Genomic DNA, 51666 nt, shown 5'->3' on the forward strand with positions numbered 1-51666 from the left:
GAAGAAATTTCTAAGTGGCAAAGCATTCAAGAGGAAACAGAGCATAAAAGTTTGGAAAATTTGCAGCTTGACAATGCAATAGAAAAGAAAAACCCATTTTCTGGGGAGAAATTTAAGCCTGCTGAAGGAATTTGCATAAGTAACAAGGAGTCGAATGTTAATCACCAGGACAATAGGGAAAATATCTCTAGGGCATGTTAGAGACCTTCAAGGCAGCTCCTCCCATCACAGGCATGGAGGACTAGGAGGGAAAAATGGTTTCATGGGCTGGGCCCAGGGCCCTTTTGCTGTGTGCAGCCTAGGGACTTGGTGTCCTGCATCCCAGCAGTTCCAGCTGTGGCTAAAAGTGCTCAAGGTACAGCTCAAGCTGTGGCTTCAGAGGGTGCAAGTCCCAAGCCTTGGCAGCTTCCACATGGTGTTGAGCCTGCAGGTGCACAGAAGTCAAGAATTGAGATTTGGGAACCTCTGCCTAGATTTTAGAGGATGTGTGGAAATGCCTAGATGTCCAGGCAGAAGTTTGCAGCAGTGGCAGAGCCCTCATGGAGATACTCTTCTAGGGCAGTGCAGAAGGGAAATATGGGGTTGGAGCCCCTACACAGAGTCACCACTGGGGCACTGCCTAGTGGAGCTGTAAGAAGAGTGTCACTGTCCTCCAGACCCCAGAATGGTAGATCCACCAACAGCTTGCACTATGCACCTGGAAAAGCTGCAGGCACTCAACACCGACACATGAAAACAGCCAGGAGTGGGGCTGCACACTGCAAAGCCACAGGGGAGGAGCTGCTCAAGGCTGTGGGAGCCCACCTCTTTCATCAGCATGATCTGGATTTGAGACATGGAGTCAAAGGAGATCATTTTGGAATTTTAAGTTTCAACGACTTCCTTATTAAATTTCAGACTTGCATAGGGCCCATAGCCCCTCTCTTTTGGCCAATTTCTCCCATTTGGGGTGGATGTATTTATCCAGTGCCTGTACCCCTATTGCATCTAGGAAGTAACTTACTTGCTTTTGATTTTACAAGCTCAGAGGTGGAAGGGACTTGCCTTGTCTCAGATCAGACTCTGGATTTTGACCTTTGGGTTAATGCTGAAATGAGTTAAGACTTTGGAGAACTGTTGGGAAGGCATAGTTGTGTTTTGAAATGTGAAAAAGATGAGATTTGGGAGATCAGGGGTGGAATGATATAGTCTGGCTCTGTGTCTCCACCTAAATCTCATCTTGAATTGTAATCCCCACGTGTTGGGGGAGGTACCTCATGGGAGGTGATTAGATCATGGGAATGGTCCCCCATGCCATTCTTATGACAGGGAGTGAGTTCTCACAAGATCTGATGGTTTTATAAGGCACTTTGCCCAACTTCATTCTGCATTTCTCCCTCCTGCCACCATGTGAAGAAGGACATGTTTGCTTCCCCTTCCACTATGATTGTAAGTTTCCTGAGGCCTCCCCAGCCATGCAGAACTGTGAATCAATTAAACCACTTTTTTTCTTATAAATTACCCAATCTCAGGTATGTCCTTATAGCAGCATGAGAATGTACTAATACAGGGCTCTTTTCAAACTGATGTCTTATCCTTCTTAGTGCATCATACTAGGTTCTGTCCAGACATGTTATAACAAATTAGTAGGAGTTTATTTTGGTATAAAAAATTCAAAATCTATGCATAGTTTTTTCATAATACATATTTTCCATGAATGTTTTGAAGACCCTTTATATATACCACATTTTTTTTATTCATTCATCCATCTATTGACAATTGGGTGGTTTCTAAATATACTAACTTTTTTTTTTTGTTTTTTGAGATGGAGTTTTGCTCTGTCACCCAGGTTGGAGTGCAATGGTGCAATCTCGGCTCACTGCAACCTCCACCTTCTGGGTTAAAGCGATTCTCCTGCCTCAGCTTCCCAAGTAGCTGGGATTACAGGCACCCACCACCACGCCTGGCTAATTTTTTGTATTTTTAGTAGAGATGGGGTTTCACCATTTTAGCCAGGATGGTCTTGATCTCCTGATATCATGATCCACCCATCTCAGCCTCCCAAAGTGCTGGGATTACAGGTGTGAGCCACCACACCTGGCCTAAATATACTAACTTTTTAAAAAGAACAGGTATTCACTTTATCAACAGCAATAAAATAAAGCTATTTCCACTTTGGAAAAAGATAAAACATACTCCCTCACAAAGCACAGGTAACAAAGGGAAAAAAAACAGAAGTACATAGGTCTTCAACTTAGTTGATCAGCCCTTTCTGCAAGACTCCCGGGAAGTTAATCAACCATGGTGGGGTGAGGAGGAAAGACTGTCCTGAATCCCAAAATCCATGAAGAAATAAGGGTTTGGGCTAGTTTTCTACACATAAAATCTAGCAAACCACCTGGAAGCTGAAATTTATTCTAATTTGACCCTTTCACTTTGAATATTGTATTCTCCCTGCTGGCTACTCACCATAGTCTCTTCTCTCCCATTTAATACAATAAACCCATCCAGACAGTCACTGACTTTCACACATGCTGCAGTGTGTATGACTGAGGAGTCTGTGAAAGTTTTCCATGCTGTAAAGAGGACTCTGTCTCCAAAGAGCTAAAATCATTGTAAAATTCCCAATCGCATCTCACCTTTTAGAAAAGTCTGATGGTGTATTTCTAGCATTCTTTTTTAATGGTCATACAAGTTTTTAAAAAATGTTTTATTACAGACAATTTCAAATATATACAAAAGTAATAAACAGAATGGCATAACACATCCCAGTTTCATTTATATTTTGCTATGTAACAAGTTACTCCAAATCCATGATATAAATCAAGAGCCATTATGCTCATAGATTCTGAAGATCAGGATTTGAACAGTGCATGGTAGAGATGGCTTCTTTCTGCTCCATGAAGTCTGGGCTTCCATTGGAAAGACTAGAAAGGCCAGTGTAACTTGAATCACTAGGACCAGAATCATCTGGAAGTTTCTTCAGTCTTATGTCTGGTTCCTGGGTGGGATAACTTGAAGGCTGGGCTTGGTTGGGACTATGGGCTGGAAATCTACACATGATTTGTCCATTTGACTTGAGCTTATCTCTTCCTTAAATAATGTTTTCCTTAAAATAACTTTTTAAAAGTTTCTTTTAAATAACTTTTTTTCTTTTTTCCCTTTCTTTCCTTTTCTTTTCTTTTTTTTTTTTTCAAGAGATGTGGTCTTGCTATGTTGCCCAGGCTGCTCCTGAACTCCTGGGCTCAAGCAATCCTCCTGCCTTGGCCTTTCAAAGTGTTGGGATTATAGGCATGAGCCACCACGCTCAGCATGATTTGAGCTTCTCATAATATGGCAGCTGGGTTCCCAGACAGACACTAAAAAGAAGTGTCTGGAGAATAAGCATGCCAAGAGAATCAAGGTGGGAGCTGCGTGGCCTTTCATAGACTGGCCTCAGATGTCACACTGTGTTATTTGTTTTACTTTATTGATTAAAGCCTGCCTAATATTCATGGGGAAAGGGCATAGATCCTTGCCTTCCTATGGGATGATGGAAAAGTCAAGTTACAGACGAACATGGATGGAAAACATTATTGATACATTTAAAAAATAAAATCTGCCACAACCATCATGTACTCATCACCCAGATTCAATAATTGTTCACTCAGAGTCAATCTTGTTTTATCGATATCTGTACCTACTCCCTTTCTCCCTCGAAAATTATATTGAAGCCAATCCTAAACATCATGTCAGTTTACCTATAAATACTTCAGCAGATAGCTCTGAAAGATAAGCATACTTGAATAGCCACAATGCCAATGCCAATTTTCTATCCTTAAAAAATTAACAATAACTTGTTTAATATCATTCAATATCCAGTCCATGTTTCCTTGATTGCCTCATAAATGGTTTTTAATAAGGTTTATTTGTTGAGTTGGTATTGAAATAAGGTTATTTCTAGCATTCTTGAATAGGTTCTCTAGTATGAGTTTTTCTTCAGAAGTGAAAACACATTTCACTTCTGTTTTAAATCTTGAGTATCAGAGTGAGGATAAAGATTTGTCTCTACTAGCACACCTAATGCTTTTCCACCTGGTTGCAAATGAAGTAAGTTAATGAGACTCATGTTTCTTATCAATAGCATTTTCCATTTCTATTCATTTTATAAAATAATGACAAAGTCTAATACGATATTCAAACAATTGGACAATCATGCCTATCTTAGTCTGTTTTATGCTGCTATAACAGCATACCCGAGATTGGGTAATTTATAATGAATAGAAATTGATTTCTCACAATTCTGGAGGTTGAGTAATCTAAGATTGAGAAGCCCACATCTGGCGAGGGCATTTTTTGCTGCATCGTCCTATGGAGGGAGGTAGAAGGAGAAGGCGAGAGAACGGTTAAAGGGAGCTATACTTGTTCTTTTATAACACGTCCACTCCTACAATAACAACATTAATTGATTAATAGTCTAATCGCCTCTTAAAGGTCCCACCTCCTAATAGTTACAATGGCTATTAAATTTCAACATGTGCTTTTTGGAGGACACATTCAAACCATAACAATGCCTGAATCAACTATTCAATTAAAGTTGTAAAAGCAATTGCCTATCCAGTTCTTTGGCCACTCCAACATGCACCTTGGCTGAATCTGGATGCAAAGGGTAGCCATTACAAGGCCTTAGTCACCAGTGATAAAGGAGATCTTTCACAAGGAGTGTTTCCTACACAGCCCACTTCCCTTATTAACTCCTTATTTGGAGTCCACAAAACAGGAAGTATTTTTGCCCTACTTCAAAGCACATATTTCTTGAGAGAGCCAAAAAACTGACATCTGGCCAAAAGCCAAGCACATAGCAGAAGTCTAGTCTACACATAATATCAGGATAGGACACTTTGTCCCAATCTACCCACCCCAACCACTTCTTTATGTTCAACGCACTTGTTAGAATTCTTCCTTCTATGCTGTGGTGTTATGACATATATTGGTTTTCATTCATGGTTCCTGGCTCATAACTCTGATAGCCCCTCTTAGAGTCTTTTGTTATAATGTTGGGTGTGTTAGGCCTCAGGGGCAGGCCTCTGACCTTCTCCTGCCCTCCTTTCACCTGCCCCAAGGAAGGACTCTAATGTTTCGTAATATGGTTTGGATGTATGTCCCCACCCAAATCTCAGGTTGGATTGTAATCCCCAGTGTTGGAGGTGGTGGCTGGTGGGAGGTGATTGGATCATGGGGGCAGTTTCTTATGAGTGGGTTATCATGATCCCCTCAGTGCTGTTCTCATGATAATGAGTGAGTTCTCCTAAGATCTTGTTATTTAAAAGTCTGTATCCCTTCACCACTCTCTCTCTTCCTCCTACTCTGGCCATGTGAAGTGCCTCACTCCCGCTTTGCCTTCTGCCATGATGGTAAGTTCCCTGAGTCTTCCCCAGAAGCTGATGTTGCTATGCTTCCTGTACAGCCTACAGAACCATGAGACAATTAAACCTCATTTCTTTATAAATTACTGAGTCTCAGGTATTTCTTTTTCCTTTTATTTTCTTTTTCATTCTTAAACAGGTATTTCTTTATAGCAGTGTGAGAATGAAGTAATACATTTTGCCTTTCTGATTGTGGGTGTTAAGACCCTCTCCAGAGAGACTCCTGCAATATACCTTGGGGGAGGGAATGCTGACATCATAAAGTTTCCATAAAAACCCAAGAGGACTGTGTTCAGGGAGCTTTCAGATAGCTCAATGTGTGAGGGTTCCTGGAGGATGGCACCCAGGGAGGGCATGAAAGCTCTGACCCCTTCACGTCTCTTCACCTGTATCCTTTGTAATATCCTTTATAATAAACCAATAACACTTTAAGATTACTAAATATTGTCTTCATGAGAAGTTGATAAAGAATTTTGGGTGGTTGATCTCTTTCTAGCTGCAGTTTAGCGTATGCTGAGGACAGATTTTTTCAAGCAAAAGTAAGATACCTGAGAAACTGCCTGGCCAGAGGACAATCAGATTTTGGCTGGCTCAAGTGACAAGCAAGTGTTTATAAGCTAGATGGGAGAGGAAGGGATGAATAAACCAATAAATATAAGTAAGTGTTTTCCTGAGTCCTGTGAGCCACTTCAGCAAATTAGTCAAACCCAAAAAGGGGGCTATGGAAGCCCCAACTTGAAGCAGATTGGTAAGAAGTTTCAGAGGCCCAGACCTGTGACTAGTGTGGAAGGGTGAGGCAGTCTTGGGGACTGAGCTCTCAACTTGTGGAATCTGACACTATCTCCGGGTAGATAGTGTCAGAACTGAATTAAAGAGCACCCAGCCGGTGTCTGCTGTCTGGTGTGTGGGGGAAAAACCACACACACCTGTGGTCACAGATGTGATCTTACGTTGATGATTGTTGTGGTTTGAGAATAAAGGAAAAAGCACAGTTAGACAGAGAGTTTTCCCTGCATACACATGTCCTGTGTTTATACTGTATATACCATTTACAGAGCCTGAGGGAGGGCAACATAAATAATGGCCCCCTCAATTCACTTTATGATGCTTTTTTTGGAATGAGGATAATTAACATCTTGCAGGGTCTTCATATGCCAGAGACAGGTGACCAAACTCGGGCAGTCAGCTCTTTAGGGACTTTTGAATAACCCCTCAGCCTACAGGATAATAATCTATCTAGTTAGAGTGTGTGGTCACTGAGTTTATTAGTTCTTGCTCTAGGGATGCTTCCTGCTTTCTCTGGCATCCTCCAGTTCACTTGCTGATTCCCAGTACCCAATTGCCCACAAGCACAGAGAGAAATATATATTAATTGTGTGTGTATAAGCTTATGTGTATATATGTGTATGTAGCTATACATATATATATATACATATAAGCATAATTTAAAACATAGAAACTCTATATCTATGGAGAAATGCACATCCATGTTCTATGAACAGGCATCTATATAGCAGAGGAAACAGAATATTTATAGTTTACCCTTTTAAAATATGAATCTGAGGCAGAGTATGATGGCTCACACCTGTAATCCCAGTACTTTGGGAAGCCAAGGCAGGCGGACTGCTTGAGTGCAGGAATTCAAGACCAGCCTGGGCAACATGGCAAGACCATGTCTCTACAAAAAACACAAAAATTAGCCAGGTATGGTGGCATATGCCTGTGGTCGCAGCTACTCTGGAGGCTGTGGCAGGAGGATCATTTCATCTTGAGAGGTGGAGGTTGCAGTGAGCTGAGATTATGCCACTGTATTCCAGCCTAGGTGACAAAGTAAGAGCCTGTCTCAAATAAATAATTTAATTTCATTTCATTAAACATTAATCTGATCCTATCACAGCACCCACCCCAGGCTTGAAGCCCTTTCAATGGCTTCTCATTGCTCTAAAAATACTGCAAGGCTCAGCAACCTTTGCTCCTACATCCCCAGCTGCCCCCTTGCTCTCTCTGATCCAGACACCCCAGCCTTCTCTCAGTGCCCTCACTCTCCATGCCCTCACACACCACAGGACCTTTCCACAGGCCATTCCCTTAGCCTTGAATGATTTCCCTCTACCTAGTTGTCTACTCACCTTTCATATCTTAAGTGTCACATCTTCAATGGCCCCTCTCCCCAAATTGAAATTCTACCTCATACACATGTAAAGCACCATGATCACCTTTGGAGCACCTATCACACTTGCAATTTCACTTTTGCATGACATTTTTAAATTCATTATTATTATTATTATTATTTTGAGACAGAGTCTGTTTCTGTTGCCTAGGCTGGAGTGTAATGGCGCAATCTTGGGTCACTGCAACCTCTGCCTCTCGGGCTCAAGCAATACTCCTGACTCAGCCTCCTAAGTGGCTGGGACCACAGGCACATGCCACCATGCCAGCTAATTTTTTGTATTTTGGGCAGAGATGGGGTTTCACTACGTTGCTAACGCTGGTCTTGAACTCTTGGAGTCAAGTGATCCACCTGCCTCAGCAGTGAGATTACAGGCATGAGCCACCACCATCCTGTGATTTTTAAAATACCTTCTACTTCCCCAGTAAGACTTTAGAGCAGAGGAACCATCCCTGCTTGCTGCTTACAGTTGCCTAGCTCAGTGCTTGGTACATAGTAGGCGCCCAATAACTATTTGAATGAATAGATGAACAAACGAATATGTGAAAGCACCTTGTAGAACACCATGCATGCAATAGATGTTAACTTTCTTCCTTTCACCATTCAGCAAAAAATTTCTCTTAATTTCTCCTTGCTTTGAAATATAGTTTGATTGGCAAATAATTAAAAGCAAAACTTAACTTTAGAAAATCATAACCCAATAACTCAAAACAACACATTTGTAACTATTTATTTGCCCGGAGATAACTACAAATGCCTTAAAGTTTGCCCCCATTCAGAGATTTCTACATTAGAAAAGTCTTCATTTTCTAAACAGACAAGTGATAAGATTATCATTTTCTAAAAATATCCTGAAATCAGTCTGTTGTTTTACAAGTGTTTGTAATTGTTGACAAGGTAAACCTTGTGTGAATCCCTAAAAACCCAATGCCAGTACTGAAAATCAATCCACAGACCACATGGAAATGATATCACATTATAATTATTTTTTGTATTTTTATGCATTTATTTTTTATTTATTAATATTTTTTGAGACGGAGTCTCACTTTGTTGCCCAGACTGGAGTGCAGTGGCATGATCATGGCTCACTGCAGTCTCTATCTCCTGGGCTCAAGCAAGCTTCCCACCTTAGCCTATGAAGTAGCTGGTACTACAAGTGCATGCCACCATATCCAGCTAATTAAAAAACATTTTTTTTTTAGAGATGGGATCTTGTTATGTTGCCCTGGCTGGTTTCAAACTCCTGGGCCCAAGCGATTCTCCCTCCTCAGCCTCCCAAAGCACTGGGATTACAGGTGTGAGCCACTACACCCAGCCCTATAATTAATAAAGCGTTCACATAAACTTTCTAGTTCATTTAAAATTGTTTATTTCTAAATCATTATCATCACATAATTTGTGAGTCCCTAAATCTGCGTGAGATAGTGGAAAAACTCTGGGCTTGGAATCAGAAAGCTGTAAATCTACTTTACAAGGTTATTGCAAAGATTAAGCAGGGGTAATAATTTTTTAAAAAATAATATCTCATCTGTTAAACACATACCTCACATTGCAGATAGAGCTAGCTGTGTTACATTATTGTCAATTAATTCTTTTAAAAAAAAGACTATGGGCCAGGCATGGTGGCTTATGCCTATAATCCCAGCACTTTGGGAGGCCGAAGTGGGTGGATCTCTGAGCTCAAGAATTTGAGACCAGCCTGGGCAACATGGAGAAACCCCATCTCTACCAAAAATGCAAAAAATTAACAGGGCATGGTGGGGCACACCTGTGGTCCCAGCTACTTGGGAGGCTGAGGTGGGAGGATTGCTTGAGTGTGGGAGGTGGAGGTTTCAGTGAGCCAAGATCACACCACTGTATTCCAATGTGGGTGACAGAGTGAGACCCTATCTCAAAAAAAAAAAAAAAATCCTCTGAAATATGTATTATTACCCCTACTATACAGATGAAGAAATTGAGGCTCTCGGAGATTGACAATCCGGCCCAAGATTGTACATCCCATCAAGCTGCAGGCCTAAGATGCATGAAAAAGGGCTCTAGCTAGGATGTATATAGCTGTAACTTGCTATAAAAATTAAGATGTCTTATTATAAAATATCTCTGAAATGATAGTTCCTATTAATATTCCTATGTGTTCCTCCTTGCTATGTATCCATATCAGACATCCTTATCAGACATTGTAAATCAAACCAAATTAGAAGCAGGAGCAAGATCTCAGCCAACAGATCATCATGTGTGCAAATTGGTTCTCTGCCCCCCTTTTTTGTTTTCCCAGTTTCTTTTCTTTTTCTTTTTCTTTTTTTTTTTTTGACAGGGTCTTGCTCTGTCTCCCAGTGTGCAGTGGCGCGATCTTCGCTCACTGCAATCTCTGCCTCCCATGCAATTCTTATGTATCAGCCTCCTGAGTAGCTTGGATTATAGGTCTGCGCCACCACTCCTGGCTACGCCATGTTGCCCAGGCTGGTCTTGAACTCCTGGACTCTAGTGATCTGCCTGCCTTGGCCTCCCAAAGTGCTGGGATTACAGGTGTGAGCCATCACACCCGGCCCCCAGTTTCCATATTAGTAACTCACATGTAGACCATAAGGATGTGCTATTTAGGAAACGCGATGGTCCACTTTTCAAATCACCCAAATATGTTAAAGAAATTGGTATGACCGGGCATGGCGCAGTGGCTCACGCCTGTAATCCTAGCACTTTGGGAGGCCGAGGCGGGCAGATCACGAGGTCAGGAGATTGAGATCATCCTGGCAAACATGGTGAAATCCCATCTCTACTAAAAATAAAAAAAAATTAGCCGGGCGTGGTGGCAGGCCCCGTAGTCCCAGCTACTCGGGAGGCTGAGGCAGAAGAATGGCGTGAACCCAGGAGGTGGAGCTTGCAGTGAGCCGAGATGGCACCACTGCACTCCAGCCTGGGCGACAGAGCGAGACTCCGTCTCAAAAAAAAAAAAAGAAAGAAATTGGTATGACTGTTGACTCATAGCAGGAGGCAGGGGCATGGGGTGGGATGTAAGATTAATGTCATGACAAATGTGGAAAAGAAACTTCTCCTGTTTTTCCAACTCCATGTCTGCTACCATATTATTACACTCTTCTGGTAGTGTGGTGTTTATGTGTGAATTTTTTTTCTTATATATACAGTAATCGTAGGATATGAACCCGATTCCAGTTGCAAAACTCACTATGAGCTTAGCTTTTAAGTTGCTTAAGAATAGGTAGATCTATGCAAATAATGATAATAATTATTATTATTTTAAGAGAGGGTCTCACTTTGTCACCCAGGCTGGAGTGCAGTGGTGTGATTAAGGGTCACTGCAACCTCCACCTCCCAGGCTCAAATAAACCTCCCACCTCAGCCTCCCCAGTAGCTGGAACCACAGGCACGGGCCACCATGCCCGGCTAATTTTTTGTATTTTTTGTAGAGATAGGGTTTCATCAGGTTGCCCAGGCTGGTCTTGAATTCCTGGGCTCAAGCAATCCTCCCACCTTGGCCTCCCAAAATACTGGCATCACAGGCATGATGGCATCACTAGCATCACATATCATTCCTGGCCTGATTTATGCAAATTAGATATGCATTTCAAAATAATCTATTTTTATTTGCTGCCTTATTGGTGGTACAATCTCAAGTGGAAAAATCTAAGGGTTTTTGTGTTATTTGCTTACTGAACCAATATTTATTAGACTCTTACTAAGCACCAAGCATGGTCACATGTCTGAGCTATGGCTAGCACAATGTATAAGACAAACTTAATCTCTGTTTTTGTGGAGTGTATAATCTAGTAGATGAAGCCAATGTCGAGCAACATCACAATACTAACAAATTGAGGATGCTATGAGAGTGTCTAACAAATTGAGTCTAACAAATTGAGGATGCTATGAGAATGTGCCATGGGGACTTCAGCTGCCTGGAGATTGAGAGAAAGCTTCCTTGAGGGAAGTTACATTTCAGCTGAAACACACTGCCATCTGCTCGAGGTTTTGTAACTGCATTCACATCCCGATTCTGACACTTCACCCAGTTACTGTCTCAGAGGTTGGGTCCGCATATGTAAAACAAGGACAGTATGCACTGGCAGGGTTGTGAGAAGGGGAGAGAACACAAGTACAGCACCTGTATCAGGCATACAGTAGGCACTAAGTGTGCGATGCTTGCTATGATTATACATCAATGTAAGCATCAAGGAAAAGCTGAAGAAAAGTCTGACCAACAGCGAAAGATAAATGCGCAGAGGAGAAATTTGGCAAAGGCTCCAAATTCAGGGGCAGTCCGTACTCCACACTTTGTATGGGGGCTTCAGGTCCTGAGTTCCAGACACTGGAGCAACTAACACTTTAAGACTATTAAATATTGTCTTCAAGAGAAGTTGATAAAGAATTTTGGGTGGTTGATCTCTTTCTAGCTGCAGTTTAGCGTATGCCAAGGCCGGATTTTTTCAAGCAAAAGTAAAATACCTGAGAAACTGCCTGGCCAGAGGACAATCAGATTTTGGCTGGCTCAAGTGACAAGCAAGTGTTTATAAGCTAGATGGGAGAGGAAGGGATGAATACTCCATTGGAGGTTTTACTCGAGGGTCAGAAGGAGACCCGGCGCCACCAGAATGGGACCTGGAAGTGGGAAACGCTGGGTTCCCACGAGAGCGCGCAGAACTCGTGCGTCGGGAAGCCTGGTCCGGGATGCCCAGCGCTGCTCCCCGGGCGCTCCTCCCCAGGCCTCCCGGGCGCTTGGATCCCAGCCATCTCCGCACCCTTCAAGTGGGTGTGGGTGATTTCGTAAGTGAACGTGACCGCCACGGAGGGGAAAGCGAGCAAGGAAGTAGGAGAGAGCCGGGCAGGCAGGGCGGGGTTGGGTTGGGAGCAGTGGGAGGGATGCAGAAGAGGAGTGGGAGGGATGGAGGGCGCAGTGGGAGGGGTGAGGAGGCGTAACGGGGCGGAGGAAAGGAGAAAAGGGCGCTGGGGCCCGGCGGGAGGAAGTGCTCGAGCTCTCGACTCTCCGCTGCGCGGCAGCTGGCGGGGGGAGCAGCCAGGTGAGCCCAAGATGCTGCTGCGCTCGAAGCCTGCGCTGCCGCCGCCGCTGCTGCTGCTGCTCCTGGGGCCGCTGGGTTCCCTCTCCCCTGGCGCCCTGCCCCGACCTGCGCAAGCACAGGACGTCGTGGACCTGGACTTCTTCACCCAGCAGCCGCTGCACCTGGTGAGCCCCTCGTTCCTGTCCGTCACCATCGACGCCAACCTGGCCACAGACCCGCGGTTCCTCATCTTCCTGGGGTAAGAGCCAGCCTCCTGGTCCTGTCTCCTTTCCTGTCCTCCTGACACCTATGTCTGCCCCGCCAGCCACTCTCCTTTTGCGCGGAAACAACTTAACACCGGAACCTCCCCGCCTGTCTCTCCACACCCCACTTCCCGCCTCTCATTCTCACTCTCTCTCCCTTACTCTCTGACCCCAAACCGCTTTTTGGGGGGTATCATTTAAAAAATAGATTTAGGGGTTACAAGTGCAGTTCTGTTCCATGGGTATATTGCATGGTGGTGACATCTGGGCTCTTAGTGTAACTGTCACCCTAATGGTGTACATTGTATCTAATAGGTAATTTCTCATCCCTCATCCCTCTCCCACCCTCCCACCTTTTGGAGTCTCCAGTGTCTACTGTCACTAAGTCCACGTGTACACATTGTTTAGTGCCCACTCTAAATGAGCCTTTTTGTTTCATTCATTCTGTAAGTGTTGAGTAAGCACCACCTAAGGTCAGGTATAAGTGGAAATTTGAAAAAGAAACTGCCCACTTGCCCCAGTATTTCCCTAGCCAAGAGGAGGGAAACCGGGCAGGTGCACCTGAAGGCCTGTGAGTGCTTTATTTGCTGTGCAGTGTAGGACAAGTAAGATTGTGCATAGGCTTCTGTATTTATAACTATGTTAGGAAGATTTCTTTTTCTTTTCTTTTCTTTTCTTTTTTTTTTTTTTTTTTAGGCAGGTGAAAAGGGCTTCATAGAACAGGAATAAAAATCTAAATATTCAATAAATGAGACCTAGGAGATTACTGCAGTGACTTACAAAGTCCTAATAAAAAGATGTCTCTCCAAAATGGGGCTGCAAAATGTGGTGCTGCCTTATCAGCTCTAAGTTTTTTTCTTACCTGAGAAAGAAGGAACCTGATGCAGGTTCAGGGCTCCTGCCCCATGAAGGCAGGCTGACTCCAAGATGGGGAGCTACAGGGAAAATCCCAGGTCTTCTAGGCCTCTTATTTAGGCCCTGGGAGCCCCCAGAGATGGCCACATCTTGACCAGTCCAGGTAGAGGGAAAGATCACCATTATCTCACCTCTGTGTCAAATACCTAGCTGCTGTCCTCCCTGAGCCCACACTATAGTTGCCAGCGCTAATTTAATGGGTAGTGTACTGGTTAAGGGATGGACAGACCATCCTGGCTTGACTCTCAGCTCTGGCAAAGATGAGTGACTTGGTTTTTGCATTTCTCTTGGCCACACCAACCTTGATTTCTTCAGCTGTAGAATGGAATTTCTCAAGCTTGCCTCAAGGATTATTGCCCGAGGATTTGATGATATGGTAAGAGCTTCACAGTGTTTGACCCATAGTAAGTGTTTGACGTTTCAAACGAATTGTTTCTTTCTAGGACATGGTGAGCATTTGGTAGCCATTCACCAGTTTTCTGTTTCTTTGGATCATAGTTAACCTCTCCTTTTCCCTGTGGCACTAGAATTTTCTGGTGGGGAAGAATCCTCACTTTTTGCCCTTCCCCTTAAGGGTAGGAAGCTGATACTAGGCAGCAACTAGTTGGAGGATAGGAAGATTGCTCCAGAGAAATGCTGAACCACAGGGCTCCAGATCTCAGGACCCCAGTCTTAGCTTGCTGGGGTGTGGGGCGGGGTGGAGGGGGGTTTACTGAACATAGGTATGAAGTAGATGTCCATTTACTGAAATGTGAGGACCTGAGGCCTCTTCTGTTGCTGTAGCCAGCATATTCCCCAACTTCTCCCCAAGAAAGGACAGATGGGGGTTCCCCCCTGGAGTAACAGGTCCAAAAGAAAAAACATACAGTATGACTTCCAGGATCTGGGCCTGATCACCCAGCAGTCAAGCTCCCCGCAATTGACTAATACCCCCGTAACATGTAGAACTTCCAATCTGCAATTTAGTGAGAATGATACCTTTATTCTTCTTAAATACATCTCTTCATTTCCCAGAGCACCCTTTTACCCCCCTCCTCTGCACCTTTTTGTCAAAGACTGGAGTATAATGAAATACCAAGAAAGCATAACATGGGATACATAAAACTTTTTTTCTGGCTTACAAAACAGTTTATTCTTGTCCATACGTGCTTCTGTCCAAGGCTGGCTGCTGTCTGTCCCAGCCCCCTTCCCTTGGAGAGGCCATCTGCCATACCTGCTCCCCAGAACCATCGACAAGCACACCCAGAGTGTTATCTGCTAAGACCTAAAAGAGGGAGGAACCGCCTCTCCTCATCTAAGACCTAGCTTCTAAATTAGAGTGTGAGGGTCCATCTCCCCAGGAGGGGCACAGGGCCCAAGCAGCCCAGCCATCTCAGAAGACAACACTAAGCTTTGTAGGGGTCCACAGTAGAGGAGAGTAAGACGCCTGTTGTTTAATTTATTACAGTTCCTCAAAAGTGAAGATGTGTGGGCGGGATGGCAAGAGCTGAGCAGACGAAAGCTGAAGGAATAAGGAAAGAGAAGAGGACACAAACAGCTGACACTTCCTCAGTTCTTGTCATTTGCCTGGCCCTGTTCTAAGCACCTTCTAGGTATTAATCCATTTAGTCTTGGCTACAACACTATGAGGTGACTACTTTTATCATCCCCATTTTAAAAATGAAGGAATCGAGGCTCAGGGAGATTAGGTAACTTGGCCACAGTTTGAAACTAGACTCTCATCACATGAGATAATAGTGCCCATAAAAAGGGAAAGCAGATTATATTTTTTAAAGGAAAGAGAGTAGGATATGGTAGAAAAAGATTGTTTGGAAAGGAATCGAGAGACTGATATAATGAAAAGAAGCATTCACATGAGAGTAACAGTATGAGGGCCCAAACCTTCATCTAAGGTACTTGAAAGAGGCCTAAGCAAACTTAGTCATGTGGTGTGGTTCTAGTCTCCATGATGGCAAATACATTGTGTACAGCCCAACTGCACACAAAACTTAAATACCAATGATAGAGCAGTCTAAAATTTGAAAAAAAAAATCCTTCAATTTGTCGTCTTCCCAGAGAGACTTAATCAAGAAACCAATCAAAATACTTCCTAAGCCTAACTGTGTGCAGAACTCCAAAGACAGCCCGGCCCTAAATCAACACTGTCCAATGGAAATATAATATAATGTGGGCCGTATATGCAAGGTCATATGTAATTTTAAATTTTCTAGTAGCCATATTAAAAAGGTAAAAAGAAGTGAAATTAATTTTAATAATTTTTTTAGTTCAATATATCCAAAATGTTTTCTCAGCATGTAATCAATATAAAAATATTAATGAGATATTTATTATTCCTTTTCTCAAACCAAGTCTCTTCTATAATCTGGCGTGTATTACTTACAGCACTTATCAGACTATATTTCTTTATTTCTTTTTTTTTTTCTGAGACAATTTTGCTCTTGTCACCCAAGCTAGAGTACAATGGCGTTACCTCGGCTCACTGCAACCTCCGCCTACCAGGTTCAAGTTATTCTCCTGCCTCAGTCTCCCAAGTAGCAAAGTTTATCCATTTTTGCCAGTTCAATAAATATTTACTGATAAAAACATTCAATATTAGATTCTTGCATCTTCATAAACAGAGTTGCTTTTCACATTTAGAAAATTACTTATCAATGTTTAACACACGTTTTGATAACCAGTGTTGGAAAGAGGCACAGACTCCCCATGTGCCTATTGATGGCAGAAATATCCGTGGCCAAAGGGAAACAAAGGGCTGGGGACAGTCACACATCTCATGTCTCCTAACTCCTGGGAAGTGCTGTCCCTCTGATTTTTTATTATTCCCTTCCCCACTATCCCTATCCACTGTGCCCTGGAGCCCTTTGCAGGGTAACCCTGCTCTGTCCTCCTCACAGAATATCCCCTCTACCTCCTTGTCCAAGCTACAACTTGGCTCTTCTCTGAAGACACTGTCTTCCCTGTAGCCCTTTTGAGTAACGGCTGCATATTCTCCCCTAGTCCAGTTCTTTTCCTGTTCTCCAGGACGACAGCCCACTAGTTTGAACTCCATACTTCTGTAGTTCAAATCCCTTTTGACTTGTTACCTTGGGTAAATTACCTCCTTTTGTTCAGGTTCCTTGTTTGTAAAATGACGATAATAATACCATTTGCTTCATTGGGTTATTTTGAAATTAAGTGAAAGAAGGCGGGTAGCTTCCCTACATACTCAGTTTGGACTAGCCTGATGTGCATTACTGGTGATGCCATGACTCAGTGTGTGGTTCCTCATCTCCACATCTGGCTCTCATCCAGTGCTCCTGCTCATGGCACTCTGTCCCCCTCTTACTTACTCCCCCTTATTAACTGAAGACTGGCACTGATCTCACAGTTTCCTCTCCACTTCCAAGTCTCACCATCATCCTAGATGACTTCAAGTCACCTAGATAAACTGTCTTAGTTTCTTCACTCTCACATTTTTTTTATATGTTGTAACAGATAATGTTACACTCAAGTTGTAAGAGAACCAGCTTGTCCAGCTCATGAAATGTATGCATTTTGTCTCAACTCTGTATTCAGTGACATCCTGTGGGTATCTGGAAATCAGCCATGGTGAGAATATTTACCATGGAAATTGGCAAATACTAAAAGGCAGGGCACCTTTTTTCTGAGAGCCAGACCACAGCTCTTCTACTCCATAGCACCCATCATAACAATTTTTAAATACTTCCACTGAACAGCTTCTTCCTCTCTCTACTTCTTCCATATCTGATTTGAGCTTCTTAATTTATCATGTGAACCACTCTTGTGATAATAACCCCAAATCCCTGTTCCATTGCCCTTCCTGCTAAAATCCTAAACCTGGTTTAGTCCAACCATATTTTCTCTCTTTGGAATCTATAGGGTGGCCCAAAAACCTGGAAATGGAAATATATTACTTATTAATTTTAATGTATATTAATAAGCCATTTTAATGCCTCATTTCCAGTCTCAGTGGCCACCCTGTATAGCTGGGCTATTGAGCTCTTGTGGGAGGAGGGAGTGGACAGTCTCCCAGCCACATAGACTGATGTTGCACCAAATATTTTTTAGCTTCCAGACTTCCCTGGCCCTTAGTGTTACCCTTAACTCTCCATTTCTCTGCCTTTCACATTCTCTACTTTTTAAAAATCTCTGACTCCACCTTCACCTTATCATTCTTAGCACATGACCATACTTCTGCTTCCCAAAGAAAATGAGCAATTACTTCCTTTTCCTTTTCCTCCTGTCATCAAATCTACAGACATGTCATGCCTAAGTCCAGCTTTCCTAGTTTCTCTGATCTCAGTCTGCTTCTTCCAGTTCTGCTCTGAATCCCGTCCCCTCCCCAACCCCCAAGGACTTTGCTCTATCAGTCACCTCTTCCCTCTCGTGTATCTTCAACTCCTCCCTTTTTACTGGCTTCTTCCTCTCAGCATAGAAGCATCCCCAAGCCTTTCCCATCTCAATTACCTCCTCGCACACGTGCCTCTGCAGAAACCACCCTGTTTCTTCCCTCCCCTCGGCAGCCTGTTCTTCCTGTTCTGCCCTCATGATGGCACCATCATTGTGTCACTAAAATCAATCTCTCCGACATCATCAATGACCTTCCTTTGTTGGGAAACCTAATAAACACTATCTTATTTGGTCTTTGTTATGGGTTGAATGAGGTCACCCCGAAATCCATATTAGAAGTCCTAACCCCCAGTACCTCAGAATGTGACTTTATTTGGGAATAGGGTCATTGCAGATGTTATTAGTTAGGATGAGGTCATACTGGAATGTGGTGGGCTCCTCATCTAATATGACTGATGTCCTTATAACAAGGAGAAATTTGGAGACAGACACGCACATAGGGAGAATACCATGTGATGACAGGAGTTATGGAGTTGGAGTCAAAAAGCTATGAGAACTTAGGAGAAAGACCTGGAAGAAATCCTTTCCTGTGCCTAGAGAGTGAGTATGGCCCTGCCACTACCTTGATTTCAACTTTTCGGCTTTTCAGAACTGTAAGACAATACATTTCTGTTGTTTGAACCAATTAGTTTGCAGTACTCTGCTACTGCAGCCCTAACAAACTAATACAGTCTCTTGGAGGCATTTGGCAAGGTTGACAATGGAAGCACTTTCTTACCCCTTTAGGTCTGTTGCCTTTCTTGTTGGGGGGTGTTCTCTAACAGTTCCTCTCCATCTCTCTCTCTCTAGTTTGTCTTAAACGTTGGTGTTCCTCAGACTTCAGACCTAGGCCTTCTTTTCACTTCACATATTCCCCTGGGTGGTCTCACCCACTTCCAGAAATTACTTAAATTACTGCTCATGCAGTGCTATGCTGGAAACTGTTTAACAACTGGCTCTCTGGGAAGAGGGGAGACTGGTTGATGGTGTTTGCCGATTTCTGTGGTGTAAATACTCCCTCCGTGGCCAATTCCAAACTGCCAACAGTTTAACAACTGGCTCACAAATTTTCTCCAAATTTAACATTTGGCTTTCACAGGCCGACAACATGGTACAGCCGACTCCAGCACACCTCTGCTTTCGTGTCAGAGAGAAGTAAATTATTTTTGTACAAAAGGTAAAATAAAAACACCTGCAGGCCCCCTTTTTTTCCTTAACAAACTGCTCTAGAAATAGAATAGCTGAAGCTTCTTTCATGCGTTCATCTGTTATTTCCATGTCACTGTGGTGGTGGGATTATTTTTCCTTTATTTTTCTTGTATATGATTGAAATAATGTACCTTTGATCAATTTTAGTTTTATGGCATGTTTTGCAGCGATATTAAATCTAGTTTTTGTCAGAGGGCTTCAATATTATTTTCTCAAAACAAGAAAATATTTCATCACAAAGGAGACAAACAAAAAGGTCCTTAATACCAAAACTTTGAAATGTGATTTCTTGTACTTGGCAGTGTCCACGTGGTAAACCCAAACAGTATTGGGTTTTCATTTTGTTCAGGAAAGTCTTTGTCTGGCCACGACTTACCCTTACATCAGGCGGGCCTTGCTCATTCATTCACTTAAGTATTTATTAAACACCAGCAGTGTGCCAAGTACTTATCTAGGTGTCGGGTAGATTCTGATAAGTCAGTCAGGTCCCTGCTCTCAGGGAGCTTGCAGCAGAGATGGGGGCTGCAGTAGAGAGTAAGCCAAGGAAATGAAAAAGGAAGCTGATTTCAGAGAGTGATGAATGCTATGAAGAAAATGAAGGCAGGGCAGTGTGATGGAGAGCGACCCAAGGTGGTACAGTTTGTACCTCTAAGGACCAGGCTGTGACCCAGGTCACGCACAGATGCCCGTCATGTGATGCCACAGCTCCTTTTCCAGGTGCTCGTTTCCTCTCACTTCCCAGTCTCTTGCCCAGCCGCGACTGCTTACAAATACAGCTAGAGGAATCTAAATGAGGTTCCTCTATCATCAAACCCAATCAAAATGCCAAGAAACAGAATCAGTGCCTGGCTGAAGGCAGTGGAACAGGGCCAGCCTGGAGTGGTTCTCTCTGAGGAAGTTCCTCATCTTGGTTTTAGGGCCATGCCTTGTGACCTGTGAGCTAGGGGTTGCCAGTCCCTGACATTTCTACTGAGGACTCGCCTGTCTATATTCCCAGCCTGTATGTGTTTCCTGAGTTCCAGACACACAGGGCCAAGCGCCTGATGGATGGAAGTATGTTTTTTGGTGTTCCATTGGTATCTCAAATTCTACAAAACTTAGCGGCCCTTCTCCTCCTTGTTCCTCCCCATCTTCAGTCTATCACCTGTTCCTCATCCAGCAAATGATATTACCATCTTCCAAGGGGCTTCCCAGGAGTAATCCTTGACTCCTCCTCAACATTGAATTAATAATCAAATCTAGGCCAGGTACAGTAGCTCACGCCTATAATCCCAGCACTTTGGGAGGCTGAGGCGGGTGGATCATTTGAGGCCAGGAGTTCAAGACCAGCCTGGCCAACAAGGTGAAACCTGTCTCATTTTAAAAAAGTTATTTTAAGAACTCAAATCTATTATTTCTATCTCTAAGTGTGTCTTGAATTTATCCATCTCTCTCCATCTCTGAGCTGTTACCTTACCTCAGTCCATCACGTTTTGTCTACGTTAACATGACCAGAGTCTTGTTCCTTCTCTTCAGTTATTTGTACAGCAGCCTGTGATTCCTTTCTAAAATAAGTCTGGTGAGGTCACTCCAGCTGCTTCAGATCCTTCCATGGCTCACCGTTGCCCTCATATAAAGTTGGCACTCCCGGACATGGGGCTTACGGGGCCCTCCATGATGTGGCCCTATTTGCCTCTCCATTCTGCTCTCTCCCAGCCTCTCTGCCCCCATCTCTAGGCACCAACCACACCCTTCTGCTCGTCAGTGGTGCCAGCTTCTCTTCTATCTCTGGTCTTTGCACAGACTTTTCCCTTCACCTGGAATGCTTTCTTCAATCCTACCCCACTCTCTTTAATCTAGATAAGGTTTATTCCTTTTGAATGCCAAGCAGTGAAACTATTTCCCCTGGAAAACCTTCTCTAACCAACCCCCTGCCTTCATTCAGCCCAAGGTCTAGATTAGGAGTCCCTCTGAATGTTTCCATTGCATTTTTAAAGAATTGCCTATTTACTTGTTCGTGTCTATCACTAAACTATAAATTGTATGAGAATAGCCATTATCTCTGCCTGGTTCACCATTCATCTCCAGCAACTGGCATAATGCCTGGCAGACTCAGCCTGCAACAAATATTTGTTGAATAAATTAACAGATGGCTTTATCTCCTTGAGTAAATCTTGTTTTTTTCACATATTAAAACAGACACACAGGCCAGGTACGGTGGCCCATTCCTGTAATCCCAGCACTTTGGGAGGCCGAGGCGGTCGGATCACCTGAGTTCAGGAGTTCAAGACCAGCCTGGCCAACATGGTGAAACCCCATCTCTACTAAAAATACAAAAATTAGCTGGGCATGGTGGTGGGTGCCTGTAGTCCCAGCTACTAGGGAGGCTGAGGCAAGAGAATCACTTGAACCCAGGAAGCAGAGGTGGCAGTGAGCCGAGATCATGCCACTGCACTCCAGCCTGGGCGACAGAGTGAGACCCTGTCTCAAAACACACACACACACACACACACACACACACACACCAACTTGTATAATTTAAAATATAACGTGCTTGTTATGGAACACTTGTAAAATACAGGAAAATAATGAAAAAGTCTACCATCTAGCTTACCACCTAATGACCATTGCTATCATCCTGGCATAATTCTCTCCTGTATATAAATATGTATTCTTTTATTGTTAAAATTACACTATGAGTACTATTTATTTATTTTATTGTGGCAAAATACGCAAAACCTAAAATCTTGCCATTTTAACCATTTTAGGGTGTGCAGTTTGGGGCATTCACCACACTCACATTGTTGTGCAAATATCACCACTATCTCAGAACTTTTTCATCTTCCCAAATTGAAACTCTGTACCCATTAAACAATAGTGCATCCTCTGTTTTCCCCTCCCTACAATTTATTTTTATTTGGGTTTGTACCAAACTGAAAATAGCTGCTTCTTCCTTACTTAGTTCAGATCAGCATTTCCATTTATTTAGCCGTGGTTTTGAGGATCCCATGGCAGATGCCATCCTTCCTAGAGCTCTTTGGGGCTGTCAGGTATTTCAGTCAGGGTGAATTTGGGTTGATAACATTTTAAAATCTTACTTTATTCTGAGGTTCCTAGTGTCAGAGCCCACCATATTTTTAGGGACTCCCAAGTTACAAACAAAAATATGGTGAGGAGGAATCACTGAAGTTTTAACAAAAGAAACTTACATTTTGTTCAATTTCTATCTTTTAGTTTATTTCCTAAGCAAAAAGAAATACTTTGAAAATTTTACATAGCATTATACATATTTAATTAAGCATGAGCACATCTTAAAATTTTAAATTTTAGATCAGAGCTTTAATTCCTAGGATATTAAGAGGTAATGGCAATTTGGCCAGGTGTGGTGGCTCACGCCTATAATCCCAACACTTTGGGAGGGTGAAGTGGGTGAATTGCTAGAGCCCAGGAGGTGGAGGTTGCAATGGCCTGAGATCACGCCATCGTACTCCAGCCTGGGTGATGAGAATAAAATCCTGTCTCAAAAATAAATAAATAAAAAAGAAGAAGAAGAAGTATTGGCAATTAGTGCTCCAGGAATAATTTCCTGACTTGAAATAAACCTACATGTAGACAAACTAATTAGGCCATTCCAAGAGTTACTAGCAATGGTTTAATATATTTTCAGAGCATACCAGGAAGCAGTGTGGCCAGCGTTGCATGTTTGATACTTCAGAAATGTATGACAGGTGTTTCTCTTACCCAGGTCTTCTGTTTTCTTAGTTTTGCTCATGTAAATAGTTATGAACATCCTCATCTTTTTCAGGGAGGGGATTATAGATCATTCTAATTCCATTTTCTAGCATTTGGTACCATTCTAAGCACATAATAGGCACCCATTCGGAGCATTTTTGGCTTGACAGAATATGCATTTAGAATTGTTCAAATTAGAGGTGTCAGTGATGGGAATTAGAGTACTATATAATTCTAAGTCATTTGACTTAAATACAAAAGAATGATTTTCCTTGGTGGGGAATGGTGAAGGGAGGCAGGAGTTAAGAAGAGGAGAAGAGATCCTAAGTCATTTATAAACTTCTCTGGAAACACTGGTGTGTGAAGACTTTTTAAAAAGTCGTTCACCAAATTGTGTGTGTGTGTGTGTGTGTTTTAAATAGACACAGTATTTTTGTGTGTGTGTGTTTTATTTTTTAGAGCAGTTTTAGGTTCACAGCAAAATTGAATGGAAGGACAGAGATTTCCCATAAACCCCCTGCCCACACACATGCATAGCCTCCCTCAATATCAACATCCCCACCAGAGAGGTGTTTGTTCTAGTTGATGAACCTACACTGACACATCATTATCACCCAAAGTCCATAGCTCACGGCAGGGTTCACTGTTGGTGTACATTCTATGGGTTTGAGCAAATGTATAATGACATGTATCCACCATTATAGTAACATACAGAGTATTTTCAGTGCCTTACAAATCCCCTGTTCTCCACCTATTCATCCCTCCCTCTCTGCATTTCCACCCCCAGCCCCTGGTAACCGCTGATCTTTTTACTGTCTCATAGTTTTGGACAATCTAGTTTTCAGACAGACCCAGAGCTGTCTTTCCCTTAGTTTCCATTCTGTCATTTCTTTCTTCCCATCAATCATAAAAGGCTATGAGTTTTTTTTTAAGTGTTGAACACTATCCTACTTGTCAAGTTAAAACACAAGCTCCTGGCTGGGTACAGTGGCTCATGCCTGTAATCTCAGCATTTTGGGAGGCTGTGGCAGAAGCATCACTTGAAGCTAGGAGTTCGAGACCAGCCTGGGCAACAAAGCAAGACCCCATCCCTACACACACACACACACACACACACACAAGCTCTTGCCAGAATTAGAGCTGCAAATTGCCCTCAGGTGCCTAGAAGATCAGTCCTTCAATTAGATTCAGATTGAGATGCTTCCTCTTTTAAACAATGATTCCCTTTCTATCATGCCCAATAAGAAAACAAATAAAAATTAAACAATACTGCCTGTAATCTCAGCTACCCAGGAGGCAGAAGCACAAGAATTGCTTGAACCCGGCAAGCAGAGGTTGCAGTGAAGTAAGATCGCGCCACTGCACTCCAGCCTGGGAAACAGAGCAAGAGTCTATTTCAAAAACAAAACAATGTGATTTCTTCCTCTAAGTCTTGCACAGGGAAATGTTAAGAAATAGGTCCACCAGGAAAGAAGGAAGGAAGATCATCTTGGAAAAAATAGTTATACTTTCTTACTTGTCTTCCTAACAGTTCTCCAAAGCTTCGTACCTTGGCCAGAGGCTTGTCTCCTGCGTACCTGAGGTTTGGTGGCACCAAGACAGACTTCCTAATTTTCGATCCCAAGAAGGAATCAACCTTTGAAGAGAGAAGTTACTGGCAATCTCAAGTCAACCAGGGTGAAAATTTTTAAAGATTAACTCTATATTTTAATTAATGTCAGTCCATCATGAGAATGCTTTGAGAAAACTGTTATTTCTCACACCTAACGATTAATAAGAGATTAACTTCCTCTCCCCTCATCTGACCTGTGGAGGAACCTGAACAAAGGGAGAAGGCAGTGGGCAGGTTTCCTCATCATGATGTTTGTCATGTTCAGTGTGAGGCCTCACAAAAAAAAAAAAAAAAAAAAAAAAGATGTCTTGGATATAACTGAGAGCTCATTGTATAGTAAATATTAATAAAACAGTGATTGTAGCTGACGAATAGAACTGCTTGGAGAGAGCAAGTGGGTAGAATCGCATCAAACTAAAGAGAGTATTTCTAGCCAAAGACACAATGATAGATTGAAGGATATTTATTCTAAAAATAGAATATGGGTGAAAGAGATCTGTGGACTTCTGGGCACCAACGTTAGATTCTGATTTTAGCAAGCTTGTCAGGGGATTCTGATATTGAAAGTCTGTGGCCTTCACCTGAGAAACCTGCCCTAGTGAGCCATGAAAATTTGTCCTGTCTTTCAGAAGTGCTGTCAGACATCAAATGGAAGTTAAATCATATCTTAACAATTACTAGGATGGGCGCAGTGACTCACACCTGTAATCCTGTAATCCCAACACTTTGGGAGGCTGAGGCAGGAGGATCACTTGAGCCCAGGAGTTTGGGACCAGCCTGGGCAACACAGAGAGACCTTGTCTCTATTTTTTAATAATTTAAAAAGCAAAAGATACTGAAAATATTGTATACACCACTGAATTATAATAACGTGCATATAATGTATATATTATGAGGAATATTTGATTATTTCATATATTATATCTTTTCCTTCGTTTATTTTCTCCAGTTATGAAGTACTTAGAACAATTCATCAGTAGTTGGGGCTAAATTGACAGAATAGTAATCAGAGAAAATAGAAAAAGACAGATGGGTTATCTTTGAATACCAGGTTGGAATTGTTTATGGGTTTGTTTTTTGTTTTGGTGGTGTTTTTTTAGACAGAGTCCCACTCTGTTGCCCAGGCTGGAGTGCAGTGGCACAATCATGGCCCACTGCAGCCTTGACCTCTTGGGCTCAAGCGATCTTCCCACCTCAGTCTCCTGAGTAGCTGGGACCACAGGTGCATGTCACCACACTCGGCTAATTTTTTTATTTTTTGTAGAGACAGTCTTTCTATGTTATCCAGGCTGGTCTCAAACTCCTGCACTCAAGTGATCCTCCTGCCTTGGCGTCCCAAAGTGTTGGGATTATAGGCATAGCCACCACACCCGACCTAGTTTCTGTTTAGACTTGGCCCTTTCCCACCAGTCATTTGCGTCCAAAATATCTCATAAGTGTAGACAGGAAACTGTCCTTTGCTCATCAGTTTTCTTCATCCTGTGTCTAGGGGGATGGTTGGTGGGGGAAACTGGGATTATCCAAGTTCCTCTGAAACATCCTCTGTGAGCCCAGGGATGGGTGAGGCATGAGGCACCAGCCACCAGCGAGTCAGTGTGCAGCTTTCCAGAAAGGAAGTCATCAGCCAGTCAGCCAGCCCTGGCAGCCAGCACCAGGAGACCCTGCTGTCTTGTGATAAAGAAATGGTCTGCCTGACAGGATGGGGTGGATTTTTCTTTTTTCTCTTTTCTTTTTTTTTTTTTTTTTTTTTTTGAGACAGGGTCTGGCTCTGTCGCCCAGGCTGGAGTACAACGGCAGGATCTTGGCTCACTGCAGCCTCTGCCCCCCAGGCTCAAGCTATCCTCCCACCTTGGTCTCCCGAGTAGCTGGGACCACAGGCATACACCACCACACCCAGCTAAGTTTTCGTATTTTTAGTAGAGATAGTGTTTTACTATGTTGTCCAGGCTAGCCTCCAACTCCTGAGCTCAAGCTATCCATCCGCCTCAGCCTCCCAAAGTGCTGGAATTACAGGCATGAGCCACTGTGCCTGGCCAGGGTGGATTTTTTCAAGTGCACATGTTGTGGTCCCAGAAGCTCTGATAGTACCAAATTCAAAGGGAAAAAAAGTCAACGGTTCCCACCCATCCTACCTCCCATGATGGCAAGAGGCCACACTGCAGATACAGTCCATGTGAAACAAATTGCTATGGATTTTGAAAGTGAACCTTAAGAGAACTGCACTATGTTTTCTTCATTAGAGTTCTCTGGTAATTTCAAGCTTTTTTTTTTTTTTTTTTTTTAAGACAGCGTCTCGCTTTGTTGCCCAGTGTCACCCAGGCTGGAGTGCAGTGACGCAATGTCAGCTCACTGCAAGCTTCGCCTCCTGGGTTCAAGTGATTCTCCTGCCTCAGCCTCCCGAGTAACTGTATTTTAGTAGAGACGAGGTTTCACCATTTGGCCAGGCTGTTCTCGAACTCCTGACCTCAAGTGATTCACCCATCTCAGCCTCCCAAAGTGCTGGGATTACAGGTGTGAGCCACCGCACCCGGCCAGTAATTTCAAGCTTCCGAGGAGCCCTCTGAATTGTTAAATAACTTGGAGCTATGTCCAACATATCCATCTTCAGTGTATGTTCAGTATTTCCTAGGAAACCTGCCCTTGGTTGTTTTCTTTGTGGTGATTCATGAGCCGGCAAATTTGACATGTGTTACGGAATATATCTTTCCTCTGCTCTCCTACCTCATAACCAGAACTTAATTATCCTGCTTTTGTCACATAAATAGCTAACTAAATAAATATATGGGATTTCGGCCTGCTCACTGTGAAAATAGACCCTCTAAATGATCTCTTCCACTTGCAGATATTTGCAAATATGGATCCATCCCTCTTGACGTGGAGGAGAAGTTACGGTTGGAATGGCCCTACCAGGAGCAATTGCTACTCCGAGAACACTACCAGAAAAAGTTCAAGAACAGCACCTACTCAAGTAAGAAACGAAAGGCACCCTAGAGATGTTCCAGCCCCAAAGATATTTGAATAGGTTGGACTCGGACACCAATCTAGCAAGTCCTACGAAAGTTGTATAAAGCTGAAAATACTGAAGCATCTTCCAAATGGGAAATCCTGAACTGAGAACTTGTTTTTTCTTCATCTGACATTGCTTAGTAGCCATAGAATGAAAGATGAATCAATCATTCATGACTAACAATGGCCTTCAGTGCTCTAAAAAACTAGGGAGTCAAGGAAAACATGATATATTCCTCATGTAAAATTAAAATACAGACATACAAAGGGCAAAACGTGAACATCATTCATACTTTGAGGTCCATCCCCCTCCCAGAAATAACCCCCAGTATGCATTGGTTTAGAGCATTAGGCAGGAGGGCCCTGAGTCACTCCAGACAGTCTTGGCCACCAAGCAGCATTCTCTTTTTGTTTCCTCTGTGGCTTTTGCAAACACAGGGCTAGCTCAGCTACCCATTATTATATTTTCAGTCACTAAAACAGTCTTCCAGTCTTCAAATTGGGATAACATTGTCACATGGGGCTTTAAAGCAAGTGAAACAAGGAACCCTTTTTTTTTTTTTTTTTTTGAGACGGAATCTCGCTCTTGTCGCCCAGCCTGGAGTGCGATGGCACAATCTCGGCTCACTGCAACGTCCGCCTCCCGGGTTCAAGAGAGTCTCCTGCCTTAGCCTCCTATTCATTATGAGGAATATTTGATTATTCAGTTCCTGTAGGGTAAAGATATTACCCCAATCATATTATTGATTATTGAGTAGCTGAGATTACAGGTGCCTGCCACCACAACTGGCTAATTTTTTGTATTTTTTAGTAGAGACAGGGTTTCACCATGTTGGCCAGGCTCCAGGCTGGTCTCGAACTCCTGACCTCAGGTGATCCACCCACCTCGGCCTCCCAAAGTTCTGGAATTACAGGCGTGAGCCACCGCTCCTGGCCACAATCCTTTTTTAACTATGAAATATATTTTTATCTGAAGTTTGATGTTTATACCCAACTGAGGGATGATGTTCCCATATCTCAGTTAAGGAAATAACCTGCTCAGATACTTTAAGCTCTTCCTTTGACTTTTGAAAATAAATTATCTTGAAGTTACTATACTTTGTTTGGGTTAGTTAACATTATTTAAAGTATATTATTTTAATTAATAAATTATCTTTGTAAGATTTTACTGTATACTACCTGGAGTTCAATGTATCAGAAGGATTTCAAATTTATATACATTTTTTATGTATATGGTACAGAAAAAAAAAGTGACCCATAAGAAATCAGAACATAGCACACATGCTAATAGCTAATATTGTCCTCTAAAAACTTTTTTTTGCATTTTTAAGAGGGGGATCTACTCTGACACTTTAATAGGTGTAATTAATTATTGACTGGAATTTGGCATAAGGCAAGGCCATTTCAGATCCCATTAAAGGAATGACATGTGCCAGAGAACCACAGAAGTAAGGCCACATTTGTAATAAATCATTATAGCTCTGCTAGGAGAAGACCTGGTTGTATTAGGTAATTAATGGGTTTGCTCTTAAAACACATGTCCCAGAAGATACAGGTAAGTCTTGGAGGGTCGTATTAAACATTATACTAATGTATCTTAAATTTCTAAGAAAGTTTTGCTACTTCACAGGATCTTTCTGTTACCAAAATGGTAGGTTTCCAACTTCAGGACTTGGCTTTCATAGTTCCTAGACCAGGGGAAATGCCTTCCTTTGCTAACTATGCAACCGGGTTAGTTAGTGTAAGTCCAACCACCCTGTTGGCAATGCTAAAATGTACAACAAACACAGAATTTTATTTGCATTTGTAAACATTTGATTTCTGGCTCGAATTTTCAGCTTTCATGGGCACGTCATGGAAACAGAAATCTTCTGTGTTTAGTTTGGGCACCTACTATTGTAGTGACAAATATTTCAGAAGCCAATAGGGGATTCCACACATTGTTCTGAACCTGTGGCTGACATTGGTAATGGCTGAGTGGCATGGGGACATACCACAAAGGAAGAGGTAGCAAAAGGCTGCTGAGATAAGGACATGTTCATTGCTTAGCTAGTGGCCTGCACCCCTAAAACACATGTCCCAGGCTGGGTGCTGTGACTCACGCCTGTAATCCCAGCACTTTGGGAGGCTGAGGCGGGTGAATTACCTGAGGTCAGGAGTTCGAGACCAGCCTGGCCAACATGGTGAAACCTCATCTCTACTAAAAATACAAAAATTAACCAGGCCTGGTGGCGGGCGCCTGTAGTCCCAGCTACTCAGGAGGCTGAGGCAGGAGAATCACTTGAATCTGGGAGGCAGAAGTTGCCGTGAGCCGAGATTGCGCCACTGCACTGTAGCCTGGGCGACAAAGTGAGACTCTGTCTCAAAAAAACAAAAACAAAAAACAAACAAACAAAAAAAACAAAACAAAAAAAAACAGGTGTCCCAGAAGATATAGGTAAGTTTTCTAACACAGGTCCTCTTGAATGGCGTGTTCCACTGAAGTAGAAGATGACAAAAACATTTGTCATGAGAATATAGACTCACATTTTAAACCTGTTTGAGCAGGAAAAGGAAGCAATGTTACAGATGTAATTCTGGGTGTGACTGCAGAAAGGATGATTCCCTTATTAAAGTAATCATCCTGAGTGAGCTAACTCTTTGTACTTCCTCTTCTCCTCCTGTTCCCCTCATCACCCCATTCTTCCGTTGCCTACACCCAGGCCCACACTGGATGCTGACATAGACTTACAGGGTACAGTCCAAGGGAAAGAGTCTGCCATTTCTTCCAATGTGTCATCTTGGTTATCTTCATTCCAAGGATCTCTCCACTCTTTATACAGTAAGAGATGAGAGTTTGGAAAAGGATTGGGAATAAGATAATGAATTCTAAGTTTTTAAATTGTTCTTCATATTTTGGGGAAGGAGTAGGCTAAGTGGCCCTTCTTATTTTTTTTTTTTTTTTTTAAGAGTAGATGTGGCCAGACATGGTGGCTCATGCCTGTAATCCCAGCACTTTGGGAGGCTGAGGCAGGTGGATCACTTGAGGTCAGGAGTTCAAGACCAGCCTGGCCAACACAGTGAAACCCCGTCTTTACTAAAAATACAAAAACTAGCCGGGCTTGGTGGCATCCACCTGTAGTCCCAGCTACTCCAGAGGTGGAGGCAGGAGAATCGCTTGAACCTGGGAGGCGGAGGTTGCAGTGAGCCAAGATTGTGCCATTGCACTCCAGCCTGGGCGGCAGAACAAGACTGTCTCAAAAAAAAAAAAAAAAAAAGAAAAGAAAAGAAAAAAAGAATGGATTTGAACTCAGTCGTCAAGAGCATCTATTCCAGGAGATGTTACAGTTGATTATGTTTTAGGGGGTGTATAATAGAATTTCAAGCTATGTAAATTCCAAACGCATTTGGAAGAATGAGGAAATGGAGGAAGGGTAAAGTATGAGTGCAAGCATTCCAGGTTTTTTGAAAATGCTATAATCTTTGTTCAGGACTAGTACAAAGTGCTATTTAGCTGTAAGGGTTTTTTTTTGTGATTTACAGACAGTTTTCACATGTGTCATTTCAACCTTGGTTTTATGGCGAAGGCATGTGATGGTGCTTGTCCCGGGACTGTAGATCCATAGCTGAGGTTCCTGTCGGGCAAAGATATTACTCCCAATCATATTATAGTCTATAAGTGGGAGAGCTGTGCCTGGAGCTCAAGTCTTATGATTTCTGATCCAGGGCACTTCCTACAACATGATTTTGCAATATAAAAGCCTATAATATGTGACTAAAGCAGGTCACTCACCCCTTGTAACAGACTCTAGTAATGGCACTGCCACCAAACGGCTGTGTGATATTGGGCAAAGACTTACCTTGTTTGAATCTCAGTTTCCTCCTAGAAAAATGAGGGTGGAGGTTAAGCATAGGCTGATGATCCCAAAGCCTCCATACTGCCCTAAACTGTGGCTCTAAGATCCAGTAGAATGCTGGGTCACAGGACTCTAGGGAGCTTTTCAAACCCAAATGTCTGTCATTCCTTGATGGTAGGCAGCAGTTTATGGAAGTGGGTGACACAGCAAATATCAAAACACCTAAAGCAGCTTGCAAGAGTTGTTTCTGCCTAGTGGTCTTTATAGTTAATATTAAATAGTTAATTTTTTTTTTTTTGAGACAGAGTCTTGCTCTGCCGCCCAGGCTGCAGTGCAGTGGCGCTATCTCGGCTCACTGCAACCTCCGCCTCCTGGGTTCAAGCAATTCTGTTTCAGCCTCCCAAGTAGCTGGGACTACAGGTGCGTGCCACCACACCCAGGTAATTTTTGTATTTTTAGTAGAGACAGGGTTTCACCATATTGGGCAGGCTGGTCTCGAACTCTTGACCTCAAGTGATCCACCTGCCTCAACCTCCCAAAGTGCTGGGATTACAGGCATGAGCCACCACGCCCAGTTTAAATAGTTAATATTTAATATTATTCCATAGTTATTCAAGTAACTCAAGCCAAAGACTTAGAAACAAAACAAAAAGCCACTTTTAAGGAGAAAGGGTGTAAGTTTGCCAGATAGATAGAGATCTTTCTTTTTTAACTACAAGAGTTCAGGAATGAATTACTCTTTAACAAACGACTGTAGATATACATGAAAATTGGAAGGACTTATTATGCATATGGTAATCAATTTAAAGACAACACTTAAAATTATATTGTTGCCACTCTCAAAAAGTGGTAATAGAACAGCTAATGGTTTAAAAAGCAGAGTACGGAAGTTCCCAAACTTATGGCACCTTAATATGGCAGAAAATTTTTTTACAGCATGCCTAGGCCACAAAAAGTACCTGTATTTTGATTATTAAATTGTAAGGTCTACACAACCTAATAGTAATAGGTCCAATAGTAATGTTGCCCAATAGATGTTGATGTTTTTTCCTTGCAAACATAAAAGATCCTACAGTACCTCTGTAAATAGCACTGCCTGGTTAGAGTTGAATTTCAGATAAATAATTTTTTTCATGTTAATTATTTTTCTTTACTTTTTTTTTTTTTTTGAGACAGGGTCTCATTCTGTTGCTCAGGCTGGAGTGCAATGGCATGATCATGGGTCACTGCAGCCTTGACCTCCCTGGGCTCAGGTGATCCTCCCACCTCAGCCTCCCAAGTAGCTAGCTGGGACTACAGGTGCTTACCATCATGCCCGGCTAATTTTTGTGTTTTTTGTAGAGATGTGGTTTTGCCATGTTGCCCAGGCTGGTCTTGAACTCCTGGGCTCAAGTGATCCGCCCGCCTCGGCCTCCCAAAGTGCTAGGATGACAGGCATGAGCCACTGCACCTGGCCCCTGTGCTAAGTATTTCTTAATGGTTACATAGGACATACACTGAAAATTATTCATTGCTTATCTGAAGTTCAAGTTTAACTAGGCGCCCTGCACTTTTAGTTGCTAAATCTTGCAGCAGTATCCATGCATTCACTGGTGCTCCCCAGCTTGCCTTGCACAGAGTTTGGAAACCACAGTCCTATAACTCTAGGCCAATTTTTTAATGTAAAATTTGATTCATTTTAAATTAATAAATCATATACAGGGATTTTTTAAAAAATTGTTTTAAATATAATTAAAATTATCAAAATATTTTTTAACTGAACTTGTGACTAGAGATATTTAGATTATGAAGAGTGGGGTTTATGCTAACTAATGACAGTCTGGCTATGCATGTGGAGCACTGAGCTATAAATTGTGGCTTCCCCAATTCTCCTGATGTCACTTGAACAAAACCTAAGTGTCAGACCAGAGCTTCTGGTATCTTCCACGGGATTTCATTCAACAGCTGGAGCAAATGAAGTCACATTGTTTTTTTAATTTGTCCAATTTTGTTGTCTCGTAAACATAATTATAATCATTTATTAGAACTAGAATTTCTTCAGTTTAACAACAGAAATAGTGATTCATTATGAAAAGCGAATCTGGAGGCCTTCATTGTGGTGCCAATCTAACCATTAAATTGTGACATTTGTCTTTTAGGAAGCTCTGTAGATGTGCTATACACTTTTGCAAATTGCTCAGGACTGGACTTGATCTTTGGCCTAAATGCGTTATTAAGAACAGCAGATTTGCAGTGGAACAGTTCTAATGCTCAGTTGCTCCTGGACTACTGCTCTTCCAAGAGGTATAACATTTCTTGGGAACTAGGCAATGGTGAGTACCCCAGGGAACAATTCATTAATAAGGAGATTCCCCACTAGCATTATTTCTTTTATTTATTTTTTATTTATTTTTTTTTTTTTGAGACAGTCTCGCACTGCCGCCCAGGCTGGAGTGCAGTGATGCAATCTTGGCTCACTTCAAGCTCTGCCTCCCAGATTCACGCCATTCTCCTGCCTCAGCCTCCAGAGTAGCTGGGACTACAGGCACCCGCCACTGCGCCCGGCTAATTTTTTTTTTTTTTTTTTTTTTTTTTGTATTTTTAGTAGAGACGGGGTTTCACCGTGTTAGCCAGGATGGTCTTGATCTCCTGACCTCGTGATCCGCCCGCCTCGGCCTCCCAAAGTGCTGGGATTACAGGCGTGAGCCACGAGGCCCGGTTAGCATTATTTCTTATAACACTTTTTTTTTTTTTTTGAGATGGAGTCTCGCTCTGTCGCCCAGGCTGGAGTGCAGTGGCGCCATCTCTGCTCACTGCAAGTTCCACCTCCTGGGTTCACGCCATTCTCCTGCCTCAGCCTCCCGAGTAGCTAGGACTACAGGCGTCCGCCACCACGCCCGGCTAATTTTTTTGTATTTTTAGTAGAGACGGGGTTTCACCGTGTTAGCCAGGATGGTCTCGATCTCCCGACCCCATGATCCGCCCGCCTCGGTGTCCCAAAGTGGTGGGATTACAGGCATGAGCCACTGCGCCTGGCCAACACTCTTTTTAATATTAGCAAATATACTTCTGCCTGGGCACATTCTTGCAAGTGCTCAACAATGCAGCTTTTTGAAGTGCATGTGGCAGAAACTCTTACTGTATTTATTCCAGAACCTATTATTGCTAATCCCAGTTTATGTTACATTTGAAGTGAAAACCAGTTGGAGCCGGCAACATTCCCAGCTCCAAAGTTCCCTTGAGATTTTCAGAATCACTTAACCCTATTATGCTTGGCAAGCTGGACTCAGCAAAACTGGGAAGTCAGCAGTTTGTTGTATTCATCCCTTCCTTTCTCAGTTTCTCAAATGTGTCAGTTAATCTCAGTAACCCCATTGCAACCTTCATGACCTGCCCAAGCGGCCTAGAACTTGCCAGTATAGAATCCTACGTGGGTCAAGCTCCTGACTGTCTCCTTCTTCATTCTTTTTTTGCAAAGAACTTGTAAATTTTAAGTATAAGTATTCATGATTTGCCACATTTATTCAAAACATAGAGTGCTTTTTCCACATATCAACCAATGGAAATGAGGATTAAATGGGAAATGAAATGTAGTAATAGGATGAGCACAAGTCTTCTTCCTGCTCAAACTTTTTTTTTTTTTTCAGACGAGATCTTGCTCTGTTACCCAGTGCAGTGGCGTGTTCATAGCTCACTGTAACCTCCAACTCCTGGGCTCATGCATTCTCTCACACCTCAGCCCCCTGATTAGCTAGGACTACACTATGCCTAGCCAATTTTTTTTTCTTTTGTCTAGTTGTGTTGCCCAGGCTGGTCTCGATCTCCTGGCCTCAAATAATCCTCCTGCGTCGGCCTCCTAAAGTGCTGGGATTATAGGCATGAGCCACTGTGCCCAGTGTCAAACCTTTTTTCCAAAGTAATGAAGTTACTAGATATGGAATATAGTGTAGTTCCCAGATATCCATATCCATTGGTTTATTACCCTAATTATTAACTTCAAATTGTTTAATAGCCCCTCATATCTCAGTTCTACAGTTAAAATTTTTGTTTTGTTTTTCTGGAGTATCTTATTTATAACTATGAGTTTTACTTTACTTATTTATTTTATTTTTTGAGACAGACGCTTGCTCTGTCACTCAGCCTGGAGTGCAGTTGCGTGATCATGGCTCACTACAGCCTCGACCTTCTGGGCTCAAGTAATCCTCTCCCTCAGCCTCCCAAGCTGAGACTACAGGCATGCACCACCACATCTAGCTAATTTTTTGTGTTTTTTTTTCCCCTCATGGAACTATGTTACCCAGAGTGGTCTCAAACTCCTGGCTTCAGAGGATCCTCCCATCTCAGCCTCCCAAAATGCTGGGATTACAGTCATGAGCCATAGCGCCAGACCTGGTTTTACTTTTCTTGACTTTGAATTACAAGTTTTTGTAATTTGGAGAATGTTCTGTTGCTTTTATATACTGCTGTATGTTTGCTTTTAAATACAACATTTCTCGATATATATATTTTGAGGATTGCTGTCTTTCAGAACCTAACAGCTTCCTTAAGAAGGCTGATATTTTCATCAATGGGTCGCAGTTAGGAGAAGATTTTATTCAATTGCATAAACTTCTAAGAAAGTCCACCTTCAAAAATGCAAAACTCTATGGTCCTGATGTTGGTCAGCCTCGAAGAAAGACGGCTAAGATGCTGAAGAGGTAGGAACTAGAGGATGCAGAATCACTTTACTTTTCTTCTTTTTCCTTTTGAGACAATCTCGCTCTGTCACCCAGACTGGAGTGCAGTGGTACAATCATGGCTCACTGCAACTTCGACCTCCCAGGCTCAAGCAATCCTCCCATCTCAGTCCCACAAATAGCTGGGACTGCAGGTGCACACCACCACACCTGGCTACTTTAAAAAAATTTTTTTGTAAAGATGGAGTCTCCCTGTGTTGCCCAGGCTGGTCTCTTGAATTCCTGTGCTCAAGCCATCCTCCCACCTCAGCCTCCCAGAGTGCCAGGATTACAGGCATGAGCCACCACACCCAGCCACCACTTTTCTTAAGAAAAAAAAAAAATTCTCTCTGGTAGACAATCCTCAATAGTCCACGTGTTATTAAACAATCTGCTGCCTGAATACATGATTTACCAAAAAAGGAAATTTTGACGGGTTCAGAATATCAAGGGATCTGAGGCAAATGGCACCTATGATAAAATTTGCTATCAAAATTAGGAAGTTTGTGTTTACCTGATCCTAAAGCAGTAACCAGCCCATTTCTAGGGAATAAAACCCTCATGCGTATATTGTGCATATATATGTATTATATGACTGAGTGATAATAAAAATTTTTTTCTAGCTTCCTGAAGGCTGGTGGAGGAGTGATTGATTCAGTTACATGGCATCAGTAAGTATGTCTCCTATTCTTAATACAAGGAAAGTAAGGCTAGCTTTATTTATTACCTAGTGTTCAAAAAGTTAGTTCCATTTAACTGCCAATTGACTGCAGTTCAAATAAGAAACAAATAGTGTCTCAAGTAGCACGGTACTCCAATATTAATATTAATAAAAAAAAATTTTAAGTTATTTTAAATAATGTTGTGGTTTCTATAAAGATCACTTTATACAGAAGAACAGTGCCAATTAACCCATGGAACATATAAGTAGCTAAAACCAATTGCTTGCCAAAGAACCAGTAACCCAGGAGTACATGTACTTGCCACGGTGTTTTTTCAAGACAGAGTAACTGATTTCTAGTTACTTGCATAGAATGCACTCCTCCTCATAACTCCCTTCCATCTTGGTCTTTCCCTAGTAGAACTTCTACCTTTCTTTAGTAACAGGTGAGTGGGAGAGGTAAGAAGAAGAATAAGGTCAGCAATTAACCTAAAAGCAGAAAGTAAAGTTTGTTATTTTTTTTCTGAATGTTTTCTGTATAATTTAGCTACTATTTGAATGGACGAACTGCTACCAAAGAAGATTTTCTAAACCCTGGTGTATTGGACATTTTTATTTCATCTGTGCAAAAAGTTTTCCAGGTAATAGTCTTTTTAAACTTTTTAATGTAAAACCAGAATCCTTATTTTATAGTCTAGCTAGTTCTAAATTGTATAGGTATGTCTATTTGCATGTTTTTCTAATTTTAGAGAACAAGCACTGTGACTTACCCCCTGTTAGTTTCCCCCTTAGCATTGGGTCTTACCCCATGTATGTGATTAGAAATTTGAAATATTTCCAATAGCCTTTAGTAGAATTAACTCACATAAATGATAAGAATGGGTTGGTTCACTTCATATTCCTTCCACAGCCTACTATTTCAATAAAAGAAAGTTTCCCAAGACCTAAATGACTATGAACATATTTTATAACTATATAAGAGGGGTGAGTCTAGGAATACAAAGTTTTGAATGCTGTTAATTTTCAACACCACAGCTGAAACCACAGGTCAGCTTTTTTGCAATTACCACGGATACTTTTCTGTTCTATAGGTGGTTGAGAGCACCAGGCCTGGCAAGAAGGTCTGGTTAGGAGAAACAAGCTCTGCATATGGAGGCGGAGCACCCTTGCTATCCGACACCTTTGCAGCTGGCTTTATGTGAGTGAAGCAGCGCTGGCCTTAGGAGTCAGAGTGCAGCTCTTCTCCATCCTTCTATTCTGCTGAAATAGCTCCCCAGCCAAAAAGCAGATCAAAGACGGTTTCAGTGGCTGAGCCCCAAAATTCATGCCAGATTTTGCAAGAAAATGATTTACTAAAGCTTGAGGGACATCTTTAACAAGGGTCCCAAATTAATCACTATAAGGATGAATTGTTTTAGAAATTTTGTCCTTTAATTATGGCCCATAAATATGTCAAGTAGTCCTTACTTTAAAGAAGTACATTGTAAAAGAATGCATATAGCCGGATATGGTAGTTCCTTGTAATCCTAACACTTTGGGAGGCCAAGGTGGGAGGATTGCTTGAGCCCAGGAGTTTGAGGCTGCACTGAGTTATGATGGTGCCACTGCACTCTAGCCTGGGCAACAGAGTGAGACTCTTTTTTTTTCCCCCTCTGTCATCCAGGCTGGAGGGCAGTGGCACGATCTCACCTCACTGTAACCTCTGCCTCCCGGGTTCAAGCGATTCTCCTGCCTCAGCATCCTGAGTAGCTGGGACTACAGGAGTATCACCGCACTGGGCTAATTTTTGTATTTTTAGTAGAGACGGGGTTTTGACATGTTGCCCAGGGTGGTCTGAAACCCGTGAGCTCAAGTGATCTGCCCACCTCAGCCTTCCAAAGTGCTGGGATTACAGACATGAGCCACCACGCCCGGCCACACTCTGTCTCTAAAAAAAAAAAATGCAAGTTAGAGCATATTACAGCTTTGTCTCTCAGGAGGATACTTAGTGTATGTAGCTATAATTCATAGATTCCCAAGAAGTTTAGAGCCTAAAGTATGAGGTCCCACCAGAGGGGCTATTATTGAATTTAAAGATTTGTTATATCATCTCATTGTCCAACACCACAAACTTGATTGCTTTAAAATACTGGTTTAGTTACATTTAGTAACTCTGTTAGTGCTTTTAATCTATAGTGCTATATCCTCACATTGAGATTTTTTTTCTTTTCTCTTCCATCTTCATTCTTTTTTCTCTCATCCTCATTCTTATAAACCTAGAATATATCACAAATCCTTTATGCTCATGGAAGCATGAGGAATAAAGAATGGAGATGTTTGTTTTGCCATTAACTAAAGATCTGGGGTGTTGGGGAGAAGGGGGATAGAGAAGGAGAAGTGGAAAGAGGTGTCCATAATAGCTTAGGTGCAATTCTGTTTATTTTACATTTTACCCCTGCTGACTGCTACTTTTTCTTCAGCCCTAACACATTGTTTGTGCAGGGACCTCATAGGACCAGGAATTGTCTATAAAGGTGGGAATTTGTCTACCCTGCTTTGTGGAAGTTGTCTCACCCTGAAAGGGATACCTCTAGCATGGTAATAGTCTTCTAGGATTTGTTATCATATGGAAAGATGTAAAGGGAGGGATTCTGCTGCTGCTGCTGCTGCATGCAGTCGCCATTTCATTTAAATGACTTATTTATAATTGATGACACTTTTCTGGCTTCCTGTTAATTCCTCCCTCAAAGATCAATAAATCAGAACCGGGCATGGTGGCATGCATCTGTGGTCCTGTAACCGCCCAACGGGTTCACCTTGCCCACTGTCCAGATAGAGCCAATTATCAAGACAGGGGAATTGCAATGGAGAAAGAGTAATTTATGCAGAGCCAGCTGTGCAGGAGACCAGAGTATTATTATTACTCAAATCAGTCTCCTTGAGCATTCGAGGATCAGAGTTTTTAAAGATAATTTGGCTGGTAGGGGCTTAGGAAGTGGAGAGTGCTGATTGGTCAGGTTGGAGATGGAATCATAGGGAGTGGAAGTGAGGTTTTCTTGCTGTCTTCTGTTCCTGGATGGGATGGCAGAACTGGTTGGGCCAGATTACCGGTCTGAGTGGTCTCAACTGATCCATCCGGTTCAGGGTCTGCAAGATATCTCAAGCACTGATCTTAGGTTTTACAACAGTGATGTTATCCCCAGGAACAATTTGGGGAGGTTCAGACCCTTGGAGCCAGAGGCTGCATTATCCCTAAACCATAATCTCTAATGTTGTAGCTAATTTGTTAGTCCTGCAAAGGTAGACTGGTCCCCAGGCAAGAAGGGGGTCTTTTCAGAAAAGGGCTATTATCAATTTTGTTTCAGAGTCAAACCATGAACTGAATTTCTTCCCAAAGTTAGTTCAGCCTACACCCAGGAATGAAGAAGGACAGCTTAAAGGTTAGAAGCAAGATGGAGTCAATTAGGACTGATCTCCTTCACTGTCATAATTTCCTCAGTTATAATTTTTGCAAAGGCGGTTTCAGTCCCAGCTACTTGGGAGGCTGAGACAGGAGGATTAATGGAGCCCAGGAGTTTGAGGTTGCAGAGAGCTATGATCACGCCACTGCACTCCAGCCTGGGTGACAGAGTGAGACCCTGTCTCTAAATACATAAATAAATAAATAAATAAATAAATAAAATCAAGATGGTGTGCAATTAGAATTGAGCGATTTTGTTTCCAAACCTCAAGAAAGCTTGGTCTCGCTCTGTCCCAGGTGGCTGGATAAATTGGGCCTGTCAGCCCGAATGGGAATAGAAGTGGTGATGAGGCAAGTATTCTTTGGAGCAGGAAACTACCATTTAGTGGATGAAAACTTCGATCCTTTACCCGTAAGTGACCATTATTTTCCTAATTCTAGTAGAGTAAAGTCAACTCAGGACCCTTGGTGTTAACCTCCTATGAATAGTCAATCCTCTCAGTAACTAGCCAAATCATGAGATGATGAATTAGAAGGAGCCTTAGATGTCATCCAACCTTTTATGTGTGTGTTTGAAGAGAAGAAATCAAGAGCTAGGAATAACTTTTTAAATGTAAGCCATTTGCAGTATAGTGTGGATTTTGTTTAAAAGGGGATAATTTGAAATTTTATGACTCATTATACAAGACAAAATAAGTTGGATTTTTAAATGTTTTATAAAGTAAATCAAAGTTATAACTGCCTACAGTATGCAAAGCTTCAAAACATTTTTTATGTTATGAAATTGTAATTTATTTAACCTTAAAATGAGCCAGTACCATGTATTTGCTTAAAAATCTCATGCTAAGAATTTACTTTACTATTTTGTTAATAATCTTCAAGATATTTATGAATAAATTCTCATTTCTAATCCTTCCTCCAACTGCGTCTGGTGCTAAATCAGGAAATGTTTCTTCCCAAAAAGCCTCGTGGAAGAGCTGTATATCTAAATATATGTCAGGGATAATACAGATGTAGGCCTGAGAAGCATGACCTTGATTTTTATAGTCTAAAGTGTCATTTGCAGATATCTATTTTCTAAGAATAATTCCTAAAAGAATTATTTGAATGTTGTAGGAAAGCTAAGAAATTTTGCAAAGAGCATATGTGAAAATATAAGCTAGGCTTTTGTGGTTTGTGGATAAACTTCCCAACAAAACTGCTTTTTATCTATAGTGGTCCAAGCTTGTGGAACATATTACTCATCTTTTTTTAGAAAATTCTTAGAAAAATGACCTTGCAAAAATGGAGTTTATCTTTCCCCAAGTATATTCTGTCATGTGTAGAGTTAAACTAAGCATTGTAATTTCACTAGACAAACATTCAAAACCTACTCCTGACCTTTTTATCTCATCCAAATTTTCCCAGGGCCCAGACATAAAGCTTTGCCTTACAAACTCTTTGTATATGCACTAAATATGCTTCTCCTTCAAGGTTCTCAGTCAGCTAGAAAAACGTGCAAGAGTAAATGGTACCCTTGACACTTGTAGAACCAAGAGAATTAGACTTAAACTCACTCTACATGTCTGTGACTTCATTTTATTTGCATGACAGTCCTGTGAGGTGGCAAGGCAGGTATCTTGGATGCATTTTTTAGATAAGGAAGTTCAAATTGAGAAGAGGTTGCATGATTTACAGGAAGCCACACTGTAGTCCTACGTTACTCTTAAAAATCCCATTCAAATCCTGCCTCTGAGGCCCGCGTACTTTCTACCCTACCAGTCATTGACCCATGCTTATGTCTCCTTTGAAAACATTGATTCCACTCTTGTCTCCAGTGAAAAAGTGGAATTTACGCAGAGAAACAAAAGCCATTTGTCTTGTTAAGTCTACTTTCCCTCTACTTTCAAGAAGGAAAAGTTGGGGTATGTGTTGAATGGTGATTTATTTATTTATTTATTTATTTATTATTTTAAAAATTGAGACAAGGTCTCACTGTATTGTGCAGGCTGGTCTCGAACTCCTGGGCTCAAGTGATCATCCCACCTCAGCCTCCCAGTGTTGGGATTACCGGCATGAACCATTGTGCCCGCCACCGATCCGTGGTTTTTTAAGAAAAACTTTTACTATAGAAAATTTTAATCATATACAAAATACAGAGGAAAGTATATGAACCCACTTTAGGAGACCAGAACATGCCACCCCAAAATATGCCACTTTGGCATAAGGATTATTTCGAGCTAAAGGCAACTGGGAAGAAACACATAGAAGAAAAGTTCTCTGTCCTCCTCCATTTGCCTAAAAGCAGGACATGAATCTTAAAAGTCCCCCTCCTTCCCTTTCTACCAGGAAAAACAAGAGTTAATCACTGAAAATAACTTCAGACCCTTATCAGTGTAGAGATGGCACTAGAAGAAGCTATATTACATACTCATTTATTTTCCTTCCCACAACTTGCCACCCCAGAGACTAAAAATCCTTTTCCTTTGTCATGTCTCTTGTCCAAAAATTTGCTCTATAAGCTGGAGTTCTAAGCCACCTCTTTGAGAATTACTTGTTCCCTGGGTATTTTCTGTTAATATGCATGTATTAATATACATGTTAATAAACTTATGTTTGTTTTTCTCCTGTTTTCTGTCTCATTACAGAGGTCCATCCCAACTAAGAACAAAAGAGTAGGATACTTTGATCTTGTTTAATCCATAATCCTTCCCGCTTTCCACCTCCTACCTATTAGATTACTTTGAAGCAAGTTTCAGATATATTACTTTATCTATAAATATTTCAGTATGTGCTAGGTGTGGTGGCTCACACCTGTAATCCCAACACTTTGAGAAGCTGAGGCAGGAGGATCACTTGAGCCCAGGAGTTCAAGACCAGCTACGGCAACAAAAAACCAAAAACTTACGGTGGCACATGCCTGTGGTCTCAGCTACATGAGAGGCTGAGGCAGGAGGATCGCTTGAGCCTAAGGGGTTGAGGCTGCAGTAAGCTACGTTCACACTGCTGCACTCCAGCCTGGGCGACAGAGAGAGACCATGTCTCAAAAAATATACATATTTTAGTATGTATCCTTTTTGTAAAAACACAATATTTTTATCATACTTTAAATAATAACAATAATTCCTTAGTATCACCAGATACTTTGTCAGTGTCTCACATTTTCCTTATTGTCTAAAATATTATTGATAGTTACTCAAATCAGAATCCAAACAAAGTCCATATATTGCATTTGGTTGATAAGTCTCTTAAGTTTGTTCATCTTTAAGTTCTTCCTCCTTCTCTTTCATCTCTTGTAATTATTAACGTGAAAAAACAGGTAATTTGTTCTATAGTATTTCCTACATTATAGAGCTTGCTAAATTTATTCCTATGATATCATTTAGCATGTTCCTCTGTCCCCTGTGTTTCCTGTAAACTGGTAGTTATACCTAGAAGCTTGAGTTTATTCAGGATTTTTGTTGTATTTTTTTTTTTTTGCAAGAATTCTTTATTATCTGCTTCTGGAAGCACATAATGTCTGGTTGTGTCTGGTTTTGATCTTGATAGCTAGTGGTGACCATTGCCTAATCCATTACTTTATTGGGGTGGAGGGAATAAGGTTTTAAATGAAATTTCTTAAAATATTTTTTTAACTGTTATTTTGAGACAGTGTCTCATTTCGTTTCCCAGGCTGGAGTGCAGAGGCGCAATCATGGCTCACTGCAGCCTTGACCTCCTGGGCTCAGGTGATCTTCTCACCTCAGCCTCCTCGGTACCTGGAACTACAGGTGCACACCACCACACCTGGCTAACTTTTTGTATTTTGTGTGCAGAAGGAGTTTCATCATGTTTCCCAGACTGGTCTTGAAGTCCTGGGTTCAAGTGACCTACCCACTTCAGCCTGCCAAAATCTTGGGATTACACTTTGGCCACCGTGCCTGGCCTAAATGAAATTATTTGTCTCTAAACAGACAGAAGTTTTACTTTAAAAATTTGTCTTTGTGAGTGTGTACATGTGTTTGTGTATGTGTGCGTGTCTAAAAGTTTGGCTTTGAGCTTTGCTTTGAATTCTTGGATGAACGATAACCAAGAATACTTAAACTCTGATCATTGTTGACAGATATCCCCTAGAGGCTATGGCCTTTTGAATTGTGTCCTCCAGTGATAAAAAGCAGCAAGCAAGATACTGCTCTCAGATTCATGGTGGTCACATGTGAGGGAAAAAAAAAAAAAGATGAATAGTATTTAAATGCCCCTGGGATAACAGTGATACTCTTTGTAGGATAACTATTTGCTTGCCACTGGTTTCGTTAAATAAGGACAAAAGTAAAGATCTATTTTTGTCTCTTTCTCACCAACCACCACAACCAGGATTATTGGCTATCTCTTCTGTTCAAGAAATTGGTGGGCACCAAGGTGTTAATGGCAAGTGTGAAAGGTTCAAAGAGAAGGAAACTTCGAGTATACCTTCATTGCACAAACACTGACAAGTAAGTATAAAACACACCCTTTACCAATCATCAAGTTTTAGTGGGTAAGCCCATAACTTTACTCAAACACCCTGTTGCATGTATCTATACACTGCATGAGTATAGGCAGTTGCAGTTTAGTAAAGTTTTATACAATGATTTTATTTTATTTTATTTTTAAAAGAAAAATGATACTTTTGTTGTTGTTGTTTTTTGAGACAGGGCCTCGTTCTGTCACCCAGGCTGGAGTGCAGTGGTGCAATCTCAGTCACTGCAACCTCCACCTCCTGAATTCAAGTGATTCTTGAAAAGGAGAACAATAATAACAACAATATTATTTTCAAAAGTTGCTACTGCAGTTTCTGGAGTTGAGAAGACATCGAGATTTTTGTAGCCTCATACTCTTGCTTTAGGTAGCAAAAAATGTTCCTAAATCTCAGGAATATTCTCTAGATAGGTTTCAATCTATCATTCCTGGTAAGATGATGCTGAAATACCAATTCTAGCCAAAAAAGACCACCTACCATTTCCGATTGTTGGTGACTGGGAACTCTGGATAGTGAGGATCCCAGTGGGAAGTAGCGAGGGGAATGGTTTGAATGGATAAATTCATACAAAATGTCGGTAGATTTAATTTTCTTATATGTTTCAGTCTTTTTATAAGGCTAGGAAAAGCCCCTGTTTTTATGGTTTATAATTTGAATTCACATGAACCCACAAAATTTGCCTTTTACCTTCCTATGTCTGAAAATGGATAGTCTGGCTGGCCTCTTAACAAACCAGCTGGCAGACTGTGAGGATCTCAGCGTGCTCTAGGCCAGACATTGGTAGCGTGAACGGCAATATTTTTAACTGTGTTTTCAAAATAGGAGCATACTAGTGGTCTAAAACGATCATAAAAGAAGGATACTAAGAGGGCCCACTGTCGTTATGGATCCTAATACTTAGGATGCATTATGGATTGTCATTATGGATACTAATACTTAGGATCACATTTGTAATTGAGTTTTTAATTGCTTAAATTAGATAAATATTTTTATTGAGTTAACCTCTTTGCTTTTAGTCCAAGGTATAAAGAAGGAGATTTAACTCTGTATGCCATAAACCTCCATAATGTCACCAAGTACTTGCGGTTACCCTATCCTTTTTTTAACAAGCAAGTGGATAAATACCTTCTAAGACCTTTGGGACCTCATGGATTACTTTCCAAGTAAGTAATTTTCCTTGTTCATTCCAAACTTTCAATAAATTTACTGGTGTTTATCAGGATAGAGAGTTTGGACAAGGAGCAAAAGACAAAGTCAACTGTTTCAAGTTCTAATAATTCTTAATATTCAGGAAATTTATATATGAATACTTACTAATATGAGTATAACTCACCCTGAGAGTCTAAAGCAAAAGGATGTGAACACAAACTAGCAGTTATCTTAGAGAATAAGTTTGCATTTCAAAATAACTTGACTTATCAAGATCCACTCAACGCATTTAAATTATTTACTCTAAAAAGACATAATTCTTGGTAACACATTCACTAAAGCAAAATATACCTTTGTATAATTGCTATCAAAGATATGTGGGTTGGTATAAAATATCATACCATGTGAGATCAGTGTGATTCTTTTACAGCATTAATTTTTATTGGTTAGAGTAAGAAAAAGAATAGCTAGAGTATACTTCTTAAGTAGATTCTCATATACTTTGGTTGCAAAAACCAATTATTGACTACATCTTATAAAAGCCTGTATTCAATGGAGTGCCAAAAAATGACTATGAGTCTTGAAGAGTTAGGCATATAAATATTTTAAGGTTTCTGTTCAATGTATGTTGGAAGGAGTTCCTTTCTCATGACTATTCTCATATTGGAGCATAAAAAGAGTTTACAGGCTTGGCGCGGTGGCTCACGCCTGTAATCCCAACACTTTGGGAAGGTGAAGCAGGCAGATCACTTCAGCCCAGGAATTTGAGACCAGCCTGGGCAATATGGCGAAACTCTGTCTACAAAAAAATACCAAAATTAGCCAGTCATGGTGGCATGTACCTGTAGTCCCAGCTACTTGGGAAGCTGAGGTAGGAGGATTGCTTGAGCCCAGGGGGGTCATGGCTGCAGTGAGCTGTATGGTGCCTCTGTCACCCAGCCTGGGTGACAGAGTGAGACCCTATCTCAAAAAAATAAATAAATAAAAATTAAGAGTTTACAAAATTCTCACCATCTCCTCCCATCTTTGCAAATGCCACATAAGTGATGTATTCCAGGACTATTAGCCTCGGAACCTGAGGCAGTACAGTAAGCACGCTCTCTCCAAAGTCCTATCCCCCACAGGCAAACATTATTAACACTGGGTACTGTTCTTTTATTTTTTCCTCTCTATGCTTTATTTTACTATAACTATAATCATATAACATGTAATAGGAAAAAGGCAGGGTCAGGGGAGAGATCCAGAAGTCTTCCCAAGAGCCTTTCCAACATAGCCTCTGTAGACATTTTTTTCTTTCTTTTTTTTTTTTTGAGACAGTCTCACTCTGTTGCCTAGGCTAGAGTGCAGTTGCGTGATCTAGGCTTACTGCAACCTCCACCTTCCGGGTTCAAGTGATTCTCCCACCTCAGCCTCCCTAGTAGCTGGGATTACAGGCATGCATCACCTCACCTGGCTAATTTTTGTATTTTTAGTAGAGATGAGGTTTCACCATGTGGGCCAGGCTGGTCTTGAACTCCTGACCTCAAGTGATCCAGCTGCCTTAGCCTCCCTTAGTGCTGGGATTACATGCGTGAGCCACCATGCCCTGCCCCTATTACATTCTGATCACACATTTTATGTTTTATAATTGGAAAACTGGTGAAATTATAGACAATGTTTTATTCCCCTAAATTCTCTTGGATGAGTATATATTACTTACACTATTCTGTCTTTAAAATTTTGCAAAAAAGTATCCTAGATAAGTTTATGAGTGCACAGTCTGTACGCTTGCTCATATTAATGACCTCAGAGAGTTGAACAACAGTCACCTTTAAAAATTATTACTATCATTATTATTATTTTTGAGGCGGGGGTCTCATTCTGTCTCCCAGGCTGGAGAGTAGTGGTGCAGTCACAGCTCACTGCAGCCACTGCTGCCTGGGCTCAAGTGATCCTTCCTCCTCAGCCTTCTGAGTAGCTGAGACCACAGGCTCATGCTATCACACCTGGCTAATTTTTTAATTTTTTGTAGAGACGAGGTCTCATTATGTTGCCCAGGCTGGTCTCAAACTCCTAAGCTCAAGTGATCTTCCTCGGCCTCCCAAAGTGCTGGGATTACAGGCATGAAAAACTGCACCCAGCCCTAAAAATTATTAGGTTGCTGTATGGTTTAAAAAAAAAAATAGGGACAAGGTCTCACTGTATTGCCCAAGCTGGTCTCGAACTCCTGGACTCATGCAATCCTGCTGCCTTAGCCTCCCAAAGTGCTGGGATTACAGGCATGACCCACCTCATCTGGGCTGAATGAACATATTTTTAACATAAAGGCAGTATTTTATATTTATCTCATACTTTTTGCCCAGCATCCCCATTTCCGCCGAATCTGTTGCTTGCTAATTCCTTCCAGCTTCATTTCATCTGAAATTTGACAAACATCTTCTATCTCTTTGTCATGTTATTGACTTCAGAATATAAAATAAGACACTACACCCAAATTAAACCCCACCCTCATTGCCCAGCCTGATGTGAAAATAATCAGCATACATTAAGCTTACACTTGATATATGTGTAGCATCTTTTAGATAAATGTACAGCTGATTAAGCAATATAGCCTGATGGTATAATATCTTGCCCATGTACCTCATCTTATCCCCAGCAGGATTAATTCACAGTGATCAGATTTACCTTTAAACTTTGTAGCAAAATATCCTCTCCAAAAGCATATCTAAAACTTTTGTGTGTACTCTTGCAAGGTTCTTAATTTCATGCAGAACAGGCTCTTACCACTGTTCGTTGGAGATATTTTCAAGACCTATTTTTGTCTGTGGTTTCCTGATGATGGTCATGGCATTTCCCCCTTCACCCCATCTAAAAATTGAGGTGATACAGGCTTTTAACCAAAACCAACTCATATAGACTGAGTACAACTCCAATAGCAATGGGCGTGCTATTGATATGTCTTAAGTTATAGAACCCAGGGCTGAGCATCTCATTAGGTCAAAATGGAAACCAGTTTTTCTGCTCACTGATGCTTAATGAGGACAGGGTGTGAGAGAATTTTTTAAGGAAAAAAATATGTAATAATGCTACATGGAAAAATATCTAACATTAGAGAATTAAGTAAATAAACTAATATACTCACACCATGGAATCCTGTGTAGACATTAAAATTATGTAGTGGATGAATGTTTAATGGTGTGAGAAAAAGTTGGATGTGCTGAGGTAGGGGGAAGAGTCAAGTTTTAAGAAGATACAATATACCCATACTTAAGTAAAAAAAAAATGTACACACTCGTGTGTTGCTTAATGATGGGGATACATTCTGAGAAATGTGTCGATAGGTGATTTCATCCTTGTGTGAACGTCATAGAGTGAACTTACACAAACCTAGACAGTCTGGACTACTATGCATCTAGGCTATATGACTAGCCTATTGCTCCTAGGCTACAAACCTGTAAAGCATGTTACTGTAGTGAATATACAAATACTTAACACAATGGCAAGTTACCATTGTGTTAAGTAGTTGTGTATCTAAACATAGAAAACTAATGTGTTGTGCTACAATGTTACAATGACTATGATATTGCTAGGCAATAGGAATTATAATTTTATCATTTTATGGAACCACACTCATATATGCGGTCCGTGGTGGACCAAAACATCCTTATGTGGCATATGACTGTATACATGTACATAAAAAATAGATGAAAGAATGAATATACATCAAAATATTTAAAATGGTTATATTGACTTAGGTTACTTTTCCTATATTTATCTGAGTAATAATAATGATGATAGATAATACTTTTATAGTGTTTACTATATAAAAGACACTGTTATAAGTGTTCTACATACATGTATTACATAAATGATATAAATATAACTCTGACAGTAACTAATCTTATACGTTCTTTTTTCTTTTTTTTTTTTTTCGACAGAATCTTGCTCTACCGCCGAGGCTGGAGTGCAGTGGTGCAATCTCAGCTCACTGCAACCTCCACCTCCCAGCTTCAAACGATTCTCATGTCTCAGCCTCCTGAGTAGCTGGGACTACAGGCACACATCACCATGCCCTGCTAATTTTTGTATTTTTGGGTAGAGATGGAGTTTTGCCATGTTGGCCAGGCTGATCTTGAACTCCTGGCCTCAAGTAATCTGCCTGCCTCAGCCTCCCAAAGTGCTGGGATTACAGGTGTGAACCACTGTGCTCGGCCTAATTTACAAGTTTTCAATATTTGAAGAGTGCTAACTTTGTTCACAATATAAAACATATTTGAGAAAAAGAGATATAAGCATCTTATTTAGAATTATGAAAATATCAATAGACCTACAGCTGACTAAAGCTTTTCTTCATAAGCTCTTGCCTATATTGATTTGTTCCTGTGAATATGCATTAATTTGATTTAAATAATAAGTATGTATAAGAAATAACACTTTTCCTTAATTTTTAAAAACGTTCAACTGTTTTTAATTTGAATTCCAATAGTTAAATACATAGAAAATATAAAATTTTCTGTAGTTTTAGCCAATTGTTTTTGTTTCATCACAGCATTCTACCAAAATTTCTTAATAATAGTAAGAAAATGATTGCATACCTCCTGCAGGGAGATGGGAGTTAGACAGTTTATGGGCATAGTTACAAGTGAGAAATTTCATTGGCTACCATTTATGCTAAATTCATAAAAACTGCATTCAATTCTATATATCTATTTGCTTTATATAAAAAAGGTTTCAGTTATTGGCCATTAAATAAAATAGCCACCATTCCAGGAGTTGTGTCATGTTTATCCTTTTTATACCACCATCATATTGCCTAGTATAGATTGTGTGTGTTCCATTTTCTGTAATGGGCCAGACAGTAAATATTTCTGGCTTTGGGGTCCATATAGTCTCTATCATAACTACTCAACTCTGCCACTGTAGCTTAAAGATTATCTAGGTCAAATGCCTAACTGATAAAGTGTTGAAATACAAGTTATATAATATAGGCTGCCACACACACAAAAAAAAGTTTATTTGGTCTAAAAAAGATTTCATGACTTTTGTAGCAGCATGGGTGGGGCACGCACCACTTGGTTAACTCTGTGTATCTTTCTCCTTTGCAGATCTGTCCAACTCAATGGTCAAACTCTAAAGATGGTGGATGATCAAACCTTGCCACCTTTAATGGAAAAACCTCTCCGGCCAGGAAGTTCACTGGGCTTGCCAGCTTTCTCATATAGTTTTTTTGTGATAAGAAATGCCAAAGCTGCTGCTTGCATCTGAAAATAAAATATACTAGTCCTGACACTGAATTTTTCAAGTATACTAAGAGTAAAGCAACTCAAGTTATAGGAAAGGAAGCAGATACCTTACAAAGCAACTAGTGGGTGCTTGAGAGACACTGGGACACTCTCAGTGCTAGATTTAGCACAGTATTTTGATCTCGCTGGGTAGAGCACTGCTAATAATAATAGCTAATAATACCTTGTTCCAAATACTGCTTAGCATTTTGCATGTTTTACTTTTATCTAAAGTTTTGTTTTGTTTTATTATTTATTTATTTATTTATTTTTTATTTAGAGACAGAGTCTCTCTCTGTCACCCAGGCTGGAGTGCCATGGTGCGATCTTGGCTCACTGCAACTTCAAGCAATTCTCCTGCCTCAGCGTCCTGAGTAGCTGGGATTATAGGCATGTGCCACCACGCCCAGCTACTTTCTATATTTTTTGTAGAGATGGAGTTTCACCATATTGGCCAAGCTGGTCTCAAACTCCTGTCCTC

General features: G+C 41.3%; 1 protein-coding gene across 5 annotated transcripts; it reads left to right on the forward strand.

Moving 5' to 3' along the window:
* Window positions 1–12465: 12465 nt before the first annotated feature.
* Window positions 12466–51192, forward strand: HPSE (heparanase). 5 transcript variants are annotated; one of them, XR_010113842.1, is made up of 13 exons: window positions 12502–12822; window positions 24582–24727; window positions 27505–27630; window positions 33643–33816; window positions 36012–36180; window positions 36822–36869; window positions 37407–37500; window positions 37951–38057; window positions 40596–40710; window positions 44631–44749; window positions 45792–45938; window positions 49842–50095; window positions 51009–51192. XR_010113842.1 is itself a non-coding variant. In XM_055297152.2 (12 exons), the coding sequence occupies exons 1-12, from the start codon at window positions 12596–12598 to the stop codon at window positions 51166–51168; spliced, it is 1632 nt and encodes a 543-aa protein (XP_055153127.2). In that variant the 5' UTR covers window positions 12466–12595; the 3' UTR covers window positions 51169–51192. The 5 variants fall into 5 exon arrangements, 4 of the variants coding, with proteins under 4 accessions (XP_055153127.2, XP_063466396.1, XP_055153128.2 ...); XM_055297152.2 differs by lacking the exon at window positions 49842–50095 and having other exon boundaries at window positions 12466–12822; XM_063610326.1 differs by lacking the exon at window positions 51009–51192 and having other exon boundaries at window positions 12505–12822; window positions 49842–50672.
* The last annotated feature ends 474 nt before the right edge of the window (window positions 51193–51666 follow it).

Source organism: Symphalangus syndactylus, chromosome 10, assembly GCF_028878055.3.
Source record: "Symphalangus syndactylus isolate Jambi chromosome 10, NHGRI_mSymSyn1-v2.1_pri, whole genome shotgun sequence".
Taxonomy (NCBI): Eukaryota; Metazoa; Chordata; class Mammalia; order Primates; family Hylobatidae; genus Symphalangus; species Symphalangus syndactylus.

Coding starts and splice junctions, on each gene's coding strand:
- HPSE (XM_055297152.2), top strand. CDS start 12,596: ATGCTGCTGCGCTCGAAGCCTGCGCTGCCGCCGCCGCTGCTGCTGCTG. Junction 12,823..24,581: donor CGGTTCCTCATCTTCCTGGG/GTAAGAGCCAGC, acceptor TCTTCCTAACAG/TTCTCCAAAGCTTCGTACCT. Junction 40,711..44,630: donor AAAACTTCGATCCTTTACCC/GTAAGTGACCAT, acceptor CACCACAACCAG/GATTATTGGCTATCTCTTCT.